Source organism: Ruditapes philippinarum, unplaced genomic scaffold, assembly GCF_026571515.1.
Source record: "Ruditapes philippinarum isolate M1 unplaced genomic scaffold, ASM2657151v2 ctg2346_1_1_1_1, whole genome shotgun sequence".
Taxonomy (NCBI): domain Eukaryota; kingdom Metazoa; phylum Mollusca; class Bivalvia; order Venerida; family Veneridae; genus Ruditapes; species Ruditapes philippinarum.
Genome location: NW_026859050.1, coordinates 102,229 through 174,317, shown reverse-complemented (window position 1 = coordinate 174,317; position 72,089 = coordinate 102,229). Strand labels below are relative to the sequence as shown.

At 31.1% G+C, this 72,089-nt stretch overlaps 1 protein-coding gene across 1 annotated transcript; it reads left to right on the top strand.

Moving 5' to 3' along the window:
* Window positions 1–27,100: 27,100 nt before the first annotated feature.
* LOC132755009 (FMRFamide receptor-like) lies at window positions 27,101–33,094 on the top strand. The gene is made up of 2 exons (XM_060745789.1): window positions 27,101–27,235; window positions 31,781–33,094. Exon 2 carries the CDS (start codon window positions 31,858–31,860, stop codon window positions 33,019–33,021), a length of 1,164 nt encoding a protein of 387 aa, XP_060601772.1. The 5' UTR covers window positions 27,101–27,235; window positions 31,781–31,857; the 3' UTR covers window positions 33,022–33,094.
* The last annotated feature ends 38,995 nt before the right edge of the window (window positions 33,095–72,089 follow it).

Sequence of the window (72,089 nt, the reverse complement as noted above, 5' to 3'; positions counted from 1 at the left end):
ATAGCCAGCCAATAACATCATTTACTTCAGAATTTGGCGTATATTTACCAAAATTAAGGAGGAAATCTAGCAGTAGACTAAAGACACATAGTGGAATATGACAAAATTAACTACTGCAGAAAGGTTGTACAGAACTTTCAAGTAAACATATGAAGTTAAACCTGATTATCCTCAAGTACATAACAAGAACCATAGAGGGGCTTGAGCAAAGTTTGAATGAGGAATTGCTTCAAGTAACATTGAAATAGGAAGATATACAATTATACCACTTGAGCTAAGACAATGAAACTATTGTAATAGTTTAGGCTTAAATGTTAATGAACATGAAAAACATGTACTGCTTGACTGTCCCTTATACTATGAAGTGAGGCAATTGCTTTTAACTGAGGTACAGACTCAACATCAGAGGTTTCATGATTTTGTGGCTGAGATAAAGCTAAACATTATTTTGTCCGAGAAAAATATTGTGAAGTTAGTTGCCAAAAACATTAAATAGAAATACAATCCCTAAAGAAAATCCAAAACGGCAAAATTGAAAATGATGCAGGCTCGGTTTGATTGAGCCACTGGAAAGTATTGTCCACTTAAAACCGGTTTTCATACTTTACAAAATCAAAAAGAGAATTTGTGTTGTCCGACAAACTGATTTTAATGTATCATTGTGATCCTTTATGCTCTCCATTCTTTGGTAGAATGATAGGAATTTATTTTTTGTCATAAAAAACTGTTTAGGATTTTATTGTAATATCTGTGTAGATATGTGATTTTATTCTAAATACACAGCAAGTGTCTCAAATATTGATATACAATGTATAAGGTATACTTATAGTATAGCGACGAGACTATTATGTGGAACTATCAAGGCCTTGGGCGACATCGGGGGGGGGGGTTCTCTTCCGTAAGGCCGAGAACATTTTCTGTAGGGAAAACCCGAGATGCCGCCCCAGGCCCCAGGCCCTGATATTTCCACATAAAAGTCGAGTTCGATATACTATTACTGTTTTTACATAAATTAAATTTTTAATTAGACATTAAATTTAAATATATATTGCTTCCCTTTATAGATTTAATTCCCCGCATGGAACTCGTTTACTGTTTATGGTTCATGTTAATGACTGATTTTTTTATTTTTAAAGTTTATACATCTATATTTTATTATTTATTGTAAACCCATAACGAAAGACCCAATCAGAAGAAAAGTGGATGTCCTGGTCGGTTGGATGACCAGACAAAACATTTCTATAAATAATTGTTACGCGCCAGTATTACAATAACCGCTGTTTGAGCATCATTTGTTTAAATGACATGCCAAAAGATGTATTTTGAATCTTTTTCAATGAAAACGATTATTGTTTTATTTCGGAGCTTTGACATTGAAATATTGCGAATTTATATACTAATGAAAAGATCTATACAGACAGTGCCTCCTTGCACCGAAATAGGATTAAAAAGTCTATAAACAAGTACGTTAAAGACAACACTTCCTCTAAACTGACAGCCATATTGTTAGGAGAAATGTTTGCCTTGATGTTATTTAATTTAAGAAAAGATTTAGTAATAAATACTAGAACCAATTTTTAAGATATGGAGGCTGGGCAGCACCGCCTGACATAAAAGTGAAATATTTTTAGTTGGAAAACTAGCATGTAATTGTTTAGTTAACACTATTTTTTTTTTAGGTATTTTTATTTTTTTTTATTTTAAATTAATATATACATGTCAATAACAAACTTTGATTATTATTTACACCCAAAACAAAGAACTTTGATTATTATTCACACCCAAAACAAACACACATTATTTATTAGCCACTTATATGAAATATTTTTTTACGTATACGTTTTTTATACGAAACAAGACACCTGGCGAGCCCAAGCTTTAACAACTTATGATTAAACAACAATAAAATTACCACAAAATGAAGAACACAAAAAAATGAATATTTTTACAACTTTAAGATACGGTATAAACCACAAACATTTATTTAACAATATTAACTTTACACAATTTAATTAGCATTAGAAAACAACTTAAACTAAAGCACCCAATATTTACATATATTTTTAAAACAAAGCAGCAACTGATATAATTTTGATATAATACCAAACATTTAACCAATATTAACCAATTATATTTTTACAAACAGATATAACTTAACAACCAAAACAACAAATTACAACCAATAAACCCTGATTAATTAAGATTACCACAGTTATATTTAACCACTTTAACAAACAAACAAAACTGACTTTAAAACAACAAAATTTTTTTTAAAACAACAAAATTATTTTTTTAATAAAAAAATAACCCCTTACACTATAAGCGTGTGTTTTTTAACTGATGTAAAATTTTTTTTTAAACGCGCATATTTGCTAACTGAAACGATTTGACATTTAAACATGTATACATATTTTATACTTTTAGCAACAGGTTTATAAATGAAAACTGTACATTGAAATATGATACACTTTAGTGTATCGCTGACTTGTTGTAAAAAAACTATTTACAGTGAAACTGTGATTATTTTGACACATATCCCCAGTTCTCCATTTTCTTTCCCCAATCTGAATATATTCGTTGTTTCTTGTCAGCTTAAAATTTAGTACCGTCCAGTGATTCTTGTGTATTTGTCTACGGTCACGCTTTTACACTAAACTAAAACTGCACTTTATTTGAAATAACAAACACTTTTTTAAGAAGTATGCTTTATCTGAGATATCGCACTTTGCATCATTACCAGTAAAGCATGTGACTTGCGTTCCAGAAAAAGTCAGGTGTCAAGTGATGTAAGAATGCACAACTCAAGTTGTTACATGTTGTAACATTGAAGCAAGTCAACATTAGTACGCAGTCAAAAATTGCGTTTGTTTTACATCATCACTCATTCTTCTACACCTAATATATTTATGAAACTACAAATAAAAAGGTAAATTGGTTAAAAAATAAACACTGTAACGATTTGAAACTACAAATAAAAAGGTAAATTGGTTATAAAATAAAACACAGTAACGATTTTATAATGATGCAAAGACAGTCTTTTTTCTCGAACGTATGTTCTGTTAAAGTAGAATGATAAGAGATGAAAAGTTTGATATAATACTACATTATAACCTGGTACATAATTCTTTACATTCCAAAACAATCTAGATGCAAACTACACTTATTTAGCTATACTGTGCCAGGATATGTGATTTGAAAGATCCCGAATAAAGACAGATTCAAATGACAAACATACAGATAAAGTACAGATGGATGAAATCATTATATCAGGAATTGAATTATTGGAAACATTATATAGATATCGAGCAGCAACATAGCAACTATTGAATGGTAATTGCCATTTTTGTCACTGACGCATTTTATTCTTAGAATGTTTATAATTTATTCTTGACAGATGTTGTCTGATGTTAGTTGTATGTATTTAAACATATTTGATAAATTACCCCCTTGGTCGCAATTTAGAATTTAGTTTTGTATCGTATAAAGCAATTGATATTGATATTATGTCTTTACTTTATTCTTTCATTGGATCCTTTGAATTTTGTAATCTGATTATCAAATAAATGTTTTCTACAGTTATTTTGATTGATTTTATTATCATTTCAAATTCTAATGCGTGAAACACATTGTTTTTATGTGTCTCTTATATGTAAAAACACCATGTAATGTGCAATCAACTCATTTGTTTTGAATACGGTTATGCACAAATGAGCATCTTATTTTTTTTTGTTTAATTATAAAGCCACAACGTGTACTTAAAAATCAAAGTGTCACTTTGTCATTGCACGAGTGCACGTGTGCTAATTTTGTCGTTTGCTTAAATTGTATTAAGGCAACATAATAAAATATAATTCTCACAATATCGGTGGTATATCAATGTAAATTTTCTTAATCAATTCCTGATAGTGAGTTGTTATAGAGATATTGCTTTAATGCACACGCACACTATGAAATCTGATCAAACAGATGCATCGTTATTAAATGGCAGTGTTGTCCATATATAAGAATCTTCCTTGTATTTTGTAAACAAATTATTTCTAAACGTTGATCAGATCCCTCCTATATGTACAAAATGTTTCATGATATTGCTGTTATAACCAATGTTCGGGACTGCTGGTAAAAAAGCCTGGACGGGTAATATGAAACTTATAATACAAAATAAATATACTGGAAGTTTCCTCTGATGAAATTTAACAAAGTGGGCAATTGTAAGATGTAGGATGATTGTTTGTTTGTTTTGGGTTTTACGTCACATCGACACAGTATAGGTCATATCGCGAAGTTCCAACTTTACTGGTGAAGGAAGACCTCAGGTGCCCTTCCGTGCATTATTTCAGGCACGAACGGGTACCTGAGTAGAACCACCGACGTTCCGTAAGCTAGCTGGATAGCTTCCTCACATGAAAGAATCCAAAGTCCCTGGTGGGATTCGAACCCACAGCGGTGAGAGGCAAGTGGTTTGAAAAGTCAACGACCTTAACCACTCGGCCACGGACGCCCCTCTGTAGGATGATATTTATATAATATTACTATAATATTTCTAATGACTTAGCCAGACATCTACATTACTTGAAATAGAGACAAAGGATGCACACCGACACGCACGCTTATTAGCTTAATTCTTTGAATTAAGGATGGTTTATATGATTTATAAATGCACATGTTTCTGTTTATTCAATTTGTGAGATTCGGGATCTGTTGGTGATATATCTGCCCATCTTATGTTAAAAAAGAAATCATAGACTAAACAAACAGAATATTTGCTTATATTTTTAACCATGATATCAAATGTCAAATATGCACCGATAAATCGTTCAAATACCCCCTTATTATACAAACAGTCCAATGCCCACTTTATTTTGTGGGTTGTAATGATAATATAAGCTATTTTTTTCCAGAGTTAGTACCTTTCTGTTAACAAGAACCTTACAGATGCAGATTTATGCGATGCTTGAATTAGAAGGAAATTGCCGCCATCCACCTTTCATTATTGCAAGCTATTACATGGTTCAAAGCAGAAAGCGAATCATATTTAGATAATTTCACATTGAAGATATCAAAAAATAAGTTCACAGATTAATCCGAATGAAAACAACAACAGAATAAATATATGGAAATTTTGTCAGAAATACACAATCAGTTAGTAAGTACAATAAATAAATATCTTCTATTGAGGATTTTAATTTCCGATTCTGATGATGATAATATTTCAAAGGCTTACGTTATGATCAATTATTGAAAAATTCCTTTACCTTTATATTAAGGAAAATTTAGTATTTCTAAATTATAAACATTATGATGGAACTACTTCCAAAACAGTATAGGGAAATTGTTATATAATAAACAGGGACGTCGGAAGATTCCTTTCTTCAAAAAATCTTAATTTAAAATAAATTAATGTAATGAACGCATAGTATATCAAATGAACTTACATGACAATATCGTGATATATTGAGAACAGTTTTCAGTATAAGGGACATCAAATGTAATCTTCTGCTATATAATGATTTTCTTGTTGAATTAAAATATACAAAGCAATTAAATATTTGAGTAAAAGCTGCTCTTGTAACAGAATAGCTTATGGCTATTCATTTTCCAATTCAGTTGTTGCATAAGTTCTGTAGATACTAGTATGACTCATAAGTTTCTATACAAGTCAGTGTCTAGATAAAGACTTTATTTAGTTTTCTATTCTTTAAGAATGTAGAAACGAATGGTGTCAATAATGTCTGAAATATTATTCAACAGTCAGAAATATTCGACATGTTGATTAAAGATACGTGTGAAATGTCAATTTATTAACAGAATATATATAATATAATTTTAGAGCTATCACCTTATAACATTAAAAATCTTTATTTTTTTATTGTAATATTGATGTCTGCGAGGGAGATCTAGATGCCTTGTAACTTAATAATGGTTTGTGCAACGTTATTTAAAACAGAAAATTACATGTCTAGAAAATGAAACGTTGGCTAAAACTGTACAAGTATTTTGCATTCGAGTCAGAACGCGAATGTTTATACTTTACTGTATGTCCTTTTTCCATTTTCGGTAATAGACTATGCTTTTCTCGCAATAATAGTTATTTGAGTACGCATAATTAATTACTTCAGATAACTTTACTAATTACTAAATACATATCAAATGTGTTGTTTGACATTGTTTATACGAGTCATTGATTGTATTTAATTAAGTTATTAGATATTTCTGTGAAGGACTTTACAATTAATACTCGCAATTCAAACTCTTGATATTCACAGGCGGAAGAAGAAATACTTTGGCTTATCACAATGAATAAACAAGTGAAACTCTATATAAAAATATTGTTATTTACCCTGTTCAGATATGTGTCTTCAAAATTATTAAACATGTTTAACTAGCATTTTTTACATTTTTATACAATTCCTTTCAAAGAAACCATGAGAGATAAAACTATTTTTTTTATATAGATTTTGTTCATAGCTATAATATCAAACCTCTTTGGATTAAAATATCACAAAAAAATGACAAATATTTTGAAAATTAGGAATAAGCTTTAACTTTCATTGTTTTGATAAATATATATGTTATTTCAAAATAAAAGTTTAAAACGAATGCTTTATTGAGATACAATAACTTGAAATGAGTTGCCGAAGGTAGGAACATTTCAAACGTATATCCGATTAGATGCAAATGTCATATGCAGTGTATGATGTAATCTAAATATTTCACTAAAATATTTCCTATCTGTTTATAATTTAGTTCTTATCTTTGTACACTGAAATATTACGATATTATCTTTTGACAACGCATTTCACTTCAGATATCTGATATATAACATTCTAGTTCATAGCCTTCATATTGAAAATTGCGTTGTGTTTAAAATATCTTATTTTTAATCATAGTAGCCTGGTTCAAACGAAGAAGCAACTTTCCACACATCAACTTACTGATGTGATCAGGAGATAACATGCGTATAGATATTTTTCTTGAGATTGATGCTTCCTAGGGATCACTTTGTTTTCTTACCAGTTCATTTAAGCTTATTTTATTGTGCATGTAATAAATATTGTGTTCTTGCGATTACATTAAATATATAAAATGCTTTAATATAATAATGCTTATAGCTAGGAAATGTGATTTCCTGTGAAGAAATTTTATTTGTTAAAGAAGAAACATTTCTCGACGAGTGTCTTTGGTTGATTTCAATTTCTTTCGACTGCTATCAGAACTTCGCAGCTTCTATACACCTGCCATACCGCCAAAGGGTTGTGATTGTTTTTTTTCTGCTGCCTGTCCTCACTTAAATTGCTTGTTTATGCTCTTCCTACAAAACACATTTCCCTTCCCTATTTTGAAGGCAATTTGTTCTTGCACACCCTTCGGTCATCATTTGATACCGTCTCTTAATCTGATTCTTCGTTGGTTTCTATTACAATGCACTTTTATTATTTGATGTTTTTATTTCTCTAAAATCGTTATAAATATGATAGTTTTCTAGGATTAATATGTGCCAAATTATAACTCTGTAAATATAGTTGGATTTGGCTTCTAAGAAGAAATTGACATGTAAGATGAATTTGACCGGTAATGACAGGAAATATGAAATTTTCAGAAGAATATTAGAAAGCATGCTAGATACTAGAGATACTAGTTTAAAAGAATTTGTTTAAAAGTATGTACTGAACAGAATGCCTAGTTAAACGAGCACTATGCAATGACATCAGGATAAAAAAGCTCTGAAATTATGTGGTATTTGCAGTGATATTTGAATATACTAAATTAAACAAACATAATAGTTCCTAAAAAAATTCATTTAAATCTGAGCTATATTTACAATTCGTAACGGAGATTGATCACCTTGAATATAATTATGTATTTGTATCTTACTGTGTAATACAATACAACGATTGACAAAAGAAATATGTATAACAAATCTTTATATCATCATTAATTCATGTTTCGATTCAATATACTTACCGTAATTGACAGAACATTCCAGGACTAAATGCGATGTCGTTTAAATTTACTGAAATTCAAAGGTTTTAAAGATAAATCATACAATATATATTCATTATAGAATATGGGTTGTTAAACATTGTCATAATCTGGATGTTGATAATTTTTTATTTCACTTTTGAACTACTACATATAAGTAAATTATTATCTGGGTGATTTTACTTGTTAATCTTCTTTATATTTTTTTCTTTTCTTTTATTTTTCGTTGTTAGTGGGATAGGCTTGGATGGGAAAAATACTTTACTTACAGTCATTATGTAAAACGGTTAGATACTTTAGAATATGGTTAAACATTAAATTTGTTTTTTTTTTTGAATGAATGACAAGGAGGATTACTCTGATAGAATTGTAGACGTTCATTTTAATCATTAGAGGCTTATTCAAAACAATATATGCATGAAAAGATGAATGTCTATAATGGACTGTCTTACTGAATACATTTCTTCGAATAGCCTGCACGGAAAAGACACATTAGAAAGAAGCATTTGACATAGCACCATTTTTTCAGAAAAGAAAATGAGTTAACTTGTTACAAGTGTAATGGATTCTGTGCTACCTACTACTGCTATATTGTTATTTAAACAATATTGTATATTCAGCAATGAATTTTCCCAAAATTCATCTTGTTTACTTATTTACCTTTTTTATATAAATGTTTATTGGCGACGCCGGTGAGCGGCGTTGTCTCTTATGGACTGCTTTTTATTTTGGCCTAATGAAGGAGCTGCTATTATCAGCAGTTAATGTCATGTTATGTTATTTAGTTTTATTTTGATTCGTAAAAATCAAGTTAACAAATATGTTATTATATTTTTATATACTGGTTTCCTTGGTATTTACCGGACAATCAGTTTACCGGACAAAATATATTCCTGTATAATCAGGCTTTATATTTTGCTTCGATTATAAAATCATCCGGTCTGAATCATACCACACAAACTTTCTATTTCAAAGTAAATAACAACAAAACCACTCTAAGGTAAATATTGTTGATTGAGTTCTTTATTTACTAACATACTCTTTTGTTTACTAGTTATTTCATGACCTGGTCATGCGGGGGAATAATCTGTTCTGTGTATGCCCGAATATTGAGGCACTTAATGGGTTATTAGTCCCCTACCGGTTTACCGGAGGGGACTTTAGGTTTACCCTCCGTCCGTCTGTCCGTCTGTCCGTCTGTCTGTCTGTCCGTCCGTCCGTCCGTCCGTCTGTCCGTCCGTCAGTCCGTCCGTCCACTCAAAAAGTACTGAAAATATTTTAATGAAACTTGATATATGGATAGATGGCAGTATGGAGATTATGCACGTCTTTTTCTTTTCTTCCTATGTTAAAAATTCTGGTTGCTATGGCAACAAATAGACTGAAAATATGGCAAATTTTACACATAACCTGGATCCCGCGATAACGCAAAAAGTACTGAAAATATTTTTATGAAACTTGATATATGGATAGATGGCAGTATGGAGATTATGCACGTCTTTTCTTTCCTTCCTATGTTGAAAATTCTGGTTGCTATGGCAACAAATAGACTGAAAATATGGCAAATTTTACACATAACCTGGATCCAGTGATAACACAAAAAGTACTGAAAATATGTTTATGAAACTTGACATATGGGTAGATGGCAGTATAGAAATTATGCACATTCTTTTCTAATCTTCCTATGTTGAAAATTCTGGTTGCTATGGCAACAAATAGACTGAATTTCAAGATTTCTGATTCTAATTTTTAAGTTTTTTCACTATAAGTTCTTTATTTCTTAAGGTATTTTCTTCAAACTTTAAATATAAATTGCTTGTCATCAACCACATCATATGTGACAAGGTTTACAACTCTAGCACAAAATTTATCAGAATTACCTCCCTTGAACTTAAAATTTTCATAAAAAACATTGTTTTTTGATAACTTCTTTTTCTGAATGTATCTACTTCAAACTTCATATAAATGTTTCTTACTATCACTCAACATTTGTGAGTGTTCAATACTCTAGCAAGACTATTTCCAGAATTATGCCCCTTTTGAACTTAGACTTTTTTTTGAGAAATTGGAAATTTTTACTCCAACTTCTTCAATCATGATAGGATTTTAAAAATGTTATATTTTGATAACAGGGATGTTTAAAAAATAACTTTAGAGTGTCCTTCAGTCCGTCTGTCTGTACATAAAAACTGTTTCCTGTGATCACTTTTAAAGAACTTTTTCAACAAATTTACTTAAAATAGGAACCTAAGTGAATGGCCAATGGCCCTTCAGAATGTTGCTTGGGCTCTTACCGGTAGGGGACTTATGGATTGCTTGCAATACTATGATAATTGCTTGTTTAAGATAGGTTTGCGTTCATTGAACAAATCCTTTCCTTGTTGATCTTGTTTATCATATTTTTTACTTTTAATTCTCAACGTTATCTCCGGAGACAATCGTAGCATATTTTAATGATAAAAAGTAATTTTAAATTTAGTCAAAACAGTATCTCATTGTTGTCTTTTACAAAGAAATGCAAATTAAAAAAACATATATGGAAATGGTTTACACTCATGGGAGGAAACTCTACATGAAATGTAAATAAAATAGATTTTATGGCTTTTGCAACATGCTACATGATGACCAAAAGGAAACTGTATGACAAAGAACAGAATTCCATTTGAATATCAAAATGTTTCATACGTTTAAGGATCATGAAGAATCAATATGTAAATTGAGTTAATAGTCTTTATTTCAATTACACCCCTATATTAGCAACTTCGTAATAGGTATAATGACTGTCGTGTCTATTTCTAGTGAGTTTCCTTGCTGATTATTTAAAGATTTCAATTCACGACATCAAAAAATTTGAAACACAATGTCCGGTTAATTTAGTTGTTTACACGATTCTTTTCCCTCTTAAAATGCCCTACTTTAAAGACACATTTCTACGGTCAAATGTGATGAAGTAATGTTTACGTGTATTAAGAACCCAAAATTATTTGGGTAACATTCCATTCTTTTTTATTATTTTCAATAAAAGTTACAGCGGAAAAACATCATATTTTGTCCAGTAATATGTAGGATCCCAGTAGAGAAACTTTTTATTGTGCTTGACTCTCCTACATTTCTAAATGATTGTCCACAAAACAATTGATATGCATAGAACATACGTCCGCAAGTGCTGGGGTTTTGTGTTTGGTGATGTTTTGGCAGTTGGCAGGATAATGGTCATTTTATTATTCAAATGAGATAAATACTCATGTATGCTTCTCTATGTGCTACTTCACCTACATGTCACAATGGTTTTACCAATATTTACAGTACTGTCACCATCTTTCCTGGCAATACTGTCATAATTTTGTGATTTAGTCACTTTTAGCAAAATTATGACCCTTTGCTTCTTGTTTTCATACTCTTATGTATGCATTTCAACCAAAATTTAACAAAACCATCTGGCAAAAACTGTCAAAGTTTTGGGCCCGTTCATTTAGTGAGACTATCTGAAAAAAATGTGATCCCGCGGAAGCATTAAAAACAGCAAAATTACATGAAAATTGCAGACTGGGTTTGATTGAGGTTGTACATGAGAGATAATGGTTAAGTGCAACATCCCTCACATCCCGAAGCACCGGCTTGGGTGGTACTCAATTCTCAACACCACCAAGTGTTGGACTCAATGTTCCGGAAGGATCAGAAACATATTAAAACACTGAGGTGAAGAAGGGGCTGCCAAATGAAAATTACAGACTCGTTTGATCGAGATCCGTACATAGAGTATTTCTTTTAAACAAATCGTTATGCTTTGTACAGTGAAAACGGATGTTTGATCAGTGAGAACTTGGTTTCGCTTTACGTAAAATAATACTAATCACCCCCCCCCCACCCCCTTAAAAGTAATGATAATGATTCCGCGTACGTGATATCCTCTAAAATGAGTAGACTATTTACTTTAGTGTATAAAAAAATGTTCGATAAATGTCTCAAGTTAACTTAAAATTGTATAATAATGTAAGGTTTAGGACTACAGATTACAAGCATTTTCCCATGATCATCAGCACCATGCATTCAAACAGTGTTATAAACGAGTAGGCGGTTTTATGAGCGAATATAAAATTAGGTTTTTAATAAAACTATTAATAATAATTTCTTATTCACTCTAACATTCTCTGAACGTGATGAAATTATATATTTTATTGTCCATTTTAGATACAATAAATATAGTTTATAGTATTATTTTTTTGTATTTAGTCTGATATATTAACCACCATACCAATTAACTTTTCATCGAAACAATTATTTACAATTTATGAGACAATTTACATAATTCACAATTGCAATTTGACTAAAATTATTTTTTGACCGGTTTTTAGTGACAATTAGTGATAAATAATGATTAAGTTTCACAGGAAAACATTTTATTATGTTTGTTAATTCTAGTACATGTACTAGAGTTTTGTAAGACATACTTTATTTGAATACGTTGAGTGCATGTTGGATAGAGTTTGAAAATAGTTTGATGATTTAATTAATAAAAAAACACATTTGGTCGCCATAGTTCCCTGACATTCAGCCTTCTTTAGTGGCTTCAATTGCACTTTAAAATTTATATAATAATGAAGGTAGAATTTAGAAAATTGGTATCTATTCTCTAATAAAACAGCATAATGCCATATAGTTTAAATTAGAAAAACAGTCTAAAAAGAAAGCATGCCTTAGTCATAATACCGTATGCTAAACATTTATCAACACATTCAGTCGCGGTGACCTGTACAGGAAAGTGTTATTCATTTTATTAATTTAAGAGTTTAAGAATCTCTCTTTCAAAAGTACAACTGATTGCTGGACGTGTACAAAATGCTAATCATAGTGTGTGCTGTTAAAATATAGCTATAGGAATGCATGTTGCTCAACTGGTTATTAAAACCATTATATCAACACAGTGAACTTTTTTTACCTAATTACAATATAATTTTATCGTGAATATACTTTATTCCAGGAAGTCATTTACACGAAATGTTGATATATGCATATTTTATAGATCAGTGTTTCGCTAAGGTGAACGTTTGTTTATAAGATAACACACTTATTTGTATCTAGATGCTTCTTCTCTTGATAAGTCATGTTTTGCTACAAAATATTAGCTCGGCCGTTAAACTGATCCAAGGAATATGATTATCAATTTCTACTTGTGCCAGAAATAATTGTAAGTTTATTGTTGATAATTTATTTTATTTATAGTCGTATAAACAAAATAACTAGTTCTTTCAAAAAGTGCTTCTTTCAACCATGATTATTCACCTGTTAAACAGTTTTTCCCACAACGCAAGTTTATGGAATCCTTGTTTACTTGTCCATGTAAAATTAGAATTTCAGAGGGTTTGCTCATTATCTGCTTGCTGTACAGACACTATTTATGAAGCAATTATCTCAACATATGTGCTATCCTTGGTCATCATTTAGACTTGCTATCTTATAGTGTACTAACCACTGGGTTTCTTTTTTGCATGTTTGATAACCAAATAAGCATAACTTAACGTACATAGATTCGTTTCTTTCATTAACTATATCGTTATACATTTTTATTACATTTACTAAAGAATATCACTAATGAGGATATCATTTCGTCATCAAGGGATACAAACGAACAATTACTAATGTGAATGATCATTTTTAAAACTTCTTTATACCATTTAACACATTCAAGAATAAGAGGCCTTGTCCGAAACTCCACTATATTATCTATATTATCATAATTAATTATTATCATAACTTTTAATAAGCATAACAATCAATGCGGCTTTACCATTTTAGCATGTATAAATGGCCTCGTCAGCAATGGACAGTGATTAAACACACTCAATAAGAGCCGACTTCTACTTTATTTTAGTTTTCCTTATTATGTAAAAAGCAAGCTTAAGTATTTGTGGTATTGTGTGGTGTATTTTTGGACGAATTGCCTTTAATTTACAAGGAATACCAAGACTTATTATAATTTAGTAATACTGTGATCAATCTCTCTTTAAGCGAGATGTTAAAGTAATATGAGCTGTTTCATAATATGATTGTGCTATTTTGGAACCGTTATGTCGTGTTTGGGATATATTTTTGTAATATATTTTATTAAAACCCATGTCTTCAAATAAAATTTGCAATTCCAAAGTATCAGATGTGTATGCTTTGAAGAGGTTAACATTAATTTTACATCATTTAATCAAATCAAACAGGCCCATGTTCGTTTAAGTGTGTGATTTATGGAAATATCATGGGGTTTCGTTTTCTTTTTATAACAAATCAAATGTTAAAAGTATGTGTTTATTTATTCCCGTACAAATGATTTAAACTTGTATCAAATGACATTTAATTAACGAAAGAATATGCTGAAGTCTGGGAGTCCTTTATCACTTGACGGTTAGTAAACTTTTCTGACAAATATAACACAGGTTCCAGTCATGTTATCTCTTCAGGATGTTGTACAGAAAATGTTTACTTTAAACACGGTAAATTGATTCTGTTGATAAACTGCTTAACAATTAATTTGCAATGTATAACTTAAATCTGTGTATGTGCTATATTTTTATAACGTGTTAAGATACAAATGACTATTTGTATGTTTGTAAGTTAGTTAGAATGTTAAGATGTTTTAAAAATTCTAAATAAAATTTTACTTAATATGATTTCCGTTTCGATTAAGATCGACTGCTCAAAACCATACGACCGGGCAATGTATAGATGTTCTATATTTATAAACCAACTATGAAGAAACCACTTGCTATTTATAAGAAGTGACCGTAATATGTATGCAAGAAATTCTTGGCTCGTCTGATATTCTTAATATAATCACCAAAGTTAACTGGTACTCATTTACCTCTCTATACTTCTGATACCATTATCATCTTTTTTCTTTCAAATTGTTTTTGCAGAAATGTCAACAGTGAACTTGCCAGAAAAGATAATTTACATACCTTAAGGGAGGACAGAAAAAAATACTTGAAGGATTGAGGTCAGTGCCATCGCTCGTCTTTACAATCCATAATTTAATACACTTCTAAAAAAATCAACATATAGTGTAATTTTATTATAAAATAATTATTGGATTGAATAATAGGAACTGTCTTGATTAATTGTTGAATTGTATCATAAAATATTACAAAATCATACAAGTGCATACGACCTGCATATCGTATCAGCAGTTAATACATGTTTTATATATACTAACACATTAGTAAATCACTCCCAGTTTATATTGATTGATGTTATGTTATATGTCTATAAAGCATTCAAGAAAGTCGATGAAAATTATCTGCACTGTATGCTCATGATTTAATCTGTAATAAAACGTTTTTGCATTGATATGGATTTACGAAAACATTATTTTGTTTTTCATCTTACAAAATAAAAAAGTGAAGCGTAATGTTTCTAATAATTATAATGTGTTCTTCGTTTAATTTATCCGGTTATATAAGTTATGTAAAATAAGCCAACAATTACATAATCATGTATGGAATAGGGTTTTTATACTTGTCAGATTTGGCTTATCATCTGTATAATATTTTAAGTTTATATTGAAGAGCTGTTGAAACTTTTAAGTATATTTTTATATTCTATTTTATTGTGAAAAGGATATTTAATATAGTATATGCTCTTGAGAATTTACGGATATGATACTATATAACCTTCATATTGCACAGTAGGACAACAAGGAAGTTGGAAAACCAGTCCATTATTTCTCATATTTCTTAGTTATTGATGCAGCAGATGTCGGTTAAATGAGAAGGATTAGATTTTTAAAAAATCACGGATATTTTTAAATGGTATAACGTAAGGTAACAAAGGCATGACTTACTAACTAATATATAAAAGCTCCAATTACCGTGCATTAATGACTTATGTCAAATATCAGTTAAACGTAATACATTCTGTTGAAATGCATTTATTATTGAAATATGACTGTTTAATAGTCGTTGATTAAGGTGGTGCGTCTGTATTATGAAACAATATACATAATGCAAAAATCGTATTTGGTATCCTTTCTGGACTCCGCTGGATGTTTTTTTTCACAGAGGATTGTTTTTCAAAAGCTTTCATGATGTTTAAGAAAATGAATAATCAGGCGTCTTCCTATTTATTGAATTATTTCATTTTATCGTCAGATGTTCATACTCGCATTTGGCGTTCATCATCTGATTTTCAACTTTACACCCGAGACCAAATACTGAACAATTTCATAAGTCTTTTGTTTATTCTGGATCTTATATTTGGAACGGCCTTCCTGATTATATCAAGTCTGCTACATCTATGAAAGCCTTATACTTGAGATATTATCCCACATCGATGTATTCATATTAATAATCTCATGTTTGTATTTACGTTAATGTATTTTAATAGTTTGAATATGTTAGATTTATATTGTTCCTTGTTGAGGGCATCATGGAAGATTAACATGTTGTTCAATTGAGTTCTCCCGTTAAATAAAGTCGTTATAATAATAATAATAATAATAATAATAATAATTTCGACCTAATTAAATATGGATTTGATAATTCTAATATTGTTAAGGGCATATGTATTATAATACTATGTTGCACAGTAGAAGAAGACAATACTCTTTATTGTTTTGTAAAAGCATAACATTTATCTAATAAAGGTATTTATTTACTAGCAAACCTTAGGAGTCATATTTATAAACTTGATTTTGATTTGAAATGAGATTAATGCTCTCAATCAATCTGATTTAAACCTGATAATGTATAAACTTTCTATAAGATAAACGCCAAAGTTTGATAACGCAGCAAATAAATATATCAAAGTAGTGAACATTTCCGGAACGAAAATCAGAAAGCAACGGGAGTTTGAAATTTTTACGACTAATAAAATCAAGGTTTAAAATGTGAGTGAACTTATGTAGATTTGTATAATATGTGTATTTGTGCAGACAGCTGGAGAGCCGTAGGCAAGTATTTTCTCTAGAATGACAAATTACTTTTAAAAAGAAAATAATCAGGACTGTCAACATATAATGTTATGCTAACTACCTACAGATATCGTCAAAACAAATAAGTGTTGGGCTCAGATAATCTTAATAATAACATTATAAACCGGGACATTATTTACAGACTAAATTAAAAAGTTTCAATTATTCATGACAGAGGTCAAATTGAATATACTTTACGAACGCTCAAACGCTAAAAATTCTTCAGTCTTCGTTTAATTACTCCTGTTCATGGACTGTAGTAGTAAGTGCCACGCTCTCTGGTACCGGTTTAAGCAGTATTCAACATTCAAACAGAAAAATGGTGATATTTTGAATTTGGAAACATCTGCAAATATGTTTAAGGGCGGCGATCGATGTGACAAATTCGAGGCATTTCATGATAAATTAAGATAAAATTTGAATGACAGTGTATTTTAACATAACAAAGTTGCACGTGCTTGTGAAAAAACATATTATTGTTTATTGAATGTAAGCCAACAAAGATGCTTAGGGGGGAAATGCACGGCATATTACAATATATTCTTTCATTTTATTTAATTATTCAGTTTTCATTTGTTTAGTACATGTACATGTACTAAAATTATCTTTTAATTCAAACTTGACGTGATTTACAATTAGACCTTTAGGAAGAAGATATATACAGTTTGTATGATAAAGCAGTCAAAACACAAGTTAAATATCGTGAAATAGAAATTCGAAGTAGAAATGTAGACAGATAGTTTTAAGTGTCATTTTCAATTAAAGTATCACTATCCAACATAATGATTATTTATTGTGGGTAAGATATTAATACTTTGATGTACCTTACACATCAAAGCATGCTATGAATAATCTTTCTTGGCGTAAATATTGTAAATTACCAAAGGCAAATCGTTTTTCAACTGTGAACAATGTTTTTACTACAATGATTCATACAACCACGGTTGTGTGTTCAAAGTGAAAGGTTATTTGAGTGAACTTATGTTATTTGTGTTCTTTAATGGTAACACTCAAAATTGTTCTACAAAGTATATTTGTTGTATCTTAACTTAGTTTGCTCAACAGTAAATTCAAACAGACAAAACCCAGCATCAGTTTAATTTATATCGTTAAAAGCGATATTTTACACTTATATTACGGATTTCATCTAGAGTATAGCATAAAGAATATCTACAATTCTGTTTTCATCATATTTGAGAAAAAATATAATGGAATAGTTCAAGTAATCTAAACCCGTTTTTGTTCGGTCTTTTAGGGAAATTATGAAAACAGGAGTTCGTAAGGAACATCAAAAATGGCAAAATTGAAAATGTTTCTAGCTCGGTTTTGTTGAGCCTATACATGGACGGTTCTGGGATTCTACCGTTCACGCCTGGTAGCACTTGATGAGTTTTCCTGAAAAAGTAGAGTGAGTCAATGCCATTAACACTGGTATTATCTGTTGTCAATACATTCTTCTGCAATGTGCTTTAATGGGAGAAAACAAAGATTTTGGTAACTGGAGACTATCGGGCCTGATGGGTATTTTTTTTCAGTCTTGCTCGAAAAAGGCAATAATGAAATGAATTATAAATGTAATTATAGAAATAACTTGCAAACTGTAATAGTTAATTGTTTATTGTTCTAAAAGTGTTTTTAATACCCATCCATATAGGTGTTAATCTGTAAATACAGATGTACAAAAATAATCTTAATTAATTATAAGAAAGGTGGCATATGTCCAAACAGGATTGTCTTGAAGAGCACTTCATTAAATGAGTGATTTATGGAATGGTCAGTCATTACTTATAGTATAATAAATGACCTCTCATTTTCGGGTTCAGTTAATTTCATCAGGAAAACAATTATACTTAATATGATTAAGAAGTATTGTATTTATCATTGCTATAATGAAATGACTTATTATAGTTTTTATCGTAAAAAGCTTCAGCTATCGGACATCAACTGATTTCATCTATTCTCGTATAAGTATTGTTCACCCTGGTCATCTGACAACTTAACATCTGTATTTGTGAGCTATAGTCATTTAAAGTGATCGCAAATCAATGATATAATTGATTTTTTTTCTACCATTTGCATCTCCTTCATCTAGTTATATTTGGCCAAAACTTCAGCAAAACTTCTCCAAATCCCTCCAGAGGCGTGCACGTCGCGGAGAAGGCACACGGCAGGTCTAGGTCTATCTTAAGTACCAGAGGTGATTGGTTGACCTGTCGTGACTAACTCTGGAGGGTTGGCGCTAATGAGAGCCGTTTTTGTTATCGTCAGTATGGAACATGATGCCTGGCCAGTATTGTCGTACTCCTCTACCACCAACGAACGAAGAATGGGCTACAGGAAGACTCAGCTTGACAAAGACGTCCCCGATGAGACTACCTTAGTGGACCGGCAAGGATGCTAAATTCTCTGACATATGGAATTTCCGGCGCCGAGTATAAATAAACTGAAATAGAAAGAAAGAGAAAGAAAACTTCGAGCAAAAAAACCTAACAAAGTAATAGATAGAGTCCTCGTACATATCTTATCATATTTGAATAAGAGGGAGGAGACAGAATGATAGAAAACAAATTTACATTTAGATATAAAAATTGTATCAGAATACACTTTACAAGATAAGTGTTGATACAAGCATTAAACAATTACGCTCATTATCCCCTATACTTTAAAGGAACTCCACTGAGGTTCATAAGCCGTAAACCATAAAATTTTAATTTCTCACATAGATCAATTGGTGCGCCTAAAACGGAAATATATACAAAAGATAATTCAGAAATATACCTAGAAATGCACTGAAAATCGTATGTTTGTGTTATTCTCAGTCCGATTTGAGTGAAAAGCGTTTAAACGCTTTTCAATTTTAGGTCGTTTTTGTCAATTAAAACAATTATTCTGAAAAAACGAAGCGAGCTAATGATCTGAAATTTTGCACATAAATTGTTGGTAAAGACCTACATCAGATGGAGTTATAATCTCAAAAATATATTTCCAGTCCCGTCATGTCAAAAAGCCTCAGTGGAGTCCCTTTAACTTAGCACTGACAAGATCATAAATTGCTGGCAAATATTAGATATTTTTCAAAACAATCATAACATAGTATAACATAATATACTCTTTTGTTTTTAATTTGTTAAGTATCATTAACTTTTATTTGGATTGATTCGTGTAAACTATAATTGTCCTAACATTAAATCAGTTAACATTGTTGAAAGTATCATGTTTCTTAAGTTAAAACAACTACTACTTTGCTACATGTATTTATTCACCGATAAAATAAATTTTATACCATACGTATTTTTTTGTGGAAAGTGCAATGTTACACCTCTGTCGAGGGTATAAACATCTTTCATACTTTCCCAAACGTACAGGTGTAATAATATTATATTTGTCATAATAACTTGTTGTTCATATAAAGTTACAAAATTAGCATAAGATATTGTCAATATAAATATGAAAGGTCTATATCATTCAAATGCTATGTTATATCGGATTCCTATAGGATTGTTTCTAATATTTGTTTAAATAACAGAGGTCAATTCACGTGCTGTTTTGATAAATCGCTATCATGTTTTTCTTTTCATAGCTGGTAGATAACACGTAGTCTTTCGCGTAACTTTTGATAATGACTTTTATTGTATTTTCAAAAACTGAAAAGAACTAGCTTCATTTGGTACTTTTATGCACTGACATAGTCATTGATATATGTATTTGGGAACAAATACTTTAACCACCAACATTGCTATGTGTTCTTTTGTTAACATATACATTATTGAAAAATTCTTATTGTAGTCTTCTTACCTGATAACTCGAAGTAGACAGATTAGATTTATTTCGGATACCGGTATATGAATACAAGAACATATGAAGACACGGAATTTAAATCCGTAACATATTCACTAAAACGAACAAGAAATACGTATAATTATCCATCTCTTACAAGTCATGTTCATTGAAACATTATTTTAATACATTCTAATAATCATTTGATAGATATTTAAAAGTGTTTATATGTGAAGGGAAAAACATTGCAATAAAAATGCTACTTGATTCGGTTATTACCTTTATCAGCAAATGTGAGCTTAATTCTGAATGGTAGTAACCCAAGACCGCAGTAAAATGGACGTCCAAGAAAATAGAATACCTTGTCATACTGGTCTCCTAGTAATTGGACAGCAAATCTGATCTGAATAATTCGTCTTGCTGAAACTGTGTAAGAAGACACCGTCAAACCTTAAGCACTTATAAGTTCAAATTACTATTTTAGTAGACATTGAATAAATTTATATTTTATACGAGTAATTATGAACTTTTGTAATTTACTAAGCTGATTAAAATATGTTAAAGTTTCCAACGTGTATGGTAACGTATTAACTATTTCAAATATTTTTCAAGGAAAATGATATCAGATCATTTAACACAAATGTGAATGGGAGATCACGTTTAGGCGTCAGTGTAATCGTGTCTAACAGGCACAAATTATGATTTATTATTGCTTTGTTATCATTTTATCTCTATTGATAAGATAAGATAAGATAAGTAAATTTTATTATAATAGTGACATTGTGTTATGTACATACATAATAACGATACATATTTTTTTTACAACACCCGGCCACGTTGGGCCTACAAGTCACTTAATTATTTAATCAGTTTCAAAAATATACAATTTATAACATAATTTAGATATTAACTTATTATATACATGCACGAACAAACCAGAAAGCATCACATGACAAGAATGTAAACTTATATAATATTTCCTGCACATATTTTGTTGTAATTATACTGCAGCTGTCGTCGTGATAAGGATCTTATGAATAGCATTACTTGTACAATAATTCAAAATGTACTTACATATCTCCTTTATATATGTGTAGATCATTTCATTTGTATTACTACAATATTAATATGTATTTCGTCGTTAAACAAAAAGTGCATAGTTTTGTCGTTATATACAAGATACATTTTTCCAAAGTATAATCAAGAGCTTTCAGAAAGCGGACTGAAAATGTGTTAAATACTTTTATCATAACAAACTATAAGTCAGTTATCAAATGCGCGAACATGCATCCAAGAAAGCTTGTGGTAATGTATTTACAAACTTGATGAGTAACAGGGTAAAAGCTACTTTTTAATCTGTTTGTGATATTTAGGGCAATCTTTAATCTGGATTAATGCTGTCAATGTATTTGATTATATACTGATAATACTTATACTTATAAAATTCAATAATGTTAGTTGGATCCGTGCTGAATTTTTGCTCAGAAATATGGGGTACACATAGAGCCACTGATATTGAAATGATACACTTAAAATTTTTGAGGTATATCCTAGGAGTACGTAAATCAACAAACTTATCAGCTTTTTGATGATGTAGTATCAATTAATATCATATTAACATCTTGGTGTAGTGTCAATATCATATTTAAGACATTTTGTGCAACCTGCTATTTCCTAAGTATTTTAAGACCTTTCAGGAAATAGTGTTTATATTATATTTTCATTCCATGTCAGATCTCATTTTCATGAATGTATATATATATTTTGTTTTGCTATAAACATTGTAATAATGTTTTATTTGCAATAAAGTTATTTGTATTTGTATTTGTATAAAATTCAATAATTTTACCTCGAAAAAATAATGCATTGTGTCACTGTTAAGCCTTATTTAAAACAGCGTCCCGAGAGCTATTTATAAAGTATCAGTGACGTTCGTTTCTTCAATTAGAAGATCATGGCGGACAGGTCGATTAGCGGTTTCGAGGGGTTTCCTTATTGTTTATGTATTTTACGGACGGAAAAATTCATTTTCCACCTGAATTAGTTTTATTTTACATCAGAAACGATTTACCTTAAAAAACATATCTAATCTTGGCGGAAAGCTGAAGGCCGCTTTAATGTCTATCATAATATGTCTATATAATATATTTGTCTTTTTATTTTCAGTTTTAAAATAATCAGATCATGATTCCTTTTAATTTTATAACTGGGGAAATGCTTTAATTATTACTGATAAGCCGCTGCATGTTTAGAAAGGGTGGGCGTTTTTGTCAGATGCATCAGATACCGATAAGATATACGTTTCATGTTTCTAGTTAAATCTTCCAGTATATTTCCAAGTAGATTGATAACTTAGCTTCACTGAAATACAATCGTTACATCTTTTCATTTACATCAAGAGGTTTAAGGAAGTAAAACTGATATTAAAAATACGTTTACCTGATACAACTGCAAATAAGATTTTATTGTTAACGTAATAAAATTGTAAGACTAACAATATAACGACAAGAAATAGTATATAGTGATAAATGACATACGCATTACTGATACGATCTTAAGGGTAAATGACAGGCAGTCAAAAATCTATTCTAATAACAATTTTCTCTTTTATAAGTCTAATACTGAAATATTCAGTTTAGTATTTTTATTTTGGTATTTTTTTCTTTTAGCTTGGACACAAAAGGTCAGAATGCATACGCTTTTATATATATAGCTTTCGACATTTTTAACAGAATGTGCCTTAATTTATTATGTTAAGGAACAAACATAAACTATAGCTGAAAGCAGGAATATCATTTATAACAAAAGTCCATTTCCTACTTGAATACAAACTTGATTAGTATGTGAAAAATATTGTCATTTTAATACGTGAACTTTAAACATGGAAAACCAGTGTAAGCCAAACTTAAGATATAGCTTTAAGTATAAGTTTCATGCTAAGCAAAATTTTGTATTTGTTTTATACTAAAAAGGTTATTGGCTGCAGCAGACGATTTATATACAAAGTATGTGAAGGGACATTTAACTTCATAAATTCATCAATACGACTTTGTTGAAAAGTTATAACTGTTCTCGTTGTACTTTATAAATTACTATTTATTATCATAGCGTTCCATTTTCAAGATAGGAAATATATACATAAATTATTTCCACAAGAATAATTTAAAGCTGCATGTCTCCAGATGAGTCAATATATTGCAATAAAATCAAACTTGAGAAATATGTACTATGATTTTAGGAAAAGTAAAATGATTCAAGATTTAAGTAATGTCTTACATGTTTTGTTCGGTTAATGACTGATTTACAACTATATTTCTATTGCGTTACTAACGCAGTAAGGCCTAATTATGCATATTTTGGCCACTTTTTTGGTAATAACCATGGCTTGTAAATACCGTTGATGATGTGTAAATGGCTTCCATTTGGTTAATTCACAATATAATACATTCAAATACATTTTCAAAATTCTCATTATCATTGTCATGGATCTGGAGGCGTGCTGCTTTAAGCAAACATACATGTATTATAGATAGTGTCTGCACTTAGATCTATAACGAACTATATATTATTGACTAGTTTTGTAACACAAACATAAACAATGAATACGACAAGACTGGGTAGGTTTTTAAATAGTTCATGTGTTTTCTAAATTTTAAAAAGATGATTTCTTAATATGTGCCTAGAACTAAATTATTATCAATACACAAAGCAACTAATTTTAATGAAGAGAAAACACGTGTCGATTTGAATAGTTCAAAACAGGAAAATTCAAACTATATGTTTAACAGCACGAAATACTTTTTCCCCAATCAAAACTGTCCTTCCTTGTATCCATTTTCAAATCCTATGACCATCAGCACATAAGTATGATATTGATAATAGTTCATTGAATGAAACTGATTTTCTACATACTAGAAACTAAACATTTCGCGTAGAGTTATTTAATCAAACTATTTATAATGTGTACAGTAAAAAGCACCAATATTGTAGATATATACGTAAAAGATATTTACATTTGTTTGCTTTTAGTTTTGCTATCAGTAAACATGTGGATCTTCTAACAATTCAAATATCTGATTTAATACATTTCATATTGCATTTTAAGTAACAAATACCTCACTAACGTTCTCCTTTCTATGAAAGATAATTCTTTTTTTACGACCACACATTATATTTTCTGCCCACCATGCACCTTATCATAAGGGCAAAACATCTCATTAATGTATGAAATACAAATGTTCTTACCCACGCATTTTGTCAGTTCAATCCGCCATTATCCCGTATCGTACCATTTTACATCGCTTTAAAAGTTCACAAACAGCTTCAATGACAAAATGTAAATATATCTACACAAGAATAATAGTATATTATTATAGTCTGCAATTAGACCTTCATTAAGCTATATATTATTGACTAATTTTGTAACACAAAAAAGGTGTTACACAATACAACTGGGTAAGTTTTTCGTGAGTTCATTTATTGTCAAATTTTCGTTTTTATGATTAAACTATGGTCCTTTTAAAAAAGTTTAAATTGTAAATCTAAGCCAGCACAATTCAAAATACCAGTATATCAGGCTAGCAAAAATATTTTATTATAATATTTATGTTGTTCCGTCTGAAATGTAAGATAACAATACATGTATTCGAGTGGTACTTATTTTCTGTATTTAATAAGGAGAAAATGCTGATACATTGATTCATACATTATTTTACATCATTAATTGCAGCAGGTGCATAACCCGGAAATTTTTACTGACGTTTAAAAAAACTGTTTAACATATAAACGTGCTTACGTAACTAGTCAATAACATCTACTTCATTAAGGAGTTATTCTTTAACAGTTTGATATATGTCAATTCTTTTATAACGATAAAACGAATATTATAATACATATACCATTTAATCTACGCATCTGAAAATTCATCTGAATATACGAACTAACATAATCATACGTTTTTAAGCGATAACATATTTCCCTTATTCTATGCACGGGTGCCACTTAAACTTACCTACGGAGAGTCGTATTGCTTAAATATGCAAGGTCATTCTTGTTTGTAACTAAACGAAACAAAACAAGCCAGTTTTCCACGCTTTACTGCTCTGCTCTGTTTTGTTATGCATAGGCATGCAATATTTGATCTTAGCGTCAAGTATTATTAATTTTGAAAATTTATAAGGTTCACTTTCTTCTATTGTAATAATTTGTACAATGGATTGATATGATTTAATGATGTCGATTTAGACTATAACAAAATATATTTTTGGTATACTGACAGATGTAAAGTTTTTGTCTGTAACATGGGAAATTTATTATAATGATGAGCATTTTATTTGTACAAGTTCTGAAAATGTCAATCTTAAAACATTGAATCTCTGGGGTTTTCCTTTTGAATACGCACTCATTCCAAAAGCAATATTCAGTCAGAAAGCTATGATAACATGAATATATTATTATAACACAGAGAACATGTGAAACACTTAGATTCAGCCAAGAGAAGCTATATTTTAATGTATATCTATGCAACTGATTTCGTCATGTAGGAAAAATACACCGTTTGTTCAAAATATTCTGCATGCTATTGGGAAGGTTTCAACGTGTATATCGACTTTGAAGTTATACATACTATACATTTTAGTTACTGAACTATTCATTTTTAAATATCATATTATTTTTAAATGTCACAATAGTTCGTTAGTAAATCTATGAGATCACTTAATGTTGCAAGCGCTGCGTTATGTGGAGTGTGAGAAGTGACGAAAAGTTAAAGATGGAAAGAAATATTAAATCAAAATTAAGAAAATTAGTGAATAATAAATATGATACTTTCTAAGTAGTTGGGGTTTTGCGAGTCAAAATATTTTCAACGTATACGGTAGTTCGTGTATAAGTGTAAAGTGTCGTTATGCTTGAGTGGGATAGAAAGTCAGATTAGTACATTTATTATGTTTATATTGAACAGCGGTTCTAGTAGTATGTTTAAAGGAAAGGGAGATATGTACTGAAAGATAGGTCAACACTGCCTTAATAAATGTCCTTACGATATAATTGTTGCGTTTTTATGCACTTGCCTATTGTTGCTTTAAAATTTAATGAGCTTTTTACGGGCTGTAGAGAAATAAAATAAGATGGTCTTTAGTCTGAGCTCTATGATCATTCTAAATATTAAGAATAAATGTAAATTTAGCTTATATTTATTATTTAGATTTATTTTATTTCGTAAAACACAACATTTATTTATGTTACAGGTGTCTTAAAAAAGTTAAAGTTATAAACGCTAAATATTTGTATTGATAGTAGAGTAATAGGAAATGTGATACGGTCGTGTTGGTTGAGTGCATAGAGATTATATTTATACAGCGGAATGCTATATTATGTTTCCAATTTTCAACTTTCTCTGTGGGAAACATCCGCATTATTGTAAACAAGTTTTATTTACGGATACAAATATCACAATTTATGTCGCTTGGATATATATATATTATATTAAAGTAATGCAAATTTTTGTGAATATATCTTAAGGTATGTTATATTTCATATTTTAGACCAAATAATAAACATGATTTTATATTGTTGCAATCAGTTTAATTTACGGGTATGATATATTCATAAAAAATGTTCGCGTCTGGTAATCTTCAAACAAACACAACAATAGTTTATTTGTTATTGATATTCAGAATTATTATTAAAAGAATGTATTAAATAAGATATTACTATTTTAATTATAGGATTATAGCAGTGTGATATTTGTGTTATTTACAGCTAATTATAAATATCACATGTTCAAATCTTCGGAAAAATCCCTTTTATTAAAATTATGTAACGGTAACATTTTGATTTTATTTCATTTTGCATTTCAATTGAACAAGTCTATGAAATGCAAGCACATATTAAAGTCTTAGATATCGCCTTATGTTGTCTTATTGACTGGAAATTAAAAATGATTTTACTATTGATACCTAAATATAATTTGCCCCTACCTTTGCCAGGACTTAGTTTTACTGAACTGATAAAAACCTCCTGAGTCTGTAAAAAACGTAGTTCTGTGACCTTTAGACTTTTTTCTGCAACCTTTTGTATGAAATTGATCTGCATTGGTAAACAGTTTGGTTATTAGGACTGATAGCTTCTTTGAGAAATCAATGGTAAGCGCAAGCTTAATTTAAGATAATCTATTATCTAGTTTTACTAGACGTATTATTGGCATCACTTCTATTGGTTTTACGAAGCGACTGGTACTTAAAGAAAAAATACCCAAAATAGATTGATATAATAGACAACTTCATGCTTAGTAATATGAGGTATAGTAGATAATTAAATATTGACATTCCCAGCTCCTTGTCTCTAACTGTAGTGGTATAAATTGAAATATATGTGAGCACCAGCTGGCAGTCCTTGATTACACACGGCAAGGATATCGTTCCATATAAATCTAATTATTGCTAGTATAAATAAATGCTTAAAGACTATAACAAAATTTAAAAGAAAAATCGTTTGACACAAACAATAAAATAAATATAACGAAATAAATAGAATATGATAAGTTTATTTTTGTATTTTATATTGAACAAATGTTTTACCTTTGCATTTGGAAATAAAACAAATGTTAACGGATGCATTTGCAGGTTAGTCATTAGGGTTGTTTTATGTATTAAATAGTAAGTAATTAATTAATGGTTAAAGATACAGGTGCTGCAAATGTACAGATACTATTTAATTATGTTATTGCAGGATGGAATGGCAGATCTTGGCGTTTGACTCTCATATGAACTGTGCTTATCTTGTTTTGAAAGCTTGGTCAGGTGAAGTCTAAACTAAAAACCAGCCAATTATATGGAAAGAAAAGATATAAATAAACGTTCAGATGAACTGCTTTGTTCATCGGACATTGAGAAAATTATAATTGTATTAACAGAAGTTTTGTTCAAACAAACAAACAAACAAATCTAATATCATATAGAGTAGATGATTTAAAGGAATCAGAACCATTTTTATGATGACTTTGTTTTGCAAAAAGTTTTTTTTTCTGTTTTTGTTATTTGTATGTCTGTCTGTTTTGTTTCTTTGTTTCTTTCTTTGTTTTATAAAAACTACTGCAAATGACACTTCATTTAAATAAAACAATTAAACATGGAGACCATTCGCCGCTTTTTAATGAAAAATCACGTATATGTCATATTGAGGGTTCAATTTTCGCCACCGTATTGCATTTCTGTGTAGTTGTTTTAATTCAAATTATTCCAACCATTGGCAAGTTAAGAAATGTTTCATTCGCTTAGGTAGGAAGGACATTCTTGCAGAACTTTGAGTAGCGGTCTTCGAAATCTGGCATGTGAAAGAGTTGACCATCATTTCACATAGTATGCATTAGAATGTTATTCAATAATTTATCACATTTTTTGTTTACCCTTTGTGTAAAATGAAGTCAAAGTTAAAGGGTGTTCTAGGCAGTTTAATCAGTATAGGAATATTTTCGGGTTGATACTGTATAACAAATGAACTGTTTGTTTTAAGATCATGTGCTTATAGACATAGGTTAAAGTCGCACTTGGGAAATTCAAAGTTTATCAATAATGGGAAGTATATACTTATCACTAATGCAACAATAAACAATATGCATATCAATTAACTCAGCTCGGCTTTATATTAAACGGTTTTCCCTAAATGTCATGAGATATGATATCATCAATGTGTTTGCCTGTTAATTTATTAAGCAAAGTCAACAGAAAATTGAATCCTGTAAAATAAGAGAATCAATGGTAAAACTTTCATATAATGTAATACAGGTATCTTATAAATACATGATTGTATATTGTGCTTTTGTATAAGACATTGAAACTGACAGATTGGTGTGTTGAATTAAATATTTGGACAAAAGTATTGATAGTTTGTTTAAATTTGAGAATAATTTTAAGGGTAATTGATTCATGAGATAAATTAGTTCTATATTGTTTGAGATGTGTAGAAGTCATCAACAGTATCACAAGATATTGATACTTGTAGATACACATGTTCATCTCACAAAAAAAATATTATTTAATTTTTTGCATAGCTTTCCATACAATTGAATCTTGAAACATGTTTGGTAACTAATTACTCTATAAAAAAACTTAAAATTTACGGTAGTCTCTCGTTTAATCAAAATGCTCTTTTACTATGTAGTAATGAAAGTGGCTACAGTACTCGTGTTATTTGAGGTTTAAGTATATTTGTATCATAGTTTGGGGACCTTTCTGTTAGAAATTTGTCAGAGATAAATCGTATACATATACATGTACAGTGCGTTAACAGTAGTACAGGTAGGTATAAGTTCCGCACATCAAGAGCATGCCATTGTTTGGGCACAGTTTTGCTGGGTTCTTGTATTGTGAGCGGCAGAGAAGGGAAAGCGAGACGAAAGTTCATATTCGAGATGCTCATTAATTGGTTACTTTTTTCTGGCGTTTCATATTGTGAAAACAGGGAACGTGTTTTTCTGTTTGACTATGATACAAAAGATAAAGAACATCAAAACGCTCGGCAATCAGATTTATACTCGGGGGCTACGTCCCACCTCGTACAAATCAGATAGTCTCGTGTTTCGATGCTCCTTCTATCGCAAATTAAGACAACGGTAATTTATTTTGTAGAGGCATTATTATAATTATTATTATTGTTATTGTTTTTGTTGTTGTTGTTGTTGTTGTACACATTATATATTTCTCTAATAGTCTCATAACGAAATATAAAAATTTATTGAAGATTTCTGCCTTATGTTTGGCTGTTGATTGTTGAATTTCATGCGTTCATTAAGGTTTGAATAGAACATGTCACACAAAGCAAACATAAGGAATGATAAAATGATGGTTTTGCATGCAATAAGAAAGTGAATTTGCTTTTCGTGAAAGCAAAAATGCTTATTTCAGAATTTTTAATATTTATTCAGCAGTCTAACATGCCGTGCGTTACAATCATGTCTTGTTTTGTACATGTATGAACTTTTTAGCATATGCTGAAAATTGATTTTATATGATGAAAATAGATTTAAAAGGAGCGTCATTTGCCTAGTGGTTAAGATCGTTAACCACTTGCCCCTTACCGCGGTGGATGAGAATTCCGACAAGGTCTTTAGATTCTTTCATGTGAGAAAGCTAGCCAGCTAGTTTACGAAATGTCGGTGGTTCTACAAAGGGTCTCGGCCGGTAAATACGCTAAAAACAACTTTCAAAGTCATCATATTACATATAAAAACAACAAGATGCGATAAATACACTTTAATTATGACCCATCAAACTAAAGATGACTTAAATTGGGCCGCTTCAAAATTCAAAATAACTACTTTCTAGAACGGGTTGGGTTTAATTCCGTATCGAGGTGAGACCTTAGGCGCACGTCCGTGCTTAGGGCGCACGAGGGATTCCTCAACAAGCTGGAAAGTCGCCAAATGATCTATAATGTGCTAGTGCGACGTAAAACGCTAACACCACCTCACCCCTCCCGTCGAGAAAATAGAAACAAACAAAATGAGAACAATCATAGAAACAAATTATAAGACACGTTTATGTTTGGTTGGTGCACCGTCAAATTTGTAAATGTATGCAAATGCTGTGTTTTGATGTATTTTACAGCTTTTATAGGGACTCAGATATATACCTTAAAAGTTCATTATTTACCCCCCCCCCTTTTTCGTTGTTGTTATTGTTGTTGTTGTTTGTTTTGTGAAATGTGATAGCGGTGTAAATGGTACGCAGTCTTGTCCCATAAGACAACAAGAAATGTTCTCTAGTCAGAGAGGCACTAAACAAGAACCGACGAACTAACTACGTAAATGATCAAATCCAAAAATTGTTGTTGATTTTACACTGTCACTACCATAAATTAAGCTAATTATATGTAACAATCATATGCATGTAACGATCATTTTGTTTCTAGTGAAGAGATGATTTCTAGACATCAAATGTATCACATAAATATATCCACTTCAACAGTTTTGACATTGGACTTATTACTCATAAATGTTATATATCTCATGAATGTGAGCAATAAGTAAAAATTAAGCATATACAAATTATGTTTTCATATTTTCAGGTTACAAGCAGTAAACGTAAGGTCGCAAAACAGATAGAAAGAGCTTTATCATGTAAAGAAAGAGAGAGAACATAAACATGTCACATGAACAGGATAAAACTGCAGCTGATAGGGAAGACAGTTTCCTTCAAATAACAATGCAGGTGAAAGAGTTAAACTTAAAAGTAAATCTGACTTATGGGGAGGATCAGATTCAAGATAATGAAATGGACGGCATGTTACAGTTAATGTTTATTTTCTGGGGAGTTATTATACCAATTATCGGAGTCATTGGTCTTGTAGGGAACATACTTACTGGAATCATTTTATTCCGACGAGAAATGCGATCTACGACGGTATATTTCTTGCGTACGTTAGTCATCACAGATACTGGAATTATAATTGGTGCAATAATGGGAGTTTCTGTGATCTCTATAACTCAACTCAATCAACATGAATGGTTGTTTAATCACGTCATTTACCCGCATATCTTCACTCCTACAAACTACTTTGTGATGGCTCTACAAACATTAAATGTTTGGGCAACTGTAGCAGTGTCAGTTGAACGTTACATAGCAATCTGTTTTCCATTTAAATCTATAAATATATGTAACAAACGTAACGCATATATCATTATTGGCGTAACAACTGTTTTTTCGACCGCTTATAACATTCCAAGATGTTTTGCCACGGGATATACTGTATGTGGAGATAATTGTTTTATGATTATAACAACAGATTTTGGTCAATCATATTTTTATACAATAATTTATAGTGGATGGCTGTATACAATTATTATATATGTAATACCCCTTCTTATTCTAGGAATCTTAAATGTTTTACTTATTCTTGAATTGATGCGCATGCGTCAAAGAAGATGTTTGACGAACACAAAAGAAAACACAGAATTTAATATGAGTATAGTACTTGTTATAATTGTAGTGGTGTTCATTATTTGTCAAACTCCTGGATTAGTGGCACAGTTCCATTTTCTAGATACAGTGTTCTTAATGAAATGGACATGTGTAAGTAACACATTATTTGTGTTAAATTCGTCTTTAAATTTTCTCATCTACACAGCTGTTGGGAAAAAATTTAGAACATTACTTTTAAAAATGGCTAAGAATTGTTTATGTAGAAATTTATACGTGGATGTTTCGAACACTGACAGAGAGCTGACTACTTTAACAACAATGAAGGACACATACGGCACGGGAGTAAAACTCGATGAATTATCCGCTCTTAACAAACCTGATACCTAACTTGATTTGTCCAATTTGTAAATGCATGTATTGTACTGTTATTTTCATTTGCAAATAAACAAATTTACACATATGTTTTGTTTTCTACAGAAAATTATTAAATTTTATATCCTCGCATGTAAATAAAAAGGACATTTTACTTTCCGTGAAAACGATGAGTGAATATTGTACTACAAAGCATTTAACAAAAGATTGACAATGGTAATTCTAATTAAATTTCAATTTGTATTTTAAATTTCCCCTGTCAACGGTTGCACTTCGAAAGCTATTTGTGATTGATATTTTATTATAGTTTTCAGGAGATATCTTTATTAAATGATACCAAACAATATTTTAAATGCCAGAATTTCTAGAAAAGTAATTGCAGTTAAAATAAATAAACAAATATCATTATAATGCGACGAAATCAAGTTTGTTGAGAACTGAGTACCGCTCAAGCCGGTGCGAGGGGGCGTGAGGGATGTTGCACGTATTCATTATCCCTTATGTACAGACTCAATCAAACCGAGTCTGCAATTCTCTTGTAATTTTGTTCTGATTAATACTGCCGAGGGATCACTTTGTTTCCAGATTTTTTTTTTCAACTTTTATTTTTTTACAGAAGCATCAATTGCGATGGTGTATATTGTGAGCATTTTGATTAAAATAATTTTAATTTAAAGATGGCCTTTAAATTAATTTTTAAAAAACGCCTTTTATAAGATGTTCTATTGCTGAAATACAAATTTGCTTTGTAACAGTTTCTTCTTACTTGAAATGTTGAATACGTATTTTACTATCCTACCTATTATCGGTTTCTTCATTTTGACGTTTATGAATAAGATTTGAATTACACAAAGCATTAATGCGGAAAATATGCAGATTCAATCCCAACTGGTGATGATTATTTTCACTATATTATCTTTATCTTCCTTGTTTAAGCATATTAAACTATTCATATTTTCCTGTATAGATATAGAGGATATTCAAGTTTTTTCTATAAATACATGATTTATTTTCATCGAGTGGTATGAAAATAAATATTTCATGAGTGGCGGTAGCCACGAATGAAATATGGTAATTTTCATGCCACAAGATGAAAATAAATCATGTATTTATAGAAAAAACTTGAATTTTCTGTTTATTATGTACATTTTTCTCTTTTTTGCGATAAAATTTGAAAAACTTTCCCTTAAATTTTGTGTACTGGTAGAATTTAAAAGAAAGTAGTCCGGCAAGACACCAGTGAAAATACGGAAAATATGTTTCACTGCAGTGAAAAATAAATTTTTACAGTGAAAATACGGAAAATGAAAATACGCATTTTATTTCATCAATATTTCTCAATATTTCATTTATAAGTATATAATAAATAACAGATATTTTAAAATTGAGTTTCCAATTCATTTCTATCACAGTACCTGAGGTTACTTGTAATTTATTAACTACCGATGTCGAAGCATCATGCTAAACCATGTAAATTGGTTAAGATATATAATTACAAACTGATAGACATACTGCAGGGTTAACAATCCGTTTATATCACAGTAAATTGATACATCATAGTTTTGGACATTCCCGGTACACAAAGTCTAAAAGCAGCCGCTGAACTTTTTGTGAACCTAATCAATTATCACAAATGTGTAGGAATTACGTTTTTATAATTTAAACTATTGGCATTTTTTATCATGTTCAGATAAATCTTTCAAGTGCAAGAAGTTTATATTAGATGTATGCAAGTATTTCTATATACAAATATTATAACATCCCAATTAAGAACAACCTTTAATGTCATTTATTAATTAAAAGACGACACTTCAGCATAAACATTCTAGAAATATGCACGTGCTTTTAATATCATTATCATCAATGGTAGGATACTACGTCATCGCGCACCTGCTGAATGCTCCCACTTGGGCCATTTTTTCGTCGACTCGAAGGTAATATACAATTTTATAATAATAAAACGTAAGAGTTTCAACAAATCATGTAGCGCACCAAAGAATGGCTATAGTACTTGAGATAATTGTAAAAAAAGTTTATAGATTCATTGCCTGGTTTAGGCCTGAAAACGGGAGAAGTGTTTTTCTCTGAATGCTTCCACTCGGACTTTTCCCGAAACATATATGAAATAAGGTTATAAACCTTCTTGAAAATTATTTTTAACTTACCGGAACATAAACCGAGTCATGTTTACCCGTTATTCTAGATAAGTTTCAAATATTTATATTCAGAAGTTAGATTTTCTTAATCCATTTTATAAAAATGGAAAATGCTCCCACTCGGACTCAACTTCAGAGATGCTCCCACTCGGACCTAAATATTTTACAAATTTTGAAAGCATATTGCTGTGTTAAGAGATTATTATTTTTCAAAATATCTTTATATTCAAGTTCATGTATTCATATAATCAATTAGAATTCAATGGAACAGCATTTTTAAAATACGATACTAATATTTAGATCACTAAAGTTGTGACATGTTTTTTTCATAACAGCCTCATAGATATGTTTTCTTAGAGGATCAGTTATCGGCCTAAAAATAAGAAAAAAAGGTTGTGTTGAAACAGTTTCTCGTTTAATAGAGTCGCTGAAATAAGAAACAAATTGATTATACATCTTAAAAATATAATAACGTTTTGTTTTGCAGAAAGTATTTGTGTTTGTGATCGGTATGGGAAAAGGTATAAGCGACAAATGCGACCTAAGGAAGCACATGGCAGGACATCTTGGCACGGCATAACTGGAGCAAATATTTTAGATACCAACTGTGGATATATCTCAGTGAGGAAGAATACTCTAGAAAACACAAGAATAATAGCTCTTTGAAATAATTGTCTTTTGTTCTGTTTTTGCGTTAATTTTTGGACAATGTGTCATAAAAGATCAATTTATCTGAATCTTCACTGGAGGATAGATTTAACGCAAACAAGAATGACAACTCTCCAGTTTTGGAGTAATTGCTCTTTGTTTTCACTATGATTAGTTTGCAAGGACCATACCTCTAAAGGTATTTGAGATATAAACTTGAACTTTCATATTGAACATGACATGTTTAATAGAAGTTAATAGCAGAGCATAAGGATCATAAGTGTTCACTTAATGCTACTTTGTTCTTGTTTTCTTTGTGTTTTTTTTTCTTGGGAGTCTTATTTTCGTCATGATTTATTATGTCTAGGCTATAACTTTTCATTAATTTTCACGAGTGTCATTACTTGGATTTTACATGTTTGTAAATGAAATGTATTACCTCCTTTTCTGTCGGGGGGGATTTTACTATCTGTGATTCCTTCTTGTATGATTGTTATTACTTTAACATCATTTTAAATATCCTGAAATCAATTTTCTATGATTTTATATCATGAATATAATGCTCAAATGAAGATTTATCAATATTGTATGTTCCAAAAAGCATTATTTGTAAAGATAATACGGAATTTACATTTCATAAAGGGAGGTAATTAGAAATATATTTTCTATTAAGTGTAAGTTGAATTCTTCAACAAGAAATGAATGCTATTATGTATATTTTAATGATTACATATAATGTGGACAAGCATTTGCAGTACGTATTTTACATATTCCTTAATGTTTGAAAATTGTTTTAGTAGCATGATTATATACATATTTGTAAAATTTCAATTGGTAACAACCTGAAATATAACTTATAGGGTCTTTAATTACCAAGATATGGTAAAGACTGTGATAAAGGAATAACTGTAATCTTTGTTTTCTTATTTATTTATTTTGTTACTTTAGGTAAAAATACGTACAAATGATAACTTTCATACTTAAAATTGTCAAAGTTGTCAATAATTGTGATGCATGCTTTATGTGCCAAGGTATTGCAGTACGTACATTGACTTTTTAACCAGTTCATGAAAAATATGATTTACATGTTGTTCTTAAATAAACTATTCAAATCAACCGATAGATATTGACTTCTTTATGTTCATTAACGTACGATTGTTGTACCATATTGTTTTAAAATCTAAATCACAAGTTTAGCAAACACGCAAATCATTGGGTTTTAAATTATTAACAAGATATAAAAATCAGCAATTATTGAATAAATACAGTCCACTTATATGTGTCCGAGTCCAACAGAATCTTAATCCAGTATGGTACTAAACAATGTATAATGACTTCTTTATAAAACGCCACCATTTTTTAACATCTAAACAAAACTTTATTCTTGAGATTCAAACTGTCCATTTTAAGTCTTATAGTCCTAGCTTCGTTGTTGGAAATAATTTTGAATCATCTCTTCGGATCCAACATAAGCCAAGTGCACCTTTTTGTAAACTGATCCTGTCAGTTGAAACTTTCCCATGGCACCTTGTTCCTGTCCAACGACGACATTCTTCAGAATCAGAGAAGTGATCTTGGTAAAAAGAGGAAAAAGTAAATGTCACAGTAGTTATGGACAAAATGGTGTAAAAATTGTTAGAATAATCCATAAAAGCTTAACACAGTAATGTGCTTTCAAAATATATATATTTGGGTCCGAGTGGGAGCATCTCTGAAATCGAGTCCGAGTGGGAGCATTTTCCATTTTTATAAAAACAACTTTAAAAAACTGACTTTTGAATAGAAATATTTGAAACTAATCTCTAAAAATGTGTAAACATGGCTCGGTTTATATTCCGGTACGTTAAAAAATATTTCAAGAAGGTTTACAACCTTATTTCATATATGTTTCGGGAAAAGTTCGAGTGGGAGCATTCAGAGAAAAACACTTATCCCGTTTTCAGGCCTTAACCAGGCAATGAATCTATAAACTTTTTTTACAATTATCTCAAGTACTATAGCCATTCTTTGGTGCGCTACATGATTTTTTGAAACTCTTACGTTTTCTTATAATAAAATTGTATTTTACCTTCGAGTCGACGAAAATATGGTCCAAGTGGGAGCATTCAGCAGGTGCGCGATGACGTAGTATCCTACCATTGATCATATGCCTTGATATATACAAATAAGAAAAAAATAAGTTCTATTCTGTGCTAAAAAGGGATTAATTATCATAATGAAAGTAAATATACTTTTAAATTATTTGTCAATTCAAATACAGTTTTGTGCAAGGTAACACAATATGAGAATAAAGCATTTGACGTTATTTAGATATTTTTAATTAATATGTAAATCATTTCTAGATCGTTATTTTGAAGTAAAGAAAATATATGAAACCGTGATATGAAAAGTGATAGTAATTTACTAATGCATATCATCTGATTTATATAGTTGCTAACCCTAACCTAACATATACATTCTGCATGTTCTATTTATCTTCTTTCTTATCAACGTGCACTGTAATTTGAAATATGGTGGTCGATGCATTGTAAATGCAAGAAGTTAAAGTGTTTATATCAAATGTGTTGGATGAACTTAATAAGCAATATCCGATAGTTATTGAAGAAGGAAAGCTAATTTCCTGGGAAATCATTGAATTATATAGCGCTAATATAGATATTCCATTGCCAAGTCCAGTCAATGAACATATAGTATAAAACAAAAAGCATTGAAGATCCCTTATGTTACTCACTAATGGTAAATACACAGTCATGTATTCATAACATTTATTACTTAACGATATATCAGGGTCTTTCATAGAATATTCTGAACAAGCAATATGCCTTTCAACAGATATGGCTTTAAAAACATTATTTTCCGAAATAATTATCCTTTTTTCACAAGTTTAAAAATTTTTAAGGAACATCATTCGTAAGATTTTTCTTTTCTGCTCTTGTAATTAATTTTCGCCCTTGTCTTGAACACTTACATAATTTTCGTATAACAAGTATGATACACAAGATCAAAGGCGGCGTTCAATGAACGCAACCCCCCATATGCAACAAATTATACCGAGTTACATCGAGACGTGTTTAATTATAGCGAGAAGGGTTTACATGGCGCGTTTCCAGACCATTCTATTTGAAAGACCTGGAAACATCTATTTTCTATTTTATCACCCATGATATAATATTGTACATATTCTAATTTATTTAAATAATTTAAATTCTCAACCATCTAATTGTCTAAGTATGCGCTGACTGACATGTACATCTTTGTAGCAGATTGTATTGAAACGTTTGTGATAACGTGATTGATTATTTAGCATGTTTATTTAGTCAACATATGTAAGTAAATTGAAGTGAAATCGTTAAATTTCCTTTGTTTGTGTTTGATTGTCGCAGACAGATAACAAACATATGGCATGATATATTCCGTCTCTATTTAAATGTTCTTGTTAATAAACTTTTCGGAAGAGAATAATTCAAACTAAACAACATTCAAAACATGCTTGCACATAGATAAAGCATTTCAATAAGCTGCGCCTATTTTGTGGCCTGTGTGCAAAAGGACTGGACGTCGCACATAATGCACACTATTATCTGTTTTTTACAGTCTATTCTTTGTTTGTGAGGATGATGGCGGTTGTGAATGTTATTAGCGTATTCTTGTTTCTGCCTATTGTTATTGTTATCCAAAACTAACAAAATATTTTCGACCTTATTTCGCCAAAAGATCTTCTGGACATTGTTTTATTCAGCAATAATGATAAAATTTCACTTTGTTCTATTGTTTGTGTTTTGTATTTTCTACTTCCCAAGTTTGTTGCAATTAAAATATGTTTGTGCAGCAGTTAATAAGGATCAGATCAAATATGTCATTGGCGTACCTGAACTAAACACATAATCTAGACTATGTTGCTTAATATACTTTGCTCACATACAGTACTATGTAAATGATTTCACAGGTTAGTTTTCTGTGTATATTTAAGATATTATTAATGATATGATCAGTAAATGAAAGAAAAAAAGCAGCCTTATTTACACGGGAATGTATCGTGATTTTTGTATATTTTCATTTATTTTATTTCGTATTTAATACATATACAAAAATTTACAGTTTTTTTTCAAGATAACGTTGTTAGACGCCGCTTGCATGCGGCGTCTAGTAGATATGCATTTTTCCATACAGCAATGGGGAAAATTTTATTCTTGATTTCCTCTATTTTTTATAGTTTTAACAAAATCACACTTTTTTTCAAATTTTCTAATAAAAAATAGCTTTTCTGATGTACAGCATGTCACAGAGCTTTAAGGGATTAGAATAAACGTTTAACTGAAGTGATAGTTCCATGTTTTAAAATCATATTCTTTTTATCATTATCTAATTTTATCTACATAATAAATAACGTGCCAATGAGCCAGTTCTAAATTTTAACCGTTGAGAGAGGTAACGACTGAGGCAGTATCACTTATTTCATTTGCTCCGGCTCTGTTGAAGTTTGGCTCCGCTTTAAATGGTCGCCAAATTTAATATGGTGTACAGTAACTATGCTTGCATGACGGGGCGGAAGACAACTTTGATTAATATCACTTGTCGAATTTTTAAATTACAAGTTACAAAGCCTAAACCACGCCCACTATCAGAGAAGCGGTTCTCCCTCAACCTTTAAGAAAGTACACCGGTTACGCTAAGACCTGTAAGGTGAGATCACTGCAGAACAGTTCGTCCTCAAAATCATTCGAACATTATGCAATATTTAAAGGCACATATTGTCTTGAATTTATTTTAAGTATACCAATCATTTCAATTTTACTTGTTTTCCAATTTATTTTGCTTCAACCAGACGTTTCAATCTTTGTCGCAACAGACAAACATTAAAGAATTTTCAGACATGGCATTACTTTGTGAATTTAAGCATAATGTTCTACTTTTTCTCAAAAATATGCAACTTAATCATTAAACAACGAGCACATACCAAGAGCATGGAGAAAAAATTGATTTGTGCTTCGGATATTCAACTGTAATAGAGAACGATTTTCATTGCTGATTGACTGTTTACATCACATGGCGTCAACATGTAACTTGTTTTTTTTTAATGTTGGTTTTATTGAAATATATCAAAACTAAAAATGTTGATATTAAAATATTCTAACACTTGACTAGTAAAATAAAGTCTTTAAAACAAGCAAAGACGTCGCAGTAACAAATTACATTTTTATCCATTTCTTATTTTGAATTTCAATATATCATGCTGCTGTGTCGCAGCTGTTATTTAAATTGATAGAGATAAATAACAGATAGTGTAATCATGGAAAAGTGATACGAAATAAGATATGAATTAGCTGATTTATTTCATGGAGATGATAATATACAGTGAGCGAGTGGAGGGGGTAATTCGTATTCCTGGGTAGTTTCGATTATATCTATCCTCATTTCTATAAACTAATTTTGTTAACAGATACAAACGCCCAAAATGTGTAATATAAAAGTGTTTTTTTTTTATTCTCATATGATGAATGATGTTGTTTTTTTTGTTGTTGTTTTTTTGTGTTTTTTTAGGGGGGGGGGGGTAAGAAAAACATTGATACGTGTATTTATATTTATTTAATTCTTCAGATGAAACGACTGAACTGAATTCTTCATTCACACATCGATTATTTCGTTACATTTTCAAAGCCTTTAAACTGTATTGTTTCTTATCTTGCTATTAGTCCATCTTAATTCCAATTAACAATTTTCGTACAATCTTAAAACAAATTTCGTGATTGTTTCGGGCATTGTAACGTTTTTAGTACGTAGCATACATTAATTATTGATACCAGGTCTGCGTATCATATCACATATCATACACTTTAATATAAATAAAATTATAGCATCATTTATTTCACAGAGAACCCACTATTTACTAATTGGATTCAAAATGATAAATGAGTCAGAAATGAGCCGTGAAAAAATAATCTAGACATACGAAATATACAGTTATGTACTCCCATTCCGTCTTCACTTACTTGAGATCAAACAAAATTAATGTAATAAACAGAGTTTCAGTACGTCAGTTATATTTTTAGCTCGTCTATTCGATAAGACTAAGTAGAGCTGTTGTAGTCACCCGAGGGTCGGCGCCGGCGTCGGCGTTGGCCTCCGCGTCGGCGTAACCACTTATGTTTAAGTTTTTGTAATACCTTAAATATTTTCAAAGTCCATTGACATATGGGTTTGAAACTTTGTACACTTGTTCACCATCATGACCCCAACCTGAAGACAGGAAAAGGTAACTGTATCAAGCATTTAGACAGAATTGTGCCTCTTTTTCGACTAAGAATTAATGTTCAAGTTTTCATACCACCCCAGATTATTGTCATATTCTTTTAACATCTGGATTTGAAACAAGTTGAAATTTTATACTCTTCTTTGGGAGCGTAATAGGACTCTCTCCAAGGCCTAAAACAGTAACATGGATTTAAAGAAAACATTTGCCCTTTTGTAAACTTTAAAATTTTACATTATCAAGGCTCTTTTTCTATCAAGCACTTAGAATAGTCGAGCGTTGCTGTCCTACCGACAGCTCTTGTATTTAATAGGTCTACTTTCAGCATCAAAGTTCGTAAAGTAAAAATAATATAAATACTTTATAACGATTTATAAATAATACATATTTTTTGGGTCGAGGTCAACCACGACTTAGTGGAAGGTACCAATAAATATGGTTGTAAAACATTTTCGCCTTTTTTGAGGTGATAGGATGGCTTCCATATCATATGTTTTTTTGTTGTTGTTTTTTTTTGTTGTTGTTTTTTTTTTTGGGGGGGGGGGACTAAATCTCATTCTAAATGAACCCGTGAAGCAATATTTGCAATTCCTTACTGAACTCGTACGTTTCTAGAGCCTTTTTCATCGTCAAAATATCCAACCAGTCACGCCTGTATCTTAAATTTGCTTTCCTTCTTTATATTCACATAAATATGATGTCAGTCTTGTTAACGTAGATTTTACGAAAGCAAATTTTAGGTGATTTTTTACGTCAAAACTTACGAAATGCCCACGTACCCAAATGTTTAGTAAACGCCTTAAAAATCAGACGTAAGTTAAAACTTAAATCTTAAACGTTAGTAAAACGGAAAAACTCTTTTCCTAGGAAAATGTTGAAAGCTAAATCAGTATATTAACAGTAAATAAATACAAAATCAAAATGTAATCGTAAAACTGTCAATATGATTCAGATATAATAGATTAATTAATTAATTTGTAATAATATCATTGGCTATGAATACATAGATTATGTTTTATATCAACTTAACTTGTAGCTACTAATAATTTACTATTTCACTTCAGCTTAATTTCCTTGTTTTGCAAGACGTCATTTGTTTCCTACGCAAAAGTGAGTAGTAGATAAGAAAATTATGAACAAGCGAACAGTATCTTCTATGTCATTATTGAACATTCATTTATTGTAAATAGTACTAATTTTAATGACAATTATAAATAATCTTCAAATTTCCTTCCTTGTTATCAAAAAACTATGAAACATTATAAACTTACTAAGAAGTTTTGTTATCCTGTATAATAAAACAAAACCTCCTCATTCGTTTCATATTAGGCTGCCTAGCTAACTTCATTTGATTTTCTTAGTTATCATAATGCACGGGAGCACCTGAGGCCTTCCTCCACTACTAAAGCTTACAAATCGTCATATGACCTTTACAAAGTCTCGGTTTGACCTAAAATCAATAAAACAAAACTAACAATAAATATTGCAGTTCATTTATTGTATCTTGTCAATACATGCCGAGGACTTCGGCAGTATCTACACGTCATCAAGGTTTGATAAACAAACATCCAATGTTCTTTAATGGTAGTCCAATTAATTAGACTTAGCGCAGTATTTCTGCAATATATATAAAATAAATTTTGGATGTTGTGTTCGTCATTTTTAGGATGAATATGCAATAGCCACACATGACATGTTTGTGTTATTTTTTTTTATCTGACATTATTTCATTTCTGTCGGATATAATGTAGGGTAAAACTACTTAATAGATACACTGAACAACCAATGCTTTGTTAGAAAAACTTCGTTGTAGACGTATGAAACTATAATATATATAGCTTATAACATAACAAGAAACAAATACGCTTGCTCGAGAAAATACCTCGCTAAATGAACATTTTACAGGTTTGTTACAGGAGGATATAAGTTTTTATATTGTAACAAAGAACCATGCAACATTTTGCATGACATCTTTAAAAATGTACTTGCTTGTTCAGTAACAAAAATGACCTAGTATGAAAATAAAATTAAATAGTATATTTATTACATTTACAAAGCAGTCAATTTTGTAACATAATTCGAAGGAATAAACATGCGATTTCAACTTACAATTACCATCTGTTACTTATTGAAAATGTTAATTTCGATTGGTACATTCATTTTCTTTTTGAATTATTGACAGATGCTGTGACAGACCTTTTATCATCATGTGATTTCATATATATTTTTAAACATGAAATAGGAAATTCAAAACGGAAGACATCAAATCTTCCGCACATGTTCATATTGGTTTATATGTAAATTCACATGTGTCTTCCTTTGTAAATAATGACAGCTGAAGACTGTTCATATTGACTTTTATAGGAGCCGTTAAGCATTGAAAATAAAAGAACATTCATTCACATTATCATTATTTCTTTCCGAAATCAGCTTGGGAACATACTCATATTTCACGATTATAAACAAAAAAAAATGTAAATCGGTTTGGTACATTTACTAGACAGAAAATAGTTACATTACTTTTCGAAATTTGTAATGAATCACAAATCCGCTATTTATTCATTTTTCAATCCGATTTTTTTACATGAATTTAAATTATGGTCCAAAAATCTGGAAACAAAGTGATCCCTCGGAAGCATTAATCACAACAAAATTACATAAGAATTGCAGACTCGGTTTGATTGAGTCTGTACATGAGGGATAATGAATAGGTGCAACATCTCTCACGCCCCCTTAGCACCGGCTTGAGCGGTACTCAATTCTCAATACTTAATAGTGCTGGCATCAATGATCCCGAAGGACCAGAAAAATATAACAACACTGAAGTGAATGTACGAGGCAACTTTTTACGGCTGCCAAAACTAAATGCCAAACCCACTTACATAAAACATAAACCTTTTTTATTTCATGTGTGATAATTAAAAATAAATTTACAATTCCTGCCAATTATGGTCATAGTTATATATATGACGTCATATTATATAAAAAACAATACAGGTCTTAGCGGTGATCATCGGCTATTTAACAATAGTCCGGAGTTTCGATACGCAGGACTTAACCACAAAGGTCGAAGGCTATTATCTTTATTATCATTGTACTTGAATTATCCTGATCTATGATATCGAATACGTGAGTAATTCATGGTATTAAAATATTGTTTAAAATGAGTCTCTAGCTCAATAAAATAGACATGTCTTCATCTATATACATGTACTAATATTCCGACAGGAAAAAAAATGAGTCATACTTTAGCATTTTATTTATATATTTTATTTTTTTACTATAGTCACATTTATATACACAGTATAAAATTAAATAAATAAAGCACATCATTTTATATAGTACATTGCCAACCTTAAAACGATTTATAAGGGATTTTTATCCATACAACGTGCACTGATATCACAGAAAACAGAAATACCACAATACTTGTTTTCTCTTTGATATAACAGAAACGTCAATATACATAACTTTCCACATATATTTGATAAAAATAAATATATTAAATATATTTGTTTTCCCATAGATTAAACGCGTTTACAATTGCGGTGTTAAATGACTACGGCAAAATGCTTTATCCGATCAAAACACAAGGAAACATTTGGAAAGAACTAAACATTGGCTTTATCATAAAAACAATTTACCAGTGGAATACTGTAAAATACTAGGACAAAAGTGTTCAAAAAAGAATTACTACAATCCATTATATATGAGACAGCGGTTTTATCGTTACTTATGATATAAAACAAGTTTTCTTTTAATTTAAGATATTTTAACAGGATTTGACACTTATAATTGAAATGTCTATATCCGAGAACATGTGTCCCTACTTGTCAATATCAGGTAAATTATCAACACCATTGTAAGACACCTCTTAATTAAGACCTATTCTAAACAATTCTAACATAATGTTCTATTTCAAAATTAGATTTAAAAATTGTGTATGTAGGAAGTTTATTACCACTTGGACCTTTATCATGTTTGTAATCTGAAATTAGTAAAAATATTTGTTGTTGTTGTTGTTGTTACTGTTGTTTGTCTTCTAACATAATCTGCTTTATGTGCGACTATAAATGAAACATTTTTATTAATCTTTATTATAATAAGCACGCTAAAGCACAATTTTGTTGAACATGATATGTTTCTTAAATAATATATTATTTTCGAGAATTCGTAAACCGATTTGAATGATTATATTGTGAAATATTTATAAAATAAAAAGCCTTCGCATGTCTGTCTTACTTAATACAAATCAGATCAGTAAATGAAGTTAATTCATTTACAAAACTAGTTACCTTTTACGAGAAAATCCACGCCATATTCACATAAATCTTGATCGGACTAGCACTAGTTATGTCTTAACGACGGTTAATTACTAACAGTAGACGGTTAAATTATCACTAGCATTGATTTCAATCATCTTCATATATATTTAAACATGTATAGATTATTTGAAGATGTACACAAGAATTTAAACATATTTAAATGAATTTAAACATGTTTAGATATATTTTAATCATGTATAAACACGTTGTTTTAAATCTTGCTCTGTTCAGATATACAATTACTACGCTTGAGAAATGAAGGATTCATTAATTTTGCTTGTATTTCAAATTAAGTTGAGGCATTTTTGTAACATGAACGAGTATTTCCAGTTAATAAATTAATAAAGTAATTAGCACTCAAGAATTGCAACATGTTTAAATATATCAGAATATAATTAAACCTAATAAAACTGTTTCTACTATAAGGTTTCATCTTTGTTATACAAAGTACAATTAGAGAAACAAGGAATCCCTAAAGGAAGTCCAAAATGTTTTAGACTGGGTTTGCCTGAGCCTGTTCCTGGACAATACTGTCAAGTGAAAACTACCGTATACACCCGCTTGCACCGGCTTAAGCAAAATTCATCATTTTAGAAACTTCCGCAAATGTGTTCATACGGCGGTTATAATGGAACCTTCGAATGGACACGTTAGTGCCATTTAATGAAAAGCGGAATATGGTCCCCAAATAAAAAACAGCGTTGCCAAAACCGAGAAAACATTGAACGGCACTAAACAAAATGGATTTTGTAAAGGGATCAGAGGTTATGAAGCCTGAATATCATAGAAAAGGGGTCAAAAGACATATCCAAAATAGCAGGCAACATGTCGTGCAGAGCAATATGTAAGGATAGGAAATATAGCATCTCTGATTGACCGTAATGCCTCGACACGGCACAAACAAAGCTGATGTGGCGATAAATAAGAGGAAATAGGAATCCCTAAATCCATCACGTTTTCACTGCAAATGCCGCTATGATTATATATGGCATAAAGTGTTCTTACGATGGTATGATATTTGTAGTTTGCATAAAAGTAAACTGTCGTTTAGCATCATTTAAGTAAAATATGATAAACAAGATCAACAAGGAAAGGCGGCGTTCAATGAACGTAACCCCCATACGACCCAGCGGCAAGGAGCCCAGGCGGACTCCAAATAAAAACAGGACAGGGCACAAGACAGAGCACGGACAGGTTAATCACTAAAATGATACATAATTATAAATTATAAAATAATAATTAAGTCTCCATTTATATATGAAAGAAACTTTGCAAGAATATTATGCTTACTTCGAATAACTACTAGTATTACTAGTTATCATGCAATAAATTGTCAGACATATTATCCAATATTGAAGTAGAATATATCAGACATAATAATAATAAACACTCTAACATACATTATATAAACCGACATGTAATGAGAAACGTAACAGAATTAAGAAGTATTAACCAAGAAATGCCTAATCTAAGATGGACATTTATATTGAATGATTACGTAATCGTTATTGAAGAGGAGTAATTCGTCATTTAAGCTATAGACATACTTTCATTTTTCTAATAACTCTTTTCGTCTTTACAAATTACAGTAACTGATCTTGTCAGATTATTAGATGTTAATTTTGTCTGTGTCTATCAACGACAAGCATATTACACATTTACTAGCTTTTATGGTTGCACTTTCCTCAATTACACTCTAAATACAACTTATAATAAGTTTCTGTAAGACATTTCAATATAGTATAACATAAGGAGAATATATACATATTGCAACATACACATTCGACTCTACATCAATGACTTTATTTAAAATACGGTCTACACTTGTTTCAAAAGATTTTATGAGATATTCATAAAATATTGTTGAAATGGCGAAAACTTATAAACAGTTATTGTTAAACAAGAATACCAGCACACAATCAGCGAGTTGTTATGATAAACATCCGATTGTAGAGGGAAATGGTTCTTTGTCTGATTGTATGCAAGTCAAAAAGGGAGGTTAAATATAAATGAAATTTAATTTTGATATGAAGTACAATGGTTATAGAAAACAATCAAAATAGTTATCTGAGTTTAATATCATATATCTCTAAAGTCAGTTAAACCAAGGGTGAAACGGAGATGGTTGTATATTTTGTCATAAATATTATCAATCAACTTCGCTGAAAACATGGATTTTTCAATAAATCGATTCACGGAATCAATATCTATTTTAAAATTCAGAAATAAAACATTAAATAAATGGAATGTTGTTATGCATGGAATAGATTCATTAAGTAAACACAGTTTGGTTGCTTAGATAAGTAAATACATTTCCATTTTAATAACAATTAATATTCAGACAATTTCCCGTTTAATAATGAAACCTTTACGTTAAATTGAAATATATTTCGTCATGTACATTACCAAAGTTAGGGAATTTCAGATACTGATCTTGGACTGATAACATCTCTTTCGTTTATAGTACTTTTTATTCCCGATTCTTTTATGTCTTTGATTAAAGCGTTTTTAAAAGAAGCCATCTCTTACAATTTAACCAGTTACCAGGAGCATGGACGGTGGCATTCCTTCTTGATTGCTGCATAGTCACCCTTAGGATAGTTTGCTTCAACTTGCTTGCTTTTTTAAATTAGTCTTTTGATGTATGTCTGTGACATGTAGGCTTTCATACCTCGGATTCAATTTCAAAACTATTTATTTTATTTGAAATATGTATCGATATATAGCAATGTTCTTTTTTCATTTATTTATAAACTCAAATTATATATATCACTGTAGTTTTTACAGAGGTTAGAATAAGGCGAGGGTATCACACATTTCCAACAGCAAAGAACATAGTTAATAAGCTGGTATTGGTTTTATTTTTTAGGGTTTACATTTGAAACAAAAGGGACAGACACTGTTATATATCAATACAGTTTTAAAGTCCCCATTGAAAGTGTTCTGAATAGGTAAGAAAAACCCAAACAATACCATAAGTAAAAGTCATTATAGTATATAAAACAAGGTAGTTACGAGGACGTAACTGTGGAGAGCTAAATCCGCTAAAAGAAAATTTCGAGAGGCCGTTCGGCCCAGACGATTATTTTTGCAGAAACATCCCATATATCCTAATAACTACATGTAGCTTGTTTCATAAACAATAACTATCGGCTGAGGCGATATCAAGGATTGTTGCTAAAATAGACTACTAAAAAGCTTGCTTGCAGAATTATTGAGAAAAATATTAATAAAAGTAAACGTTTAACGATCTATATATCTTTTAGATTTTTTCATAATACACTAAAATAGGAAGGCGCACTAATATTAGAACATATATTCTTCAGTTAAGCAAAACATATTAAGAATATGTCTTAATTGTAATAAATGTCTAAAAGTATGAGCTCTCTTTCATAAATTGAAATCATTCTAGTTTTATTTCTATCGTATTGGATTTCAACATAACTTGTCCTCCCCTGAGATACTTTATGTCAAAACAAACTGTTTAGTCTATCATCTTATAGCGTGCTTCGTAGATAGAGAAAATTCGTTATCACAGACAAGTAGTTCTTAAATATATTTCAAAAAATATTGCTTTAATACCTTCTATTTCAAAATGGAAAATGGCGTTTATTTGTTTCTCTGAAATTATTTTGCACCTTATGATCCTATCTGAATTCCAACATATAATCAATTCAAACACTTTTCCCATTTCTGTCTTTATTCTACTTCTGATAAACGTGACTTTGTAATTCCGAAACTTAATTTTATATAAGATGTAGAAATGCTGTCATATTAGAAATTATTTTGTTTTGACATTTCTAGCTAACATGATTTGACATTTCAGAGTTACGAAATAATTTGCAAGACTTATACCACACACCGTCCTTTGACATCATCATTTATGAGAGAAAAAAACAGGAAATGATAAGTTTGTATTATCATTCTTTTACTGTGTCTCTTCCAAAGGTGACTTGGAAAGTCTTGTTCGCTTGTTTATGTAACATACATTTTTTAAAACGCATGTAATGGGAAACGTAACAGAATGTAGAATTATTAACCAAGAAATGCCTAATGGACATTTATATTGTATGATTACGTAACCTTTATTGAAGAGGAGTAATTCGTCATTAAATGTATAGACATATTTACAGTTTTCTAATAACTCTTACCGTCATGACAAATTACAATAACTGATTTTGTCAGATTATAAGATCTAAGTTTTGTGTGTGTCTATCAATGCCAAGCAAATTACACATTAACGTTCCTTTATGGTTGCACTTTTATCAATTACACTCTAAAAACAACTTTTAATAAGTTTCAGTATTTCAATATAGTATAACATAAGGAGAATATATACATATGACAACACAAACGTATTTCATTCGACTCTCATCACTGACTTTATCTAAAATACGGTCTACACTTTTTCAAAAGATTTTATGAGATATTCATAAAATATTGTTGAAATGGCGAAAACTTTAACCACTTATTGTTAAACAAACCAGCACAAAATCAGTGAGTTGTTATGATAAACATCCGATTGTAGAGGGAATGCTTCTTTGTCTGATTGTATGCATGTCAAAAAGGCAGGTTAAATATAAATGAAAATTAATTTTGATATGAAGTTCAATGATTATAGAAAACAATCAAAATAGTTATTTGAGTTTAATATTATATATCTCCAAAGTCAGTAAAACCAAGGGTGAAACGGAGATGGCTGTGTATTTTGTCATATCATATTATCATCTATTTATCAACATCACTGAAATCATGTGTTTTTCAATAAATCGTTTCACGGAATCAATATCTATTTTAAAATTCACAAAAAAAAAACATTAAATAAATGGAACGTTATTATGCATGGAATATATATTCATAAGGTAAACATATTTTAGTCGCTTGGGTAGGTAAATACATTTCCATTGTAATAGCTTGAAATATTCAAACAATTTCCTTTTTAATAATATAAAAGTTTCGTTTAATTGAAATAGATTTCGTCACGTACATTACCAAAATAAGGAAATTTTAGAGACTGGTCTTGAACCGATAACATCTCTGTCGTTTATATTACCTTTTATTCCCGATACTTATTAAACCATATAACCACGCTGTCACTAGGAGTATGGACGGCGGTTTGCTTTCCCACTACCTCTAATGAACAGGTTGAATAAAATCGGGTCTGCAACATTTTCATTTCGCCTTTCGATCGCTCTTTAATGTATACATTGCTTATTTTATTGTAACATCAGTTCGTTTGTGTCATATGGAGGCTTTCAATCCGTACAGATATCCAAAGATGTTTTATTTCTGATCCTTGAAATATCGTTAAGCATGACTTAATGAATGTGTTTGTGGTATTTAGCTCTACCTTACCGATCATTTTCTTGTTGGGCGGTTCCAGCATTGCTACGTGATTACTGCATAGTCACCCTAATGATATTTTGCCTCAACTTGACTGCTTTTTTAACTAATCATTTGGCGTCTGTCTGTGACATGTAGGCTTCAAAACCTCGGTTTCAATTAAAGAACTATTTTATTCATTTGATAACTCTATTGCTATATAACAGTGCTCTTTTTTAAAATTGATTTATTTAGGAAAAAATCAATTGATACATAACAGTTGAGTTTTGTTGCACCTGTTATACATCAGTGTAGTTTTAACAGAGATTGGAATAGGACGGGGGTATCACACATTCCCAATAGCAAAGAACATAGATTAATTAGCTGGTATAGGTTCATTTTTCCTAGGGTTTACATTTGAATTAAACGGGACAGACACTGTTATATATCAATACACTTTTGAAATCCTCATTGAAAGTGTTCTGAATATAATATGTTAGTAAGAACACGGAAAAATTCCAAACAATACCATATGTAATAGTATTGAATATAAAACGAGGCAGTTACGACGATGTTACTGTGGCTTTGGCGACATCGAGGGATATTTCAGCTAAAAGAAAATGTCAAGAGGCCGTTCGGCCGAAACGATGTTTTATGCAGAAACATCCCCTATATCCTCTTTACTAACCTGTTTCATGTACAATAACTATCGGCTGATGCGATATGGAGGGATGTTTCTGCTAAAATAGTCTACTAAAAAGCTTGCTTGCAGAATTATTGAGAAAAATATTAAAGTAAACTTTTAAGTTTCTATATATCTTTTAGATTTTTTCATAATACACTAAAATAGGATGGCGCACTAATATAAGAAAATATATTTACTAGAAATAGCAATATTATACAGTTAAGCGAAAACGTATTAAAAATATGTCGTAATTATTGTAAAAGTATTAAGTATTCTTTAATAAATTAAAATCATTTTTTTTATTATTATTGTTTTGGATTTAAATATATAGAAGATATTTGTTTGTTTGTGTGTAAGATGAAATTTTATTTCATTGAGTGGGCTTTAAAAACAGTATTCTCTCGAGTGGCGTAGAACATGACGTTTATTTGTTTCACAGAAATTATTTTACACCTAATGATCCTATCAGAATTCAACCATATTATCAGTTGAAATTATACTTTTCCTATTTATGTTTTTATTCTACTTCTGATATACGTGCCTTTGTAATTCAGAAACTCATCTTTCTATAACCTGTAGATAAGTTGTGGAAGTCATATTAAAAGTTATAAGATTCTTTTAGCTAACATAATTTGACATTTCGGAGTTACGAAATAATTTGAAAGATAATGCTATACGTCTGTCCATTGACAACTTCATTTAAGAGAAAAAGGAAATGTTTTGTTCATCTGTGAACAATTTAATTATGATTTCTGATTTGATAAATACCGAGCACAAACATCGATACAGGAAGATAGAGTTTTAACACTGTACATAACTTATTTTCTTTTCAATTTAATTATTTTGTTTATTTTTAAAAGAGGAAATGTAACATTGTATTATATCATAATTATTAGTTTATAACACGCACGTATATGCAGAATAATATAGTCAGAATGCGATCCAGATGATTGAAGGCCAATTCTTTTCGTTTACTTCAAAAACCAAATCATAACAGAAAATGAACTATGAATAAGTATTATCTTTCATTCGAGGAGTGTCTTATAAAGACTATCCTGTTCGCGTGTGTAAGTAAAGTAATTTCCATGAAAATTAACAAAATGTTTGCAAGTTGCCTAGATTTGTATTTCTGCGAGAATGGAAATCCTACAGTTTTGATCCTTTCCTGGATGAAAGGTTCCCAGTACAAGTATAAATATCATAGAATTATATTGCAATGAGTGTAATAGTTTTTGCAATGAGTGTAATAGTTTTATACGTATACTTAACATATTCCTACACAGTTTTATTTGATGAAATATCAAATATCAAAACGTGAATGCACAATTGTTAACCTAATGAAATTATACCGTTAACAATGTGCATATTGTCTGTTATTAATGATGTACGAGAGCCATTTAAAATATAATGCAACTCATAATTTCCAAAGTTAACAAACCAGCATTTTCAAAATTGTCATGTGGATACTCCAATTAAAATGCAACTAGCGTGTAACGTGAAGCTAAGTCACATAAAATTACATCATCATAACAAAATGTTGTATGACATTACTTTTAGTCGTCATTGCCGTGGTAACGTCTCCGGATTTGCTTAGCTACATCAAAATTGAATGCCAACATGATAAAACAGCAAAAGAAATATAATCTAATGCTATGAAGCTTGCGGCCCGTCTGCATTATCATATTATCAAGTTACAAGATAATTTTTAAGAATGGCAGGGAAAGCGTTAAACGTGCCAACCGTGCAGGTAGAAGTGTAACAATAACTTTATAATCCACAGAAAGTTAAACTATAGCTTTTATACACTTAAATGTCAACGATACTATACTTAAGGACAATGAAAACGCACGCCCCCACTATATGCATTTTATTACATGAAAACAAAACACTAACGACTCCATTAGATATATATCATAACTTTATTACAAAACGCAAACTTAACAACTGGAAATAATGCAAAATGTTTAAAATCAACTGTACACCAGTAAATCGAAGAACCTAAGGTGAAAATCCCAAAATCACTCTTTTTCATCACAGTAATGCAAACTTAACAAAGGCAAAAACCAAAATGAAAATCCAAAACAGAGTCACTCATAAATGTCTATTCGTATTGTCACCGTCGGGATCTTTAGAAACGACAGTGTCCTCCATCAGCGTCTCTTACATATGAACATCGTCGCCTCATAGACCTTACGGTGCGGATAGTCGCCTGTGGAATCTGACGCCATTCGGCCTGTAGTGTAGTGCGAAAACGCTGGTGAAGGCCATAAAATGTAGACCGATGGACACCAAAACGGTTGGCGCTTTGTTTGTAAGATAGACCAGACTGAATCTATGCTAAATCTACCCAGCGATTATTTCTTTGTAGAACCATTGCATACAATTTACAAGCAAGTCTTCAGTAGTGTTTGTCATTTAGCACCTTTTATAGAGGAAAAGTGTGTATATGCAATCTCCATGCGAGCTTTAACGATTTCTTAAACTGACCATCGGCATAATTTAATATTCATTTTCATAATTGCTCATTTGTGTCTAACATTTCTAGAAAGGTATTAAAAACAAGGAAATAGTTAACAGTTTAAAAAAATTCATTTCATAAAGTAACCATGAATTGGTTCAATCTGTTTTCTGCTGTGATCTTATCATAATTAGCCAAAAGTGTTACTTTTGATTTTTCGGGTACTGTCTTTATTATGCAATAACTTCATTAAAATGTTATCATTTTTCATAACTTTGGTATCTAAATGACCGGAATGCATTCGGTTTTATTAAACCGTGAACAAATATTTAAAAGAAATATATTTTCCTTGTTAAAATGAAATTATCCCGACCGTGCGTTTTCATTGTCCTTAAGTATACTTTATAATGATTAAATTCGAATCCACGCAAGACTTTTGTCATATCTAATTATAATTCTTGATAGATTAAAATAAACTAAAATTGACAATGTTGCTTTTTTATCTTTTGTGTTTTTCCTGTCTTTATTTCTTGTTTAAAATCAATGATTTCCTTTATTTCTACGAAGTTTTCTATTCCTTGTATGGAAGAAATGGAAATGGTACCATGCTGATCTAACTTTAAAAAGCTTTTGGAGAATAACTCATATTTCATATACATGTACTATGTAACTATAAAAGTCAAACCAATGACTTTTATATAACAAAAGGGGTCCTAATTTCGAATGTGGTCCCTGTCCTTAGTTGTTTGACACAAAATGTCTTGTACAATTTGACAACAAAATAATGATAGTTTACATGATATTTATCATTTTGAATCATGTATATGTATCGCAGAAAAGTTAAAATATAGTTGTAATATGGATATAACGAAGATTTATTTATATGTTATAGAGTTACATCATACACAAAATTTTAATTTAAAGATCCTGTAACATAAATTTTTCATGGCTTTATTTAATAAATATGATGCTCAAATTAAGATTTGTCAATATTGTAAGTTCCAATAAGCATTATTTATAAAGATATCACCCAATTAAACATTTCATGTAAATAAAGGGAGGTAATTGGAAAATTATTTTTTTTTAATTCTAAGTCAAATTTTCCAATAAGAAATGAATGCATGTAATTTATTGATTAAATATAAAATTAAATTAAATTAAAATTAATTAAATACATTTCTTCATCTTTGATGGCATTTATAAATTTGGTTAAACAGGTGATACAGATGATATTTGTTTACACTTGTGGAATATTTTTTCACAAAAATTTACCATTTTGGCATAAAAATAAAGAAAATAATGAATCCCTAAAGAAAGCCCAACACGGCACAATTGAAAATTTTGCAGGCTCAGTTTGATTGAGTCTGTTCATGGACGGTACTGTCAAGTGCAAACTACCGTCTACGCCCCCTAGCACCGGCGTAAGCAGAATTCAACATTGAACATGAACTGGTACAATTTTTGGTGTCATTGATAAGGATTTCTGTATCGATATATCGATAAGGAATTATCGGCGATACAGCGATATATCGATTGCTTTCAATGTTTCCTAAGGACACGGACTATGTAGAGTTATATTTAAACATATGCATGTTGTGAAGCAAAAATGATAAATAAACTATGAAAACTATACAATTTGTTTCTTTTAATTATCATAACTTATAATAACTATGGTAACTAATGACTAGTAATTATAAACTGTTAACCACTTTCAAATTACCAAACAGTACTGTCACCTTTATGTTTAAATGTCAATGGATTATTGCAATTAAAAGACACATGACTAGAGTTAATTAATTTTCTGCTGAGTATAACTCAATAACTGCCATTAACTGTCAAGATTGTCAACATTTGACTTAAACATCTTGTAGTAACAATGCAGTCTAGGAACTGCAGGGAACTGGCAAATCCAAACTCTTAGTCTGTTACTGCAATAGCATCACTTTTTGTAATTATGGTACAGGAATATCAGCATGTCAACATTATCAGCTGTGAGCTGGCCTCTTTTCTTATTTTAAATGTTCCCAGCTGTGGAGGAAACTCTTTCGCTAGGAACACTAGTAGCAGGAGTGTGTAAATATTTACAAGCACAAATTGAAAGGTTAGGATAAATCTCTCTCTTTATTTTCCACCATTCAATAGGATCTTGCTTCATGGACAATGTTTCTGTTTTATATCTCTCTATTTCTGCTTTCATTACAGATTGGTTTGATTCTAAACTTTCTCCTCTTTTATAAACAGAACATCAAGGAAATCATCATCTGAAGCATCTAACTTTGGTTTTTTCACCAGATTAAGATGTTCATCCTTTACATCTACTACAACTGCATTTGGGTTTTCAGATTGAACTGACTCAGGGCTTTGAGCTACACTTTCAATTATTTCAGTGTCAAATTCTGTCTTGACCTTTACTTTATCAAGTTCCTGAGACATTTCAGTCATCAAAGTATTAAAGACAACTTCCTGTTCATCACTGATCCATACCATGTTCTTGAATCTAGGATCAAGCACTATTGCCATTGCAACACGTTTTCTCACATCTTCTGACTGATACCTTTTCACCAGATCTGTTTTATAGCATATTTTGCTTTCTTTATCAGAGGGCTATCAGCATGATGAGTAGTCTTTGACACAAAGTCGTGTTTGATAAACAATCATAGGCAGAATCAAACTTGCTGTTGCAGATTTTTCATCAGATACATTTATAGTTGCTTCTTCTACTGGACTAAGCAAATCTTTTAAATCTTCCATGTTTTTCCTTCCTATATCACTTGGCAGCAAGTGAGAATACTTCTTATCTTTATATAATGCTGTCCAAATGGCAGGCATAGTCTCTAAAAGTCTTTTAATCATTGCAAGTGCAGAGTTCCACCTGGTATCTACGTCTTTGATAACCTGCAGCTGTTTCAAATCAAGTGAAATTTGAGCTTCATGAAGGGCACTTGTTTTAAGAACACAGATACTAACTTTCTACACTCGGGGCTGGGAATCAAAACTGCGTCGTATCCTACAAAATGTAAACAAACGCCGCCATCTTGGAGCGAAAAATGTATGTTTTTGTTTATAACTGTTTTTGTTGAAAATGACGGAAAACAAGATATATGTATTAACACGCTACACTATTTTCCGCCTCGTTCGGTATATGTTCCTTGCACAACTATTTTGTAAAACAAAAGTTATAGCGAACTTGCAACTCGAAGCGGGGCAGAACTTTTATGAAAATGTGTGGATACGACGCAGTTCATATTGCTTTATCCATCGTTTTTCCTTCAAATCAATTATATACTCGTTTTCAGAGTTCACCATAAACTTTAAAACATAATTTTGCATCATTTACTAAACTTTCATTTAAAAAAGATGTTTATTTTCCAAGAAAATAATGATTTTTACGAAATGATACGAAGCAGTTGAAAATAAAATATGATACGACGCAGTTGTATTTTCATTGCAGGCTGAATATTGGTTAAACTATTTAAATTATGTGCTAGGTATGCTACGTCCAACAACATTTCTTGTTTACAACTTAAGTCAAAAGCAGAGGTCACTCATTGGTTTCATAAAAATTGAAATGTAATACAATTCTATTAAGGCTGCATTTTTCGGTCGCATTTTAGTACTAATCATAAGCATCTACAAATTCCGAAAAGCTGTATCAAATGCAATATACATTGAAACACGTGATCGCACACCCATATGACAACGTGTTCTAGTGTTGCCTTAGCATGCTTATAAACTTGTTCCCGTGAGTTAGAAATGGGAGTGATTACTATTTTTGATACAAAATTAAATATTCCAGTGTAACCTCTCCTTGACCCTGTATTAATCAGGAATGACAAAAAACAAAAGAGAAAGAATTACAAATTTTGAAAAGGTCTCTCGCTATCGGGAATGCGCAAATTGCATGCCTACCTTTGTTACTTGTAATTAGCAATAATTTCCGTCAATTCCGTCATTACTTATGTCTTTTACGTGCCGATTTTATTGTATTCATTTTCTTCATAATCGATGAGAACAGATGAGCTTTATTATTTGAAACTGAACATTAAATTTTTAAAATTATATTATAAATGGTTAAGCTACAATTTTTTTTGCAAGTAGGTTATGCGTTCCGTTTAGTCATTTTATGTTCAGCGCCGCGGAACTTTACCCCTGATTTTGTCGTATTGCGTTTCTTTATCGCCGATGAGGAAAGGTCTACGGAATGTATTTTCTATATTTGCACTTATAATTATCATTCTTCTCCATCAAAAAACTTTTTCAAAATCGAGTTACATAATTATGATACAACTACAAATTATTTTGTAAAAAAGGTGTCCGTTTTGCAAAGGTATTTTACGCTATGCACCGATAAATTTGATACAGATATAGGCAAACATGACCTTTCAACAGTATTGAAGAATTATTAAGTTTTCACAATATTGAACAGAAAATTTAGGTCAGATTATCGTATCGAATTTTCAACAGACTAGAGACATGGCATCTTAACATACCTTCATACTAAAGTGTGATTTTTATTTGATAATGAATTGCCTGAAAACTTAAACAAAAGTTTCAGAAAATGACTTCACAGAGGATTACCCCCTGTTTACATTGAAAATTTCTCTGCTAGTCATACCGAAATAAGAAATTAAAATTTTATTCTCTTTATAATTCATTCAAATATTTATAAGCCACAAGTTAATAAAAAAACTGCTTATTTGTACAGCTGACGTTAACAAATTATGTTGAAAAAACAAATCAGACAGATGTGTCCGACCGAGGCCGAGCTGTTTATGTTTATTGAATTCAAATCACTTGACCTGAACTGCTATGAATTCGAAATCCACCAGGGACTTTTTATTCTTTCGTGTGGAAAACCTATCAAGCTAGTTTCAAAATGTCGATGGTTCTCTACAGGTACAACATTTTGCCTGAAATAATGCACAAAGGCGCACCTGAGGTCCTCGCCCCTAGTAAAGCTAATGTGTAGAGAGAAACCACAAAAAAGCAGATATTACCAAGAACATGCAGAACCACAGTTAACTTAGAGCGTAGCTAGCCAAAATAAATTCAAGTCAATAGATTTCTACAGGTTTTTTTTGCGAAAGAAATTAGGGATAATATTGAACATACAGGAAAATATAAGAAATTATTTCAGATATTATGATCAATAAGGTAACATGTTCATGTTTAACTGAAAAGTAGCTTCCGCAATGTAAACTTTCAAGTTAAATGTCTTATTTGACATGACACATTGTATTCTAAATAATCAAAAGCAACAGAACATTGCTATACACCGCAAATGATCTGGGTTTTTATCTAGCGCAAGTGATTATTCCATAAAATAGAAATATATTGCCAAAATTATCCCTGTTAAAAAGACTGCCAAAAATACAACTGCGTCGTATCATATTTTATTTTCAACTGCGTCGTATCATTTCGTAAAAATCTCTATTTTCTTGGAAAATAAACATCCCTTTTTAATGAAATTTTAGTAAATGATGCAAAATTATATTTCGAAGTTTATGGTGAACTCTGAAACAAATATATAATTGATTTGAAGGAAAAAGCGATGGATAAAATTCTGGAAACAAAGTGATCCCTCGGAAGCATTAATCACAACAAAATTACAAGAGAATTGCAGACTCGGTTTATGAGGGATAATGGATATGTGCAACATCCCTCACGCCCCCCTAGCAACGACTTGAAGCAAATATGAAAGCAATATGAACTGTGTCGTATCATCACATTTTCATAAAAACTCCGCCCCGCTTCGAGTTGCAAGTTCGCTATAACTTTTGTTTTACAAAATAGTTGTGCAAGCAACATATACCGAACGAAGCGGAAAATAGTGTAGCGTGTTAATACATATATCTTGTTTTCAAGCATTTCCAACAATAAAAGTTATAAACAAAAACATAAGTTTTTCGTTCCAAGATGGCGGCGTTTGTTTACATTTTGTAGGATACGACGCAGTTTTGATTCCCAGCCCAGCCCTGACACTTCCCAATCAAGGCACTTACTTCATTCACTGCAAGGCATCTGTTAACTGCTAAATTCAATGTGTGTCCAAAACATCCCACGTGTGGTAATTCAGCGATATTGCATGCATTTACAATATTTGCAGCATTGTCGGTTACACTGACCGGATCTTGCAGGTTCCATTTGTTAATACAATATGATAAACAAGATCAACAAGGAAAGGCGGCGTTCAATGAACGCAACTTCCATATGACCCAGCAACAAGAACCAGTGGCAAGGAGCCCAGGCGGACCCCAAACAAAAACAGGACAGTGCGAAGACAAACTTTCATTTCCTGGGCAAGATTCTCAGATGTATGACTGAAATGAACGCACTTTGTGTCAAGAACTTCGGAAGAAAGCTGAAAAAAGTTTGTGTCTATGTAGTGACATGTTGTCGTAATAAAACTTTCAGAATTAATTAATGTCCAACCATCTGTTGTAAAAGCATGCCGCATACCCTTCTCTAGATCTCTTTTGACTTGATCAACAGTATTATGATACATAAGCACAATGTTTTTCTCAAGCAAATGATTTCTTGATGCAATATTATAGCGGGGTTCTAGTTCCTTAATCCTTCACCTTCAACTGTAGTTAATGGCTTCATATCCGTTACTATATATTCAGCAATTCCTTGAGAAATTGTTGTTGGTTGACTAGAATTGAGAGAAAATGGTTTCTGTTTGTTAAAAAGACTAGGAACTGTTGTTTGTTCAAGTTGTTTGGATGTAATTTGAACCGTTACTTGATCTTTCTGGTCTGATAATTGCATTGATGGTAGACTTGGTAGTGAAGGAAAATCAGACTTCATAGAGACATTACTGCTGGTATACCTACTGGTACTGACTGTCACAGAATCATTGCTCACTTGAACATGAAAAGATAAAATACAAACATTTTATAGTGTTGAAATATTTATTAATTTACATCATGCATTGAATATCAAGTGAGATGGTTACTCCATCTATTTAAAAAAATTTAGATCAAAAAATCGAAAGCTGTGTTGCTTTATTTCATTACTACAAATAGAACAACAATACATTTCTTACTGAGTTTTTAAAATATCCAAGGGTCAGCCACATGACCTTTCTATTTTATTTATTGTGAAAAATCAGTTAAAATGTTTGGGGGATTCACTCCTTTTTTTAAGAATTCCCCCCCCCGTATTTTCCCAGAGGCAGGGTGAAAATTTTACATATAGAAAGAAGGGAAAAAAATCAGTAAATATAATAAAATAATTCTCACTTTTCGATTAGAAATCCCCCCTCCCCCGTTTTTCATATCCCAGAATAGACACTGCATAACAGCTTAATAATCTCAGATGATTGACGAAATGTACATTACCGGTGGGCAAGACGCGAGATCACAACGAAATTCGGCAGCATTCGTCAGATACACGGGGAGGTAATTTTGGCGTTGATTTCCGTTTTCGTTTTGGAAAAAAATGTTTGAAAACTGTTTGCATTCGATACCCGATATTTAAAAAATAGAATCGATATCGAATCGGATTGCAAAGATCGTTGATACACCATAATCAATTGAATCGATTACATCCCTAATTTTGAAACATCCGCAGATGTGTTCATATGGCGGTTATCATGGAACCCTCAATGTGACACGTAAGCGGCATATGGCCCCCAAGTAAAAAAATGCGTGTGCCCTAAACGAGAAAACAATAGGCGGAACTAAATAAAATGGAATTTTGAAAGGGGATCAGAGGTTATAAAGCCTGTATATCACATATAAGACGTAAAAAGACAAATTTAAAAAGCAGGCAACATATCCTGTGATTCAACAGTATTTAAATCAGGAATACTGGAACCACCTAACAAGAAAATAGCCGAAATTACTACAAGCACAACAATAATGCCGTGCTGAGCGATCTTTAAGGATCGGATATATAACATCTCTGATTGAATGTACGGGGCGACTTTTGACAGCCTCCACACGGTACAAACAACGCTGATAATAATAAGTATAATCTGATTCAAGGATTGACATGGTAGTGACTGTATGCCTTGTTCACCTGTCATGGGCCGAACTTAGGGGAACAAAATATTCTTTCAGGTATACAGGGATTGAAAATAGGAGAAATAGTAACCCTAAAGAAAGTCTAAAACGAAACAAGGGTGCCATAGTCACAAAATACGCCCGTTTACGAAAGCTTTAGATGGAGATGGGGGCATTATGGATAAGTGTTATCTAGCAAGCAAGTTTTTATTCTTGGCACTGTGTTGTTAAATGAACCTTAAAACAAATCAGTAGGGAAGATATGCACAGGATGTGTGACCTTGACCTTGGTGGCAGGGACCTGAATTTTATGCACGGCACTCAGCCTCACAATGATGAACATTTGTGCCAAATTATATTGAAATCCCTCTATGCATGTAGAAGTTTTGCTCCAGACAAGCGTTTTTCTATGAGCTCTAACTGTGACCTTCACCTTTGACCTTAAGACTTGGTTCATGTGCAGGGCACTACGTCTCATGGTGGTGAACAATTCTGTAAAGTAATATTAAAATTCCTCCATGCATGTAGAAAATATGCTCCGGACAACATCTGGATATTTAATCATCTCCAGTGACCTTGACCTTGCAAATATTAACCTAAATTAAATGTGTCACACCTGTAGTCATGATAGTTACCATTTGTGCTACAATCCATCAATAAATGATGACTAAATGGTCCCTATACACATCTTCAAATTTTTATCTGAACTTTGACCTCTATGTGTAACCTTGACTTTGGTCGCAGGGATCTGAATTTTGCGTGCGACACTCAGCCTCACAATGGTGAACATTTGTGCCAAGTTATATTGAAATCCCCCTATGAATGTAGAAGTTTTGCTCCGGACAAGCGTTTTTTCAATGAGCTCTAAGTGTGACCTTGACATTTAACCTGGAGACCTGGATCATGCATGGAGCAATACATATCATGGTGGTGAACATTTCCATAAAGTATTATAAAAAATTCTTCCATACATGTAGGAGATATGCTCCAGACAAAATCTGGATATTTCATCATCTTTAGTGACCTTGACTTTGCATATATTGACCTAAAGTACATGTGTTACAGCCGTAGTCATGGTAATGACCATTTATGTTACAATCCCTCAATAAACAATGATTAAATCGTCCCTATACACATCTTCATATTTTTATCTAAACTTTGACCTCTATGTGTGACCTTGACCTTGGCTGCAGGGACCTGAATTTTGTGCGCGACACTCCGCCTCACAATGGTGAAAATTTGTGCCAAGTTATATTGAAATCCCTCTATGCATGTGGAAGTTTTGCTCCGGACAAGCGTTTTTCAATGAGCTCTAAATGTGACCTTGACATTTGACCTAGAGACCTAGTTCATGTGTGTGACATGGCTTTTCATAATGGTGAACATTTCTATGAAATTTCATTAAAATCCCTCCATGCGTGTAGGAGATATGCTTCGGACAAAATCTGGATATTTCATCATCTTTAGTGACCTTGACCTTGTATATATTGACCTAAATTATATGTATCACAGCCATAGTCTTGATAATGACCATTTGTGTTACAATCCCTCAATAAATGATGACTAAATGGTCCATATACACATCTTCATATTTTTATCTGAACTTTGACCTCTATGTGTGACCTTGACCTTGGCCACAAGGACCTGAATCTTGCGCGCGACACTCCGCCTCACAATGGTGAACATTTGTGCCAAGTAATATTGAAATCCCTCTATACATGTGGAGGTTTTGCTCCGGACAAGCATTTTTCAATGAGCTCTAAGTGTGACCTTGACCTTTGACCTAGAGACCTGGTTCATGTGCGCGACACTGCTCCTCATAGTGGTGAACATTTCTATGAAGTTTCATTAAAATCCCTCCATACATGTAGGAGATATGCTCCGGACAAAATTTGACGCCGCCCGCCCGCCCGCCAGGGGCGTTCCCATAATACGGGCGCATAAAAATGAAAATGTTATAGGCTTGGTTTTATCAAGTATGTTCAAAGTAAGTACTGGAAAATGCAAGCTACTGTCCATGCACCTAGCAACGGCTTTGTTGACTTTCACCAAAAGTAGTATTGTCTGAGCCGAGTATTGTCTGAGCCGAGTGGAGGGTAATAAACATCTCTCCGTACATTGTCAGAATTTTCATCCTTGAAAATAAAGAGAAAAATAACCTTTAGTTCTTGTTGCTGAGTCATATGGGGGTTGCGTTCATTGAACGCCGCCTTTCCTTGTTGATCTTGTTTATCATATTTTATCCCCAAACGGTAAAATTTCAAAAACGTCCAACACGACATTATTATCATTTCTGTGTGTGGTGTTTGTTCTTTTTAATTGCTGTTTGCTGTAGTTGATTGGTTTCCGTATACCCTATTTGAATTATGTTTTTCACTCTTATGTTGCCTCCTTTTAAAGACCCCCAGGTGTGTTCATACGGCGAATATCATGACACCTTCAATGTGAAACGCTAGTGCTATTCCATGACGAGCGGCGTGTGGTCCCCAGTCTAATCTACACTAAACGAGAAAACAATTGGTGAAACTGAATAAAATGGAATATTGAAAGGAGGTCAGAGGGTATGCAGCATGCGTATCACAGATACAGGTATGCTGTCGGAAGACCAATTTAAAAAGCATGCCACAAATCGTAAGGTTGTTTTACAGTATTCAAGTAAGTTTTTTGTTTGTTTATTTCATTTTTACGCCTTTTCCAACAGTATTTCAGTCATATAGGCGGGTAGTTTCCTAACCATCGTTCCTGGAGAGTTACACCAGTACTAGACTACCTTCCTCCGCGCTAAACTACCAAAGCATCTCCCGGGGATCGAACCCACGCCAGAGAGGTAATTGGATTAGAAGTCATCGACTCTAACCCCTCGACCACGGAGGCGGTACATTCAAGTAAGGAATACTTTAAAAAATAAAAAAGGTCAAGTATGGAGATTCATTTATTTGGGCGACTTTTTAAGGTCTCCATACGTCACAAAAAACAAAACACTGATGTGGCAATAAAAAATAGATAAAACAACGGAATACTAAGGTCTTTGGTGGTAACTTGCACTTTCCAATAGGACACATGAGCAGACTCGTTTAAACCTAGCCCTCAATATTTCAATTTTGCCATTTTGAACGTTCTTTAGAGATTCTTCTTTTTCTAAATATCTCAGATCTGTATAAAAAATAATCATTGTTCACATTTTTTCTTGTATGTTAGTGATGACTGACGATACTTACTTTGTTCATTTTGTTCTGTAGCTAAATTGATTCAGTACTCTACGATACACTCATTAGATGTTCTCAGAATTAGAATATTTGAAACTTGACTGAAATAGCATTTGTCACTGTGTGCGCAAAGGAAACGCTGAAAAGGGAAACTTTACAAAATTAGCAATGAATCACTTTCTCATTATTAATTCATGTGTCAATCCTGTTTGTGTATTTTCATTGACATTAGTTGCTGGAAGTACATGTCATGCTCGTTAAAGTTTCATTACACTGTGATCGAAACGTTTTGTAATATTTTTTAAACAAAATAGGCACTTTATAAAACAGTCATTTGATTTTAAAAAAAAGTGTAAATATGCTATTTTGAGATACATACATGTAGTTCACTGAGTATCCTATTTTCTTTTTTTCCATGAAACATAACTACGTTGAAAGCAAGGTTTTTACAGACAATCTTTCTACGGCATAAATAACAATTAATTAACTGTCTTTTATGCACGGAATAAATGCATTAAACAAATACTTTTTCACGGTAATATCACGATATATACACCCACTAGTTACTGAAATGGATCGGTCAGATTACAGAAATATTGAACGTATATAATATTGAGATTAGGTGTTAATAAGGACGGATTTCTTATAGATAATATTCTTTGCATTCTGATGCACGTGACATCTTAGCACCTCCCATAATGGTAATAAAATGTTATAATGTTTACGCGACTTTTTAAATTTCATATTTTGTCAAAAGAAATTCTACTGTAAATGGTGTTATTGGCTGGCAAACAATGTTCTATCAGATTACGAAAATCATTTCTATGTCAGTGGCGTAGACGTGTCAATATGGACAAAATAGGTTAGATAAACGCGTTTTAAAGAGAGGTCATATATATGTAAAGGTCAAAATTGAAAAGGAATTGGAGTTTTTAAGTTTGTAACATGTTTGAAAAAATATGAATAGGTGCCCTGATAATATTAGTCTTACCGAAGGTAAAAAATGAAAACATAGGGGCGTTTGATTGCTCAATAAAGAAATGACTCTTAGTGGAAAATGACAAAATAAACTGAGGCTGTATAGAACTTAACAGTAAATATATGAGGTTGAACCATATTGTCTTCTAAAACATAAAGAACCATAGAAGTGCCTTAGCAATGTTTGGGAGATGAACTGCTCCAAGAAACATTGAAATAGGAAGATATACAAATGCACCCTTTGAGTTAAGACAATATAACTTTTGTAATAGTTTAGGCTTAAATGTTAACTCAATATCAGAGTTTTCATGATTTTGAGACTAAGATAAAACTAAACGTTATTTTGTCTGAGAAAAATAGTGTGAGGTTTTTTAAAGAGAAATAGAATCCCTAAAGAAAGTCCAAAACGGCAAAATTAAAAATGTTGCAGGCTCGGTTTGATTGAGCCTGATCATGGACAGTACTGGAAAGTGCAAGCAGCTGTCTACATTTTACAAAAAACAAAAGAGAATTTGTATTGTCACACAAAGTGATTTTAATGTATTATGGTGTTATTTATGCACTCTTTTCTTTAGTAAAATGATAGGCATAATATTTTATCATCGAAAACATTTATAGATTTTATTGTAATATCTATGTAGATATGTGATTTTTTGTTAAATACATAAGCAAGTTTCTTAAATGTTGATATATATTTTATATTAAAGAGCATTCGTTTGACATTATCTGTAAATGTCACTGTCTCCTTTAAATCTGTTGTGAATGGTCATGTATACTTTATTTTATGATGTAAATGCAAAATATGTAAATATGTGTACTGGTGTATTCAATGGGGAGACATAAATAAAAATGTGTTTTGGACTCATTTCTAGATGTGATAGATGAAGCTTTAAAGATTCAAAACCCAACCGATATAACAACGGTGAAAATTTCTTTTAAAAAATATTGGTGAAAATTAAAATCAGGTTTAATTATTATCATATCATATTTCAAATCATTGTGTTATACAGAACAGAAAAGGTACCACGGCAATACGGTTAATTAAAGAGTGCACTTCAGTTATTACAAAAAGTAAATATATGTCATAAAAGTAGAGATTGTGTAATAAGTATTAATCAGTTGGTAGCGTCATTTCATTGAAACATACAAATTGGTCGTCATGCCGTAACATAGTAAATTCGAACATAAGGATATCATCTAATATAGTTGTGTATAAACATGTATGTTATGCGTTTGAGTGGATTACTGATTTATCCGTGAAAATTATATTTGATAATTTCACTGTGAAAATAATCAAAATATAATTTCACACTTTTCAATGACGGTACTACGTTTTAAAGATTTTCCCCATGTGGTTCCTCAATTTTATTTTTGCTTTGACTTTGTCTTTGAGAAAAGCAAAATTAAAATTGATAAATATTTTAAATTTCAGAAGTAATAAAAAAGACTTACTTCAATTCATTCAAATCACCAAATATCGTTTTTTGTTTCATTTGTACAGTCTGATAAATACAATTCTTTCCATATGCAAAACTGCTCTTGATGACATTTGGTCGTATTTAAGTATCCTACGAGCAATAACTGCCTGATGCAATATAAACACTTGAAAAGCAATGACAGTCATCAGCCCGAAGAATAAGTAAACAACCCAGCGCTCGTAAGACAGCCTTTCAACAATTCCATGTGTTCCGAATTTCTACCCGCTTTTACAATTTTTACACATCTGTCAACAATTATTCATTGTCTGTTACAAACCTCAAATAAGTTTCCTCTCTTATAAAAAGATGTATGACCAACAAATCCAAATGATATCCCTCTGAATCAAACACAATTATTTTCCTCCCGTGAAATACACAATTTTTATATATGGCGGCAGCTTATATAACTCAAGTCTGATCTAATTACATTCGCCGTTGGTAACGGAAATAAGGTCGGGTGGTGTGACTTTCTTCTGCTAGAATTGTTTTTTTTTTTTGTTTTTTTTTTAACACCAGGGATCGTTCATGTTTTTTGGAATAAAATCAATAATATGATCGCTATTTAACGTTGATATTCGAACTTTTTTTTTCAGCTCAAAACTTCTTGTATTTATCAGAAAATCGACTCAAATGAGGCTACCAGTGGCAAAAACAGATTTTAATATTAAAGTTAGTGATGAGGAAATTTCATTTAAACTTTAAAATTAAAAGAAATCATGTTTCTTTGTCGTGTAAGATGTAATTTTATTTCATTTCGTGAACTTTAAAAACAGTATTCTCACGATAGGCGTTGCCTCTTGTGAGAATAGGGTTTTTAAAGCTCACTCGATGAAATAAAATTTCATCTTACACACAAATAAACAAATACCCTCTATATATTTCAAAAACAGACGGTTGTCCTGTGAAGTAGGAATGCACAACTCAAGTGGTTACATGTTTTGACATTAAAAAGCAAGTCTACATAAGTATGCTGTTTGTGTTTCATCATCACATATTTTTCCACACCTAATATACTTATGAAACCACACATAAAAACGTTAATTGATTTTATTGAAATTGAAATTTAAAACAGTAAAGGTTTTACTTATTTTGTTTTTATATTCAAAATAAACATAGATTCATGCTAGAAACACCGTATTGAGCTATCCTGTGTCAGGAGATCCCGAATAAAGATAGATTCAAATGGCAGACATAATACCTAAGTACGAGCAGCTGCATGAAGATGGATGGAATTATTACATCAGAAATTGAATTATTGGAATCATTATATAGATATTGAGTTGTTATATAGCAACTATTGAATTGTAATTCGTCATTTATGTCATTGACGCATTTTTTTCTAAGAATGTTTACATAATGCATATCTTCTTGGCAGATTACAGCTCGTATCTTTAATTGTACTGTATGTAAACTTATTTGATTAATTAAACCTTTCGGTGCAATTTGAATATATGGGTCGTACGGGGGCTGCGTTTATTGAACGCAACCTTTCCTTGTTGATCTTGTTTATCATATTTTACCGTATGAAGTCAAAGATTATGTATTTACAGTCAAATCATTTAACCACTTAAATATTATTTTAAATGCACAAAAACTCGTTGTCATTATTTTCCAAATCGTAACTTAAGATTATTACTTGGTTGCTTGTTTGCTTCATCTTAATAAATTCCGGCTCGAAGACAATTTAATTTGCTACCATATATATATTAGACATGAAACTTAAAGATATACTATGCTCAAATTTGATTTTTAAAAATATTAATAATTGCTACACAGTCTCTTTGTATGTATAAAATAGAAATGTTTGGAATTCATTTAAGGTTGATATGATATATTTTGAACTCTACACATTATATGTGGTCACCATATGAATATATAGTGTCATTAAAAGAACTGGCAGTTTTTTAAAGAAAATACAAAATTTTCCTTGACCTGTAATTGGGAATGCAGCTTCCCATACATAGTTTATTAATTATTTTATTCAAATTAAACATATTCAGTAAGAATTTCATGAATTTCAATGCATTTCTAAGATAAAAATATTTTACCAAAAGATGAGCATAGTATATCTTTAAAAAAAAGCCTCAGTGTGTACTTAAAAGTCAAATTGCCACTATGTCATTGCGCGAGTACACGTGTGCTACTTTTGACATTTGCTTAAATTTTATAAAGTCAACATCAAAAAATATCATACTCACAATATCGGTGGTATCAGAGTATCAATATGAATTTTCATAAACAATTCCTTTATTATAGAAAACTTGTTTTAATGCAAACGCGCACTATAGAATCTGATCAAACAGATACATCGTTATTGAATGGCATTGTTTTTCATAGAGAGAAATCTTTGTATTTTCAAAACGTTGACCAGATCCCTCCTTTATGTATACGATGTTTCTTCATATTGTTTGTTTGTTTGTTTGTTTGTTTGGATTTTACGGCACGTCAACACATAAATGGCCATATCGTGCCGAATGCTAAAATAGGCTTAAACTATTATGTAAAACGTTGTAAATAAAATAAAAAAAGAGCCAATCAGATCTTTGAATACAAGTTTATCTCTTTCAAATAATCGATGATGCTGAGCTTGTATAATGGCCAATGTTCGGGACTGCTGGTAAAAAGCCATACGGGTTAAATGAAACTTACAAAAGATATATACTGGTAGTTTGCTGTGATATAATATAACATAGTGGGCAATTGTTAGATGGTTAGGTTAGCATGATATCTATATACTATTACCATAATATTTTTATTGACTTAGCCAGACACCTAAATTACTAAAATATCGGTGAAGGATATACACCAGCACGCACACGCTACTAGGTGTAAATCAAATCAAAATGTCTTTGAATTGAGGAGGATTTATATGATTCATAAATGTACATATTAAAGTAAAGACTGGTCTTGTAACAGCATATCTTGTGGCTTTTTATTTCAAATTCACTTGTTGTATTAAGTTCTGTAGACATGACTCGTAAGTTTCTATATAAGTCAGTATCAAGATAAAGACTTTATTATTATTAGTTTCCTATTCTTTAGGATGTAGAAACGAATAGTGTCAATTATGTCTGAAATACAATTCAACAGTCAGGAATATTCGACATGTTGATTAAAGATATGTGTGAAATGTCAATTTATTAACTGAATATATATTAGATAATCGATCGTTATTGTAAAAGTGGCATCGGAAATTTGTGTAATTTCAGAGGTATCAAGTTAAAAAACATTCCAAATTGTTTTATTTGTATTTTTTGTTATATTTTTGATGTGTGAGAGAGATCTAGATGCCTTTGTAACTTAATAATGTTAAACAAATGACATTTTTTGTGCAATTTATTTAAAACAGTTTAATAAAAATGCCTAGAAAAAAATGAAACGTTGTCTTACACTGTACAAGTGAAGTATTTAGCATTCGAGTCGGAACGCAAATATTTGTACTTAACTGTATGCCCGTTTTTCATTTTCAGTCATAGTTTATGCTGTTCTCACATTTCATTGATTACGCATTATTAACAACTACGATAATCTTTCTAATTACTAAATACATATCATTTTTGTTGTTTGG

What these genes read in the sequence shown, in the direction of transcription:
- LOC132755009 (XM_060745789.1), top strand. Translation starts at nt 31,858, where the DNA reads ATGTCACATGAACAGGATAAAACTGCAGCTGATAGGGAAGACAGTTTC.